The sequence below is a fragment of the Gossypium hirsutum genome, chromosome A12 (assembly GCF_007990345.1).
Source record: "Gossypium hirsutum isolate 1008001.06 chromosome A12, Gossypium_hirsutum_v2.1, whole genome shotgun sequence".
In the NCBI taxonomy this organism is placed as follows: domain Eukaryota; kingdom Viridiplantae; phylum Streptophyta; class Magnoliopsida; order Malvales; family Malvaceae; genus Gossypium; species Gossypium hirsutum.
The window spans coordinates 4,444,295-4,516,383 of record NC_053435.1 but is presented as its reverse complement, the minus strand read 5'-3'; the positions used below and the strand labels follow the sequence as shown (position 1 = coordinate 4,516,383).

General features: G+C 34.2%; 3 protein-coding genes, 2 long non-coding RNA genes and 2 pseudogenes across 7 annotated transcripts; 4 read left to right on the top strand and 3 right to left on the bottom strand.

Moving 5' to 3' along the window:
• The first annotated feature begins 7,898 nt into the window (after positions 1-7,898).
• On the top strand, positions 7,899-8,797 carry LOC107920812 (uncharacterized). Its single transcript, XM_016850674.1, has 3 exons — positions 7,899-7,923; positions 8,002-8,291; positions 8,483-8,797. The coding sequence occupies exons 1-3, from the start codon at positions 7,899-7,901 to the stop codon at positions 8,795-8,797; spliced, it is 630 nt and encodes a 209-aa protein (XP_016706163.1).
• Positions 8,798-26,586: 17,789 nt separating this feature from the next.
• Positions 26,587-27,402, top strand: LOC107920804 (uncharacterized mitochondrial protein AtMg00810-like). The gene is made up of 3 exons (XM_016850663.1): positions 26,587-26,942; positions 27,034-27,110; positions 27,152-27,402. The coding sequence occupies exons 1-3, from the start codon at positions 26,587-26,589 to the stop codon at positions 27,400-27,402; spliced, it is 684 nt and encodes a 227-aa protein (XP_016706152.1).
• Positions 27,403-32,899: 5,497 nt separating this feature from the next.
• LOC107920796 (protein JINGUBANG-like) lies at positions 32,900-51,361 on the top strand (annotated as a pseudogene).
• Positions 34,397-34,669, bottom strand: LOC107928872 (uncharacterized). Its single transcript, XR_001692718.2, has 2 exons — positions 34,577-34,669; positions 34,397-34,499 (listed from the first exon to the last, which is right to left on the bottom strand). It is a non-coding gene; the product is annotated as an uncharacterized lncRNA (long non-coding RNA).
• Positions 35,031-43,707, bottom strand: LOC107928860 (uncharacterized). Of its 3 annotated transcripts, XR_001692717.2 has the most exons (7): positions 43,361-43,707; positions 41,875-41,955; positions 40,230-40,313; positions 40,047-40,118; positions 39,895-39,963; positions 35,366-35,506; positions 35,031-35,275 (listed from the first exon to the last, which is right to left on the bottom strand). It is a non-coding gene; the product is annotated as an uncharacterized lncRNA (long non-coding RNA). The 3 variants fall into 3 exon arrangements; XR_001692715.2 differs by having other exon boundaries at positions 40,047-40,313; XR_005906043.1 differs by lacking the exon at positions 40,047-40,118.
• A 12,706-nt stretch (positions 51,362-64,067) lies between the features above and the next one.
• LOC107928843 (pentatricopeptide repeat-containing protein At2g15630, mitochondrial) lies at positions 64,068-66,676 on the top strand. Its single transcript, XM_016860120.2, has one exon. It carries the CDS (start codon positions 64,546-64,548, stop codon positions 66,439-66,441), a length of 1,896 nt encoding a protein of 631 aa, XP_016715609.1. The 5' UTR covers positions 64,068-64,545; the 3' UTR covers positions 66,442-66,676.
• Positions 66,677-68,701: 2,025 nt separating this feature from the next.
• LOC107928833 (xanthotoxin 5-hydroxylase CYP82C4-like) lies at positions 68,702-70,582 on the bottom strand (annotated as a pseudogene).
• Between the last annotated feature and the right edge of the window lie 1,507 nt (positions 70,583-72,089).

Sequence of the window (72,089 nt, the reverse complement as noted above, 5' to 3'; positions counted from 1 at the left end):
TTTTTTTTTCTTATCTTTCTCCCAGCCAAAATTTATGCAACCAGTACTAAATCATAAGTTTTTATATTTTTCTTAAACATTTACCTAATTATTACATTGAGATAAATATTAAATAGAAACCATAAATTTAGAACGTAAATTTGTATTAAACAATAACATATAATAAATAATGAAGTTTATTATTTGAAACTAATTAGTAATAACATATTAAATATATACACTATTAAAATGAAAAAAATAGATTAAATGTTTATCATGGTGTTGTCATCAATCTTGAGTTGGTGTCGAATTAGCTTGTAGCACCAACTCAACCAAATATATTATTGAGTTATACAACAAATCGAGGTAATAAAATATGCATAATAAAATTAAAATATAAAAAATTAAAAATAAAGTTTTAGTTGAGTGGCAAAAGAAACATTTTACTAATGCAATTAGTGTAGGTTTGAATCTCATCATATGAATATTTTCCTTTGGTTTTCTAAAGTAAAAAGATTAAAATACTCTCAAATGATATTATTTATTTTAATTACGATTTTTTTTATAATTTTTTAATCGAGTTAATATCTAATTGATTCGTGAAATTAAATTAATAAAAAATCTAAATAATAGTATAAATGCTTTAAATCTTCATCATAAATTTTTTATTATTTTTTACTAAGTTGGTGAGAAAGTTTTTAGATTTCCATAACCACTGATTAAGAGAAAGACGAAGGGGGAATTATCGAAAAGAGATCGAAGTTTTAAAATTTCGAAAAAGGTTATGAAAATTTTTACCACATGTTCCCATAAAAATTTGAGATGCATTTTTATTTAGTTTTAATTTTTAATCATTGTGGTATTAGTTTATTTAGACAAAATTCATTAACACCATAAGAAATAATTAATTTAATTAATTTAACTAAAATATTAATTTGGAATCATACTACTAATTCGTGACTCGATTAAATTAGTAATTATTTTTTGTAGTTAATTTAATAATTGTTTCTTCAATTAGTAATTTCTTGGGTACAATCCTCGAAATACTTATCAGTGTTTTGTTGTAAACTTTATTATATTACAATTTTACTCGTACGCTTGCGGACACCGTCGATTTAATTTCTTATATTTTTGATGTGATATTTTTACTATAAACAATAACATATTTATAGGCAATCAATAAGTTAACATTATGGTACTTAGGAAGAATAAAGGTGCCTACGTTTAGGACATGGCGAAGATTATCGAAAGGAGTAAAATACTTGAAGTCCGCCTCTATAAATAAGAGCAAGAGGCAAACAGACGACTAGAGGGATCTTGCCAAGGACAATGATGAATGGAACCTAAGAAGCGTATTAACTTAATATTGTGAAAAAGGTGGGAAAGGTTCTTTAGACAAGATGGTAAGTGTGATGCCTGCCAAGAAGAGTCCGTCAGAGAAGTCACGGATTCTAAAATGATTAAGCAAATACAAACTTAGATTGGAACCGACAAAAGGTAGTTGAATAAGTAGGCGCCAAGAGTATTCATGGGAATAAATGTCAGCTCAAGGTTGAACAATTAATAAAGCCCTTCAGAAAATAGTAAGGGGTGAAAATCTATCAGGGCTATGAAGCATTCGTAAGACCTTGTAGGTCCACCAATGGTGGAAATTGTCGAGAGATACCTAAGTAAGAGAAAGTTTGTTGGGAACTACTTGTCTATTGAAGTATTTAAAAGTAATGGACTGAAAGAATAGGTAATATAGAGTTGCATTGAGGGCACAAGTCCACTAAAGAAAAGTAGGTATCAGAAAGAGATCTTATTCTAGAAAAATGTTTAGGTTAAGGATCCACAATCAAGGTGATTATTTGTATAACCGCAACTAGACATCGCTTGGTCACATCGGCGAATAGGGGACAATGTTGAAGCATATCCGAAAGGGTACGATAAAAGTGGAATCAAGGAATAGTAAGGTAAGACCTTGATGAGAACATGGTTGTAATCAGGTCCATAATTATACCGCTATCAGTTGGCTCAACATTATGAAAGCATTGACTACACCAATTAAGTCCACAAATTTTCCTCATGAAACCTAAGGAGCTTTACTCGTAGAATCTCTTTCCTTAGAATTTAAAGCAACATTTTTAAAAGATGAATGTTTAGACTTACTAAGTTCATTGGAACTTATGAAAAATTCTGCTTGGATGAAGGGTATATAAAAACTTGGAAATCAAGTGGAGGAACCGAGCTAGTCTCCATCAGAATTAAGAGTTTGGCATGAGAGTTGACTCATGTATATAGAGGGGCACCCACAGAGGCTACGCCTCAGGGTTGAAGTTAATTGAGTCTATATGGAGTCGAATTGTTGGACCATTAAAAGTGCAAGATTGTAAGCAATTAGAACTAATATAATGTGTGTATTAATATCAAAGAGTTATTGGAAGGTTGAAGTCGTCTAAGTATGTAATCAAATTAAAATAGAAATGTATTAAGTTAATCAGATCGTTGTGACATCTAATACCCAAAATTAGCGATCGGATCGGGTAAAATGTGTTACAATACTCATATTCTAAAATACTTATTCCAAAACCCAAATAAATTATACTAAGCTCAAACCCAAATAATATACTAATTTTGTAACACCCTAAACCTGGCTTAGACGTTATGGCCATATCCGGAAGTGTCACATAGAATAGGTTGAAAAACCGTTGTTTGTTGAGATAAAAACCTTTTCCAGTTCATTTAACCTTTATCCCTATTATTAATTTCAAAGCTCTCTTTCATTTAATTATTTGGAGATAAAATGTATTTGTAGCGGAAGCTTGTAAACTTATCGTGTTTAGACAACCGTTTAAGTTATAAGTAATTAAAATCGAAAACCCCAAACCAAGGTGGAATAATTTAAACAGTCTAGAGAGTCCTAGAAAATACAAACTCTCAATCTTAATTCCAAATTTAAATAAAAACTAAATCAAATAAAAACAATTTTTTCGAGTGGTCACCATTGAGTCTTTCGTTGTTCCGATCCACCTAAGACTGTGGGTTACCTGTACAGACAAACATAAAAGAGGTGAGTTTACATAAACTCAGTGTGCAACCCCACAGAATTAAGCATGCACACAAACATAATATTAGAATCAGTCAGATACAAAAGCGGGCCTAAACCCATTACAGATACAGATACAGATTCTGGCTTAAGCCCATCTCAGATACAGATTTGTAGATCAGATCGGAAACCAGATAATAGAATTCTACCCCCATCCTCTACACACCATCTCCGACCATCCCTACACACCATGTGGGGTTTAAAACACCCACCTAGCCCTACACACCATGCTATACTGATGCGGCACATATCAGATATAATACAGCTGTGCTGCCAGATATTAGGCATAATCTGCCTTTCAGAACACTTCCTCCATCATAAATATCATCCCACCCCAATCACAATATCAGATTATACATACAGAATTCAACAGACAAATCATGCTTAACATGATTATATAAACAGATAATAGATAACAGATATACACTCATAGGCATGCTCATAATCATATTATAGTTTAATACATCGCTTGGTTTTAGGGTTAGATAGTGTTTACCGACACTGCGGTAGGCCCACAGTTTATTAGGACAACCCGTGCGACCCTACAGAAAATTTCAGTATAATGGGCCTACATGCCCGTGTAGGCCCAAACGCAGAGATTGGCCTTGCTAGTGTGGATCACACGGCCTGGCCCAGCAACCCATATACCAGTTTGGACTACCCATGTGGGCCCATATGCCCGTGTGGACTACTCATGTGGGCCCACACACCCAGTTTGGTTTAGCCCGTGTGGCCCACACGGCCACACTTCAGCCACTACACTACCATGTCTTCATCAACCACACTACCGTGTTGTTGCACATGGCCTACCACACTGTTGATCACACGCCCGTGTGGCATCGACAGTGGGGTTTTTCATCTTTCGCTGAATCATTTTTTTTCCATTTTGAGTACACACCTGGTATCGATTTGATGCAAAACCACTCTCGAGCCTCCAGAAACCTAAAAATTGTCATAACCACACTCAATTTCAACAACATCTACGAATCCTTAACTGAAAAATTCCATCAACGGAAACTCACAACACCAACAACATAACCATGATCTTAACGGTAGCGAAAAGAAATCTTTAATGCTCAAATCGTAGCAAAAACACCCACAACTTCTTAATCTTCGCCTAATCCAAGAAAACCAAAGACAAAACCCCTTTTAGAAACTATCCATGAATCAAAAAGATAGATGGAAATCCATTACTTACCGAACTAGCGTACACAAATGTTAAACAAAAAGGAACCAATTTGGAAAAACCAAGAAAAGAGGAGAGGCAAGGAAAAATCGGCAGTGAAGGAGAAACAAAACGTCAGATGGGAATTTTGGAAGATGAGAGAGAAAATTTCAAAAAGAAATAAAAATAAAATTAGAATAAATTAAAAATATTCTAATAACTTCCTCATCCTACAAATCTCTCTCCCACTATTCCTTTAACACAGAATTCCAACTGCATTGAAACATTTGCGCTAAATTGAGAAAAATAAATACCCATGCTTGCGTAGAGATTCAAATACGACTTGAACCAGCAGGCTCATTTTGATATAGTTTAACAAATAATTTAATATAAGCCCACTGTGCACGTAAGGCTTAAGTAAAAAAAATGCCAAAATTTGCCAAAGCTAGAGCTTGAACTTGGGACCAGTGAACACACACCTAAAACACTTAACCACTGAAGTAAATACTCAATTGTGTCAAAAACTTATAGAAGCAGAATTATAAAATTTAGGGCGTTACAAATTTTTACCTAAAGTCAAAATAAACTAATTATAGCCCAAATCTCAATTCCAAAAATATAAAGAAATTAAACTCAATACTCAAATATAATTTGTAAAAGTTAAAGCCCAATTCAAAATCTAATTTAATAAAATAATATTTTATTAAGACATTAAATTTTTAATAATATTTTATGTATTACTAGTTATAAACTTGTATTGTGATATACTAAGATAAAATATCTAATACACTGCTAGTAGAGCTGTTAGACTCCGCAAACAGGGTTAGGAAATATTCTATAGGTATAATAAAATATTTTAAAAATAAATATATAAAAAAATTGGGACACGTGACATTTTTTTAGTTTAGTTGTGGAATTAAAAATGTAAACTACTAGTGTACCAAATACTCATCCATATACTAAATTACACATAACTATTGATATCATATATTTTAATATAATCGATAACATCATATTAATTATATATATGTTATGTATTAATAGTTTTACTCATATATAAGATATTATTATATTATACAATAGTATATCATATGTTATAGTTAGCTATTAAAATTGACTTAACCGACCAAATTGTTAAGAACTCATTCAAAGAAGTGGGTTGTTTAGTTGACCAAGTATGATGGGCGTCGAATCCACCAAAAATAATTCCTACAAAATAGCTCTAATTAGTAGTAGAGTGGTAGTAGGGTTGAGTCCACAGGGATTGGTACTCTAATCAACTTTCGAGTTTGGCTTATGAACAGAATGTCGTGTCAAGGGTCGTGGCTAGAGTCGTGCCCACGACTCAAAACGTACCAGCTGAAAAATAAGCAAATAAATAAGTAAAGCAAGGGATTTTGAAATTGAGTAGAAACTAAATAATTAAAACTGCTAAGATAAATAATTAAATAAATCAGAAATTAAATTGGGATTTGCAATCAAATGTAATAAGCCTTAGCCTTAGACTCGGTAAATTCCGTGTTGAGAATAGATCCTCGAAAATTGATCTTCTCTTTAAAACGATAAGCTGGTTATAGTGGTTAAGAACGTCCTAACCACGAATTCTTCCTCTCGTAGCTGGTCCCGGTACGACCTGCAAACCAACCCTTACCGATTATCTAACCGAGATACACGTGTTCCCAATTCAAGATTCTGGCAGCCTTGCATTCTGAAGAACCCAACTCGAATTAACAGCCTCAACCGTATGGGTTGTTTAAACCCGATCACCTCTTCCTCGATTTGTTCTCGGAGATCCAAATACAGCACGGCTGATTCGTTTCTCCAACTGTCAGAAAACACGACTCCAACCCAACGAGCTCTTTTTGACTTGAAATTGAATTATCCTTAAAGGATGAGTTATCAATCCCAATACTTAGGAAAAAGGTGAATACCGATTGGAAGGATTTTTGGCGCGAGTACAAATCTCAAAATTCTCGATCGGAAAGAACACCGCCTAAAGCTAAGATGGAATTTAGTTAAGCATGAAATTGTTCATGCTTTGTGAGTTTAGAAAGAAGATTGATGATTATGGTGATGGAAATTGGAAAGGAAAAACACTTAAAAAGCAATTAGCCCAATTTTAAAAAAGAAACAAAACCAAGTGAAAAAGTGGCAGAATGCTAAACTCCAATTTGAAAAGGGAAAAAGAGAGTATTTCTATTCCAAATAGAAGTAAGAATACAAAGATAAGAGATGATTTTTCTAAGAACTAAAAGCCTCTATTTATATACATGGGGTTTATTAAAAATAGCTTAATCCTAAATTAATAAAATAAAATAAAAATAAATAATAAAACTAAATAAATAATAATAATATCTTCTATTTTAAGCTTTTTACAAAGTCAAAATTGATGTTAAATCCTTGGCCTTCCCATCTTTATAATTTGGCCCCAACTCAATGATTTGTCTTTCAATTTGACCCCTTTTTGCTCGTTTTTGACCAATTACATCTCTGACAAGATTAAATCATAAAAATACCAATTAAGCATGGATTAATTCAAAAATAAACCAAATTAGACACAAGAATTATGTAAATTAATGTGTTTATCAACTCCCCCTACTTAGCTCATGCTTGCCCTCAAGCATGTTGTTCTTTCAAACATCAAATTTATTCTACACTTTATTAACAATCGAGCTTCTTTTCGCATACATGATCAATGCAAACAACTTAGGAAAAAAATAAATAAACGCTCAAGATACAAAGTTCGATCAACAAGTGTCATAGAATTGAAACATGTGGACTAAATAATTTCACTAAATTGAGTTTGAATCTAATAAATTGCAAGGCATTATTTAATTAACTATGCATTAGAAAAATAAAATTATTGACATGGTCAAACCTTTTTACGCGAAATAAGATGACAACCCAAGCATCTTACCCCAGTTACTCAGTTCAAGCCGTCTTAAATTTTATTTATTATTATATTTATATTTATTATTTTATTGTTATTATTTATTTATTTATTATTTTTTTAATGTGAAAGCTCAGTTAGCGGAATGTTTATAAATTATCAACTTGTCACTCGAACCTTTTTACGCGAGATAAGATGACAACCCAAGCACCTTATCCCGGTTACTCAATCCAGTCACGTTTCTAAAAATTTACTCATAACTTGAACCTTTATTTATTCACTTATTTATTAATGCACAAGCAAATATAATTTTCCAAACAATCAATTTATACGAAAAAATCTAGCTACATATATCAATTTTAAGACACAAATATTGACTAAAATATATACTTGAACATTTTAATTCAAACCTTGCCCAATTGTCCAAATTAACTAAGTCAGACCACCAGACGAGCTCATGCCCGATTTTACAGGAGGATTCGACAGAACAAGCCGATACTGTCGGGAACTTTCCAGGACCGCCCCAAAGACGGTATGACCCCTACTCGAACTCGTATAATGTGGGGTGGAAAGATCACCTGAATCTCAGTTATGGGACGAATCCGCGATTCAATCAATCGTTCCAACAAAGTCCGCCATAGAATCAACAGATACCAACCCCAAAGTCATCTTTGGAAGCCATAGTGGAAAGGTTATTCAATAGTACTGAGAAATTCCAACAAAAAACTGACATGCATTTGCAGGAGTTGGATAAGTAAGTGAGCAAACTCGCGCTCATGGTTAGCTGTTTGGAATCTCAAGGTAAGTTGCCGTCCCAAACTGAGCCAAATTCTTGACCCAATGTAAGCGCTATAACGTTAAGGAGCGGGAAGATTTTAGAACCCGTACCTGGCACGAGTTGTGCCCACGATGCTGGTCGAGATGAGAAAAAACTTGACACAGAGGCTGCAGTAGAGTTAGCACCACAAAAGTCATTTGCAGTACCACCTCCATTTCCCAGAAGACTTGCCCAATGCAAGAAGGAGCGAGACGAGAATGAGATCCTCGACACCTGCCGAAAAGTGGAAATCAACATACCTCTTCTCGATGCAATTAAGCAGATCCCACGATACGCAAAATTCCTAAAAGATTTATGCACAAGTAAAAGGAAACTTCTGGGCAATGAAAAGGTAAGTGTCGGAGAAAATGTCTCCGTCGTTCTGCAACGGAAAATACCACCCAAATGTAAGGACCAAGGTACATTTTTCATATCATGTAAAATAGGTAGTGTCAGTATTAAAAAAACAACATGTGACTTAGGTGCATCAATTAATTTATGCCTTTGTCAATTTATAAACTACTTAACGCGGGTTCTTTAAAGGAAACAGGTGTGATTATTCAGCTTGCAGATAAATCCGTAGTGCACCTGGAAGGAGTGTTGGAGGATGTTCTTGTTAAGGTAAACGAGCTAATATTTCCTGCAGACTTCTACATTATCGACATGGAGGATGACAATTGGGCCAATTCGTCTAAGACACTTCTCGGAAGACCATTCTTGAGTACAGCACGAATGAGAATTGATGTTTGGAGTGGAACACTCACCATGGAATTTGACAATGAAATGGTTAATTTTAATTTTTATGAAGATATGGGACATCCCAATGATAAGTCACAAATCGTGCTTGCAGGAATGTAGATCTCGATGTTAAGCAAGAGGAATTATCGATGATCCAAAAACCAATACGTGAAGCTGTAATGAAGGCCTCAAAATTAGAGTTGAAACTGTTTCCAGAACGTAGAATAATTCCAACAAAGAATAATGCAAACTTGAACGGTGAAGCTCAAAGACACCTTAATCCACTAATGATAGGGAAATCCAGGAAGAGCTTCAAAGATAATGGGCAAAGGTCCAAACTTTTCTGCAAGAACATCCAAGTGCACGAGATGGAAAAATTAAGTCTCAATGAGCCAAACGGATAACATTTATGGTTGTCCAGCTAACGACGTTAAACAAAAGCACTTTTTGGGAGGCAACCCAAATTTATTTTTATTTATTTAGTTTTGAGTTTTAGTAAGATTTAGGTTGTAAATAAATAAATTTTTATTTAATCTAGTGAATTTGCTATTTTCAGGAACGTAATGGAGGTTTTGCAGAAGTCAGATAATGATGGTGGTGTGGGCACGCCGTGCTAAATGCTGACAATTATTTCCCAACGCCGACAACATCAGTTGAAACACATGGGGAGTATTCTTAACCTTTCTCTTTGCTTGTTGTTTGAGTTACTAAACTTTATTGCATATAACACATGCTTGAGGACAAGCATAGATTAAGTAGGGGGTTGAGTTGGTAAGTAAATATGGATGACTTTTACTGCATGTCTCTCTTTTGCATGTGTTCAATCTTATGTTGAATTCATTCGAGAGCTTATTTAACATTGAGCCTTTAATCCCATACTTAGTTAATTTGGACAATTGGGCAAAATCTGAATTAAAATGTTCAAGTATATAGGTCAGTCAACATTTGTGTCTTAAAATTGATATATGTAGCTTGATTTTTTCCGTATAAATTGATTGTTTGGAAAATTATATTTGCTTGTGTATTAATAAATAAGTGAATAAATAAAGGTTCAAGTTATGAGTGAAGTTTCGAAAACGTGACCGGATTGAGTAACCGGGGTAAGGTGCTTGGGTTATCATCTTATCTCGCGTAAAAAGGTTCGAGCGACAAGTCGATAACTTATAAACATTCCACTAACTGAGCTTTATTTTATAAAATATATATAATAAAGAAAGAAATAAATAAAATTTAAGACGGTTTAAACTGAGTAACCGGGATAGGGTGCTTGGGTTGTCATCCTAGTTCGCGTAAAAAGGTTTGACCACGTCAATAATTTTATTTTTCTAATGCATAGTTAATTAAATAATGCCTTGCAATTTATTAGATTCAAACTCAATTTAGTGAAATTATTTAGTCCACATGTTTCAATTCTATAACACTTGTTGATCAAACTTTGTATCTTGAGCGTTTATTTATTTTTTGCTTAAGATGTTCACATTGATTATGTATGCGAAAAGAGGCTCGATTTTTAATAAAGTGTAGAATAAATTTGATGTTTGATAGAACAACATGCTTGAGGGCAAGCATGAGCTAAGTAGGGGGAGTTGATAAACACATTAATTTACATAATTCTTGTGTCTAATTTGGTTTATTTTTCAATTAATCCCTGCTTAATTGGTGTTTTTATGATTTAATCTTGTCAGGTGTAATTGGTCAAAAACGAGCAAAAACGGGCCAAATTGAAAGACAAATCATTGAGTCGGGACCAAATCAAAAAGATGGGAAGGCTAAGGATTTAACATCAATTTTGACTTTGTAAAAAGCTAAAAATAGAAAATATTATTTTGTTTTATTTAGTTTTGTTATTTTTTATTTTTTTAATGTGAAAGCTCAGTTAGCGGAATGTTTATAAGTTATCGACTTGTCACTCGAACTTTTTTACGCGAGATAAGATGACAACCCAAGCACCTTACCCCGGTTACTCAATCCGGTCACGTTTTCGAAACTTCACTCATAACTTGAACCTTTATTGATTCACTTATTTATTAATGCACAAGCAAATATAATTTTCCAAACAATCAATTTATACAAAAAAATCTAGCTACATATATCAATTTTAAGACACAAATGTTGACTAAACTATATACTTGAACATTTTAATTCAAACATTGCCCAATTGTCCAAATTAGCTAAGTATGAGATTAAAGGCTCAATGTTTAAATAAACTATCGAATGAATTTAACGTATGATTGAACACATGCAAAAGAGAGACATGCAGCAAAAATCATGTATATTTACCATCCATCCCCCTTACTTAATCAATGCTTTGTATCAAGCATATATTATATGAAAGAAAAGTCAGCAGCCCAAATAATAAGAAAAAGTTAAGAGTATTCCCCATATATGTTAATGACGTGCTTGGTGTTGGGGGTAATGATTCTGCAGGATGTCGAGGATTGTGGAAACTTGGGTTTCCATTGTTCCAAGTTGAGCCTCGATTCGGCTTAAATGGGCCTCCACAGTTGGAGTCTGTTCCTCAAGTTCTCTAGTAGCGAAATGTGGGCGTTGGGGAAAAACCATATTCCCACGAGCAGTCCGTGTACCTGGAGGAACAAAATAACACGCAGTAGGGGTGCCGGCAAGCAAACCCATAGAATCTAAATAATATTTATCTAGGCTGTCCATATGATATGCACATGTCAAGGACGAGAAATCGATTTTAGAGGGAAAAATATAGAGGTTAAGTTCGTAATATACGAACCAAGTATTAGAGGACGATTACAACGCAAAACAACATGAAAATTTCGTGCAAACCAATATCCTAAATTAACTTTATAACCGGAATGCATACACCACAAGAAAAATAATCCAGTTCTCGTTAAAATAGAGGATGAATCGTTTCGTCCCAAAAAATTAAACGCCAAAAATAGATGAATATATCTCAAAGCAGGTTCATGTATCAATAAGTCTTTTGTGGTTTTCGGATTATAAAGTTGAGTAGAATGGGTTAAAACACGATAGGCATCTTGAGCATTAAAGTCACTCAGAATGTCTAACAGAGCAGTATGATAGGAATCGAACTGAATATTATCAGGGTCAACGAAACCCATGGAAACATTAAAATCGAATATCGACATTCAAAAGTCCTTTCCAAACAGACGAAAGCAGACAATGCTTTTTGTTTCAACTGTCTGTAATGCATTAACATTGAAGCTAAATGTGGTGTAAAACTCATAGATTAACTCATAATATGCATGACAAGAAATATTTGCAAATGAGCTCCAACCAATAGCATCAAAATAATTACGCACAGCATCATGAATATCTAACATATCAAGAGTGGTGGAATCGATTTGCTTACAGACCGGGATTGGACGTTGTCGAATGTCGTCGTATCATGTGCGATGCTTTGGGACCGAAAATCCAAAAAACCTCACAATCGACCTTCGGTGGGTATGGTGTAGGCACGACCTTATCTATTACGTTGATCGTTCCATGTTGGTCGAACATATTCATCGGGCGAAGGGGTGGACTTGAATTTTTAGCAGCGTCAGTACTGCAATGCGGTGGTGTCGCTGGTCCACGTGTCTATTGTCGACAACTTCGAGTAGTAGAAGATCGTGTTTGGCGTTGATTGACACGTTCATTCGTGGTCGAAGAAGCCTTGACATGGTCGTTAGAGGTTCGATCCTCGTTTGAATTACCTGCATAAAATGTTAGTAAAGGCAATGTAGGTTGAGGTTCAGTAATCGACCTTTTAGGAGGAGCGGGGTTGCTATCCGAGTGTTCTGTATTGACTAGAGTCAGGCTTTGTCGGCGACGAGTTCTTGTTGGTGGGGCTGTTCGTCTTAGAGGTGGTGGAGAAGGTTCGCCATTGGCTATATCGACGATAGGAGTCGCAGAGAATCGGTGGCAACTTCGATTGAGTGAGATCGAAAAGTTGTCGGTCGTTTGGTTCCTTGTTCGAACCATGGTCCCTGTCGTAGAAGCAAACATTTTAGATGATTTTGACAGTGGCGAGTAGCGGCAACGCACGACAGCGGTGATGGCGAAGACGATGACGACGGTGCGTACGGCTGTAGCGATGGTAGGTAGGGCGATTTTGGTCGAGTTTTTGAATTGTGATGGTGAGTGTGTCGGTGTTGGCGTCGATTAAGGTGGTAGGTAGTGGTTTTGGGTAGTTCAAAGGAAAAGAAGAAAACGGAAGGAAAAATGAGGTTGGGAGAAATTGGCGCACGGCGATGGTGGCTCTGAACGGTGACGATGGGAGGTTGTATTGCTCCGTTCAGCGGTGGTTAGGTGGTAGGGAGGTGTTGGTTGGCGTGGAGGAAGGGAAAAAGGAAGAAAAGAAAATGGAGGGGTTGGGTTCGGGTTCGTAGGCGCGAAGTGGGGTAGCGAGGTGCTACTTTGGCTACGGGGTGCGACGACGGTGCTTAGGTGGTAGTGGAAGGTGCAGCGCCGGCGACGTGGCTTGGGTTAAGGTTAGGGTTTCTTTTTGAAGTTTAAAGAAGATGAAGATGAAGGTGAAGGAAAAAAATGGGTTTTGGGGATTTTGGGTGTTTAATTTCCTTTTTCTTTTTTTCTTTTGTTTTCTTTTTTCCTTTCTTTGGGTCACCTAGGCCATACAACCCATTTCTTTTTGCTCTCTTGGGTTTGTTTTGGGTGTTGGGCTTAGGTATTGGTATATTATGTGGTATATTATTTGGGTATGGGTGAATTAGTTTGGTGTTGGGTAGGTGGATTGGGTCGTGGGTATTGGGTTGATTTTGGGTTTGAGTTTATGTGGGTGTTGGGCATGGTAAGTTAATTGGGTTGGTTTGGAATTTTATGGATGGGCATTGTATTTAGGCTTTGGTGGGTAATTTGGTTTTTTGGGTTTTGGATATTTTAGTATGTGGGTGAATGGTGTGTTGGGTATTTATTGAATTTGGGGTTTGAATTTAGTTTGGGGATTTTATGAGGATTAGGATTTTTTACTGTTAACAAATTAGCAAGTCGTGCCCACGCCACCATCATTACTCATCTTTTTTGAAAATTCATGACCTCCATAATGTTTTTTGAAAACATCAAATTGATTGAGTTAAGTAGGAATTAATTTATTTATTTACACTTTAAATTTTACTTAAACTAAAAATTAAATAAAAGAGAATAAATGAAAATAAATTTGGGTTGCCTCCCAAAAAGCGTTTTTTTTAACGTCATTAGCTCGACGACCTGGAAATTTATTCAGCTAGCTCTTCGAGGACCAAATCTTCAACCAAGTAGACTTGGATGTTTTCATAAAAAGGCTTTAATCGCTGTCCGTTGACTTTGAAAATTTTTCTGGATTCCTCGCTTTTGACCTCAACTGCACCATGTGGAAATACGTGAGTAACAATAAAAGGCCCTAACCACTTAGTCTGAAGCTTACCTGCAAAAACTCTCAATGTAGGGTTATAAAGTAATACTTTCTAGCCTACCATAAATTGTTTGCTATTTATCTTTTGGTCATGGTACGCTTTGACCTTATCTTTGTAAATTTGGGCACTCTCGTATGCTTCTCGTCGAATTTCCTCGAGTTCTTGGATATGTAACTTGTGATACTTACCTGCAGCTTCCAAGTCCATGTTGCATTGCTTGACCGCCCAAAACGCCTTATGTTCTAGCTCAACAGGGAGATGGCATGGTTCACCAAAAATTAGTCGATATGGAGATGGCACGCCTTATGTTCTAGCCTACAATGCATCGTTAAGTCACAAACTCCAGTCTTTCCTATCTGGCTTAACGGTCTTCTCCAAAATCAACTTGATTTCTCGATTCGACACTTCTACTTGACCGTTCGATTGTGGGTGATAAGCTGTAGCGACTCGTTACACCACTCCGTATTTTTTCAAGAGCGTATCAATTACATTGTTCCAAAAATGCGTCTCTCGATCGCTGATTAAGGCTCGTGGTGTGCCAAACCTGGAAAAATACAACTTTTCAAAAAATCGACTACTGTTTTGGCATCAGCACGACAGTGGCTTTTGCTTCCACCCACTTTGACACAAAGTCAACAACAAGCAAAATATAAACGTTCCCGAATGATGAGACAAAAGGGCCCATAAAATCAATGCCCCATATATCGAAAATTTCACAAACATGTACAGGGTTTAGGGGCATTTCATTTTTTCGGCTCAAGTTTCCTACCCTTTGACATTTTTCACAAGTTTTACAAAACAGATACGCGTCACGAAAAATATTTGGCCAATATAGTCCACATTCGAGGACTTTATATGCAGTTCGTTTAGGGCCAAAATGTCCACTACATGCATAAGAATGAAAAAATGATAGAATTGATTTTACCTCAGTTTCAGGAATGCATCGATGAATTACCTAGTCGGAACAGTACTTCCAAAGATAGAGGTCGTCCCAAATATAGTATCGAGACTTACGTTTGATCTTGTCTTTTTCAGATCGCGAAAGGTTAGGAGAGACCATACCTGTAGCAAGATAATTCAACATCTCTGCATACCAAGGAAAAATCGTTTGGGCAGTAAGCAAGTTTTCATCCGAAAAATCATCTTTAAGTGGTGTTACTTCCTTTGATGGAGGAATTCGGTTCAGATGGTCCGCCACCAAATTCTCACGTCCTTTCTTATCTTTTATTTCGAGATCGAACTCTTGCAAAAGTAGTATCCACCTTATAAGCCTCGATTTTGCTTCCTTCTTTCCGATCAGATATTTGAAGGCTACATGATCAGAAAAAACCACAATCTTAGTTCCTAATAAATATGAATGAAATTTTTCTAAGGTAAAGACTATAGCTAGAAACTCTTTTTCAGTGGTTGAATAATTGATTTGGCCAGCGTCTAAAGTTTTAGAGGCATAGGAGATGACGTGTGATTCCTTCTGGATACTTTGTCTAAGGACTGCTCCCATGCTATGGTCACTAGTATCGCACATTATCTCGAAAGGATAACTCCAATTCGATGGTTGTGTAACACCCCCTTAACCCTAAACCGTCGCCAGAATAGGGTTACGAGGCATTACTAGACATATCAGACAACTTACAAAATAATTCACAAATAAATAATAATATTCATAGTATAATATAATAGTTAAGTCCTAACAATAGACGCTCGAAACCAAAACGTAAATTAAAAGTGAAACGAAACTTGTTCAAATTCTCCGGAATTTTTTTTTGTAATTTAATTTTTATATATATATATTTTAAATTTCGACAGCATTTCTGCTTATTTTTACATAAAACCCCCTACAAACTTTAAACCCAAAAACAAACCAATATCAATACTCCAACCAATGATTAAGTATACTCAATTACATCCAATTTATATTAAAATAATAATTTAATACCTTAGTTTAAACAATATAACATGTTAGTATATATGTATAATTAATAATATTTATTTCATTTCAATTATTTAATACCAAACCTACCATTTCACAACTTTATTTCATATTCATAGTCCAAAACATTATAATCATTTATATACAACCAAAATCATTTAACTTAATGTATACACATAATTTATATGCAACTACCTAGTACATGCCACTTAACAAAAGGAAGAAATACATCACCAAAATCTTTTTGTTGGAATCGGGTTTGTTTTGAATGCTAGACCGGATCCGAAACTCTAATAACCTGCGCACGGAAACAACCGTACGCTGAGTATTTCATACTCAGTGGTATTACTATAAATCAAGACTATTTAACATTAATAAATTACAAACATCAACCATAAATTTATTATTTATTTAAACTAATTATATATATAATTATATTACTTCATAAATCTTAAATTCATAATTTTTTTTCATACCAACTCAATTCATAATTTAGTTCATATATTCTTTCTCGTACTTTTCAATAGTGCTAAAACAAATAATCTCATTTTCAAAATTTCATTTCAATTATTTACCCTATTAACAAGGCTCGGACTTTGACAGATACGCGGATTCCATCCAAACACACCAAAATATCCAACCCAAATACACCCGGAATATTGTAAATCCTCCATAACACACCGGTATAATATATCCTCCCAAACACACCAATAAGACATTAAATGCCTCTTCGGATAAACTGAAGTATATAATAACAGAAACATCTTCTCGGCCGAACTACAAATCTTCTCATCACATCACAAATCCAATGGCATGCCATTTGTATCAAATCTAGTCCGACATGTTACTAGGGTATTATTTTACTTTTCTAATTTCAATTTCATTTCCACAAAAATTTTCAATACTCAAACAATTCAAACATCTATTATCTTAATTCATATACAAATTAATTTTCACACATACTCATATTTAACTTCAAATATAATACTTACCTTATCTTAATTATTTCATAACTATAATTTCAATATACATTTAATAAATAGTTTGAGTTATAGTAATACAAACCCAAAACACGAGTTTACTCCTCAACGATCTTTTCTTTTCCTTTGGATGCCGATGCCTCGTTTTTCTTGTTAGCTATGAAAAAAAAATAATAACAATTTACATTATTAATTACAGCATTAATTTAATAATTAAATTTCTAAACAATTCCTACCTTCTTCCCAATTTAATCCTAACTAAACTTAATTATTTTCTTAATCCAATTCACTCTCTTTTTCTATTCAAATTTTGTCTAAACTTATATTTAACTATAAAATTTCCTGCATATTTCCCTAATTTCGAAATTTCTTCAATTTAGTCCCTACAACATAAAACTTATAGCCTAGTTTACAATTTAATCCCTTAATCAATTCTAACTTAGAATTCATTCAATTAAATCCCTAATTCCATAATTTATCCAACATGAACCATGTTTGGAAACATATGAACTCTTGAACTATCAACTTAATTTCATCAAAATCTTGATTTAAAGCTTCTAAAACATCAAAATTAACTAAAAAGGACTTAATTGACTTACCAAATTAACTCCAAGCTTCAAAAACCCTATTTTCCCTTTTTCTTTCTTTTTCTTCTCTTCTTTCCCCTGTTTCGAATGCTCTCTGTAACTTTCTTTCTTCTTTTTTTTTGCGTTTCATTTGTTTTATTTCTTTTATGTTATATTTTATATTTAATTAATTTAATAAATATCTATTTTCATAACAAATACTAATATTACAATTGGATACATATTTATTTTTACATTTGTACCAATGATTTTATTACCATTGTCATTATTTAATTTGTTTCTCAAACAAAAATCTCATAATTTTAATAATTTAATTATTTATTTAACAAATATCTTTTTACTTAAATTATAAGTAATTAAGTATTTAAATTACAAATGTACCAATGTAATTTTTACACATGTATATTTTTATTACCATACAATTATCTACTATTTAATTTATTTAATAATAATGCTAATAATAATAATCTAATATAAAACCATAATGTTAATTAATAATTATAATAATTTAATATAAAACCATAATAATAATCATTATAATATATAAAACCTAAATAAAATCTTTGATTTTATTTCACCAATATGCCGCCTCATTTGTAGTCAATGGCTTAATTGCCATTTTAATCCTTTTTATTTTCTATTGCTTTAGAATTAAGCTTTTACCCTTTTTTCAATTTAGTTCTTTTTGCTAATTTTTCTAAATTAAGCTAATTTCACCTAATTAAATCCTAATTAGACACACCACTATGCTCATAAATATTTTTAATAATTATTTTCAAACTTATTTCACTAAGACGGAGGCCCTATAACTCACTTTTTCGGTGCCCGTGAATTTCGGGTCATTACAGGTTGAACAATAGGTGCCGAAACGTGCTTATGTTTGAGTGTGTCAAACGCTTCTCTGTATGACTGGTCAAACTCGAATTCCATGTCCTTCTGTAATAGGTTTCAAAGGGGTTGCGTAATTTTCAAAAAGTCCTTAATGAACAGCCTATAAAAACCTGCATGACCAAGGAAAGATCGAATCATCCTCACAGCAGTGGGGCATGGTAGTGAGTTAATGATGTCGATTTTTGTTTTATCGACAGAAATTCCCTTGGCAGAAATAATATGACCTAGAACTAATTCCTTGTCTACTATAAAATGGTATTTCTCATAATTTAGAACAAGATTAAATTCTAAGCATCTTTCCAAAATTTTTGCAAGTTTAGTCAGACATACCTCGAAGGACTCACCATATACAGTAAAGTCGTCCATGAACACCTTGATAATTTTCTCAACGTAGTCTGAAAATATACTTACCATGCACCTCTGAAAAGTGGCTGGTGCGTTACAGAGTCCAAACGGAATCCGTTTGTAAGTGAATGTGCCAAATAGACACGTAAACATCGTTTTCTCTTGATCCTCTGGTGCCACTTGAATCTGGAAAGACCCTGAGTAACTATCAAGACAACAATAGTGAGACTTTCTAGCTAAACGTTCTAACATCTGGTCAATAAAAGGAAGTGGAAAGTGATCTTTCCGAGTTAAGGAATTCAACTTCCTGTAATCGATGTAGACTCTCCACCCATTTTGGACCCGAGTGGGAACCATCTCACCTGCCAAATTCTCAATTACAGTCACACCGGTCTTTTTTGGTACTACATGGACTGGGCTAACCCAACTACTATCGGAAATGGGATAGATCATCCTGGCGTCAAGTAGCTTTTGGACTTCTTTTCTTACCACTTCTATAATGGGCTAATTGAGACGCCTTTGAGCCTCTCTTTTAGGTACAGCATTATCCACCACTTGAATTTTGTGCATGCAAGTCGATGGACTTAACCCTTAACGTCGGCTATTGTCCATCCAATTACCTCTTTATAGTCCCTAAGGACTCGTACCAAGTTTTCTTCTTCTACTCTCGAGAGTTTACTCGAGATTATCACCGGTAGTGTATTTCCTTCACCGAGAAAAGCATACTTCAAGTACTTGGGAGTGGTTTGATTTCCAACTCCGGGGCCTGCAAAACAGATGGCACGAGCTTAGTCTGTGAGGGAGATAATTCAAAGGTTTTACCTGAAGCTTTCCGTAGTTTCGATGCCTCCATATGAGCTACTGCTTCGTGAACAGAATCTTCAATGGTTATCCTCTCCTCAAGTTCCTTAATGGCATCAAAGTCTAAACTCCTGCAAAGGACAGTTTGTAACTCATCCTTGTCATGATATTCCAAATGTAACTCAGTTAAAGGATCAATAATATCAATATTAGAAACATTAGAAATCATGCTAGGACAGTTCATGGCCTCGTAGACATTGAATTTTACTACTTTCCCATCGAACGTCATAGTGAGTATCCCATTTCTTACGTCAATCTTTGTTTGTGCGGTACTAAAAAATAGACTTTCAAGAAGTATGTCTGATGCATTGGCCTAATTGTCATCCTCCATGTCGATAATGTAGAAGTCCACAGGAAATATTAGCTCGTTTACCTTGACAAAAACATCCTCTAATACTCCCTCCGGATGCACCATAGATCTATCTGCAAGCTGGATTATCACGCCTATTTCCTTTAAAGGACTTGTGTTAAGTAGTTTATAAATTGACAAAGGCATAACATTAATTGATGCGCCTAGGTCACACATGCTTTTTTAATACCAACGTTACCTATTTTACAGGATATGAAAAACATACCTTGGTCCTTATATTTGGGCAGTATTTTTCGTTGCAGAACGGCGGAGACATTTTCTTCGACACTTACCTTTTCATTTCCCAAAAGTTTCCTTTTACTCGTACATAAGTCTTTCAGGAACTTCGCGTATTGTGGGATCTGCTTAATTGCATCAATAAGAGGTATGTTAGTTTCCACCTTTCGGAAGGTGTTGAGGATCTCCTTCTCGTCTCGCTCCTTCTTACATTGGACAAGTCATCCAGGAAACGGGGGTGGTACTACAAATGAATTTTATGGTGCCGACTCCACTGGAGCCTCTGTGCCAAGTTTCTCCCTATCTTGACTAGCGTCGTGGCGCGACTTGTGTCATGTACGGGCTCCAAAACCTTCCCACTCCTTACCGTCATAGCGCTTGCATTGTGTCATGAATTTGGCTTAGTCTGGGATGACAGCTTACCTTGGGACTCTAAACGGCTAACCGTGAGCGCGAGTTTGCTTACTTGCTTGTCCAACTCCTGCAAATGCATGTCAGTTTTTTGTTGGAACTTCTCAATACTGTTGGCTAACCTTTCCACTATGGCGGCCAAAGATGACTTCAGGGGTGGTATCTGTTGATTCTGCGACGGCCTTTGTTGGAACGGTTGATTGAACCGCAGATTTGTCCCATCGCTGAGATTCGGGTGATCCTTCCATCCCACATTATACAAGTTCGAGTAGGGGTCATACCATCTTTGGGGTGGTCCTAGGAAGTTCTCGACAGCATTCGCTTGTTCTACCGAATCTTCTTGTAAAATTAGACATGAGCCCGTCGAGTGGTCTAGCTTAGCGCAAATTTCGCATAACTGTGTTGGGTCTATTTTATCTGAAAGCAAAGTTTGAACAACGTTAGTAAACTTGTCAATTTTATCTTCTACAGATAGAGAATTTAACCCATGAACCTGTCTCGTGGGTTCTGTAATCGGTCGGAATTGTTAAGAGTTGGCAGCCATGGTTGAAATCAACTATCTCGCTCTTTGAGGCGTCATGTTGACTAGTGCTCCTCCACTTGTAGCATCTATCATTTTCATTTCCATCGGGAGTAAACCCTTATAAAAATACTGCAATAGTGACTGCTCAGTCAGTCCATGTTGTGGGCAGCTCGCATACAACTTTTTGTATTGCTCCCAATAATTATAAAGCGATTCAGTGTCCTTTTGACGGATTCCTACGATATCCCTCCTTAGTTCGGCCGCTCGGGCTGCAAGGAAGAACCTGTCAAGAAACAAACGAGACATGTCAGACCATGTGTTGACTGATCCCAGAGGCAAATAAAATAGCCACTCTCTAGCAGAATCGGCTAATGAAAACGGAAAAGCACGAAGTTTGATTTGGTCTTCGGTTACTCCCTGAGGCTTCACACTGGTGCACACTATGTAGAACTCCTTAAGGTGGGTGTGCGGATTTTTGTTTTTTAGTCCACGAAAAGTGGGCAGTATGTGGATCAAACCCAACTTTAGCTCGAACGGCGTTCCTCCTGCCGGATAGGTTATACATAAGGGTTGTTGTTCATCTAGTTTCGGTGCGAGCTGGCGTATAGTTTGTTCGGCCATCTCATCTAGTTCGTCAAAAAATTCTTCGGTGTAAGATATAGTTTCAAATCTGAGATTTGGCTGTTGATCACGTCGTATGGCTTCTCTTCGTAGTTGTCGGGCCAATTTCTCAATTTCTGGCTCAAACTCTAGATTTCTCAGTTCTGATCTGGTCATAAGGTAGACAAACAAAAGTTAGAAAATATATCCAATCCCCGGCAACGGTGCCAAAATTTGATGGGCGTCGAATCCATCAAAAATAATTCCTACAAAATAGCTCTAATTAGTAGTAGAGTGGTAGTAGGGTCAAGTCCACAGGGATTGGTACTCCAATCAACTTTCGAGTTTGGCTTATAAACAGAATGTCGTGTCAAGGGTCGTGGCTAGAGTCGTGCCCATGACTCAAAGCGTACCAGCTGAAAAATAAGCAAATAAATAAGTAAAGTAGGGGATTTTGAAATTGAGTAGAAACTAAATAATTAAAACTGCTAAGATAAATAATTAAGTAAATCAGAAATTAAATTGGAATTTGCAATCAAATGTAATAAGCCTTAGCCTTAGACTCGGTAAATTCCGTGTTGAGAATCGATCCTCGAAAATTGATCTTCTCTTTTAAACGATAAGCTGGTTATAGTGGTTAAGAATGTCTTAACCACGAATTCTTCCTCTCGTAGCTAGTCCCAGTACGACTTGCAAACCAACCCTTACCGATTATCTAACCGAAATACACGTGTTCCTGATTCAAGATTCCGGCAGCCTTGAATTCTGAAGAACCCAACTCGAATTAACAGCCTCAACCGCGTGGGTCGTTTAAACCCGATCACCTCTTCCTCGATTTGTTCTCGGAGATCCAAATACAGCATGACCGATTCGTTTCTCCAACTGTTAGAAAACACGACTCCAACCCAACGAGCTCTTTTTGACTTGAAATCGAATTATCCTTAAGGGGTGAGTTGTCAATCCCGATACTTAGGAAAAAGGTAAATACTGATTGGAAGGATTTTAGGCGCGAATACGAATCTCAAAATTCTTGACCGGAAAGAACATCGGCCTAAAGCTAAGATGGAATTTAGTTAAGCATGAAATTGTTCATGCTTTGTGAGTTTGGAAAGAAGATTGATGATTATGGTGATAGAAATTGGAAAGGAAAAACACTTGAAAGGCAATTAGCCCAATTTTAGAAAAGAAACAAAACCAAGTGAAAAAGTGGCAGAATGCTAAACTCCAATTTGAAAAGGGAAAAATAGAGTATTTCTATTCCAAATAGAAGTAGGAATACAAAGATAAGAGATGATTTTTCTAAGAACTAAAAGCCCCTATTTATATACATGAGGTTTACTAAAAATAGCTTAATCCTAAATTAATAAAATAAAAATAAATAATAAAACAAAATAATATCTTCTATTTTTAGCTTTTTACAACGTCAAAATTGATGTTAAATCCTTGGCCTTCCCATCTTTATGATTTGGCCCCAACTCAATGATTTGTCTTTCAATTTGGCCCCTTTTTGCTCGTTTTTGACCAATTACATCCCTGACAAGATTAAATCATAAAAAATCAATTAAGCAGGGATTAATTCAGAAATAAACCAAATTAGACACAATAATTATGTAAATTAATATGTTTATCAAAGTATCTCGATAGAATCAGATTTTCAGTTTAATTGAATAAGTTGTTAGCTATTTTTGTGTTAAAGTAGTTTCTTTGTAAGCTTATAAATATAGGCATTTATGCTTTGTTTTATCAATTCAGTGTTCATCAATAATAGAATAACTTTTATGCATATTGTAATTGTCTCTTTCACGTTTCCTTCTTCAACAAATTTGGTATCGGAGCAAGGTTTGATCTTTTAGGCAATTGAGTGAAAGTTAGGTTTGGGTCTACTGGGTGTTTGAGAGAAACACCTTTTTAGGTCTTTGAGAAATACGAGAGAAGAGAGTATGTGTTCTTGGAATGGCATCAGTTGGTTTTTCTTCTTCTCAACCACTCATACCCATTTTCAATGGTGAGAAATATGAGTGGTGGAGCATCAAGGTGAAGACATTGCTTATATCATAAGAGCTATGAGACTTGGTTGAGTATGGGTTTGCTGACATACTTAAACCTGATAAAGAAGAAGAAAAGAGGTTGAAAGAAACCAAGAAAAATGATGCTAACGCATTGCTCATTATCCAGCAAGTGGTTTATGACTCTATTTTCTCACGAATTGCTGCAGCAACCACATTGAATGAAGCATGGTCAATTTTGAAAAAAGAGTATCAAAGTGATTCAAAGGTTATAATGGTGAAATTGCAATCACTACGACATGATTTTGAAACCTTGATGATTAAGAATTGTGAATCAATTATTGATTTTTATCACAAACAATAACAATAGTTGGAAAATTACACTCTTACGGTGAACAAATTTCAGATGAGATAAATGTAGCGAAAGTTTTGCGAAGCTTGACAACAAAATTTGATCATGTTGTGGCTGCTATAGAAGAATCCAAAGATCTGTCAGTTCTTTCCGTTAATAAACTAGTGGGGTTTCTTCAATTTCATTAGGCGAGAACCAATAGATCAACAAAAAAGAGTGAAGAGCAGATATTTCAAGTGAAGGAGACATTCACAAATTGAAGTGACAATGACCGTTCAACAAATAATGATCAAGGAAAAGGAGGATTTCATGGTGGTCGTGGTCATGGTTATGGTAGAGGCAGAGGCAGAGAAAGGAATGATGGACAGGCAATACAATGAGCAAGGTAACATAAAATATGGCATACAATGTTATCGTTGCAACAGATATTGGCATATAAAAGCTAATTGTTGGTATAAGGATAAAAAAAATTAACTTTGCAGCAAAAATTGATGAGGAAAATAAACTTTTTATGGCTTGTATTGATGCTAACCTTAAACCAAGTGATTTGTGGTTTGTGGACAGCAGCTTTTCAAATCATATGACAGGCACCAAATCCTTGTTCAAGTTGCTTGATGAGTCACAAAAGATAAATGTGCAGCTTAGGAACAAAAGGGAGATGCAAGTTGAAGGAAAGACATGGTGAAAATTTTTACTAGCCATGGAGAAGAGAAATTTTGGATAATGTTCAATTTGTTCTTGATTTAGGATACAATTTATTGCGTGTTGGACAACAAATGGCTGATGGATATTCTGTCATATTTGATGATGATGCATGTATTAACAAAAATAAAAAGTCAGGCAAACAAATCCATGTCTATATGACTCTAAACAAGATATTTCTGTTGGATGTTCCAAACATGGAGAACTTTGTTCTTGCTGCAAATGCAAAGGATGACTCGAAACTATGGCATTTGAGGTATGGATATCTAAATATTAAAGGCCTGAAATTACTAAGTGATAAATGTATGGTTCTTGGACTACCAAAATTGGCTCCCTTGATTTATGTGAGAGGTACATTTATGGAAAACAAACTAGGAAGTCATTTCCTGTTGGAAAAGCATGGAGAGTTACAAAATGTTTAGAATTAATTCATGCTGATCTATGTGGTCTTATGCAAATCGAGTCCTTGGGTGGGAGCCGTTACTTCTTGTTGTTCACTAATGATTATAGTCGTATGAGTTGGGTGTATTTTCTGGAAAACAAGTCAGAAACTTATGAAAAGTTCTAAAAATTCAAGGCTAAGGTGGAGAACCAAAGCGACTGCTATATCAAAGTTCTTTGTATGAATTAAGGAGGAGAGTTCGTGTCTAAAGAGTTTAATATATTTTGTGAAGACAATGGCATCCGTAGGGAGTTAACAAATCCTTACACTCTAGAGCAAAACAGTGTCACTGAGCAGAAGAATCGAACTATTGTGGAGATAACCAGAAGGATGTTACAAGCAAAGTGACTCTCAAATCAGTTTTGAGCAGAAGCTATGGCAACATCAGTCTATCTATTGAATCTCTCGCCAACAAGGGTTGTCATAGACAATGGGTGTCTTGCTTATGCTTTGGTAAATTCTCATGCTCGTAGAAAACTTGATGAAAAATCTAAAAATTATATTTTTATTGGTTATTGTACTCAATCCAAAGCATATAGGTTGTACAACCCTCCTAGTGGAAAATTTTCAAGTAGAAGAGATGTAGTGTTTGATGAAAATGCAAGCTGGGATATGATTGTAGAGCAGGTACAATAGGAGATTTCTTTTCCCATTAAAGATTATCCTGATGAAAAACAAGAGTCAACACCAGCAACATCTACAATACTTGAAGAGTCTTCTAAAGAACCAATTCCACTAAGGAGATCAACAAGGGTCAGAAAGCCGAATTCGAAATATACTTATGACATTTATACATCTTGTCAATTTGCTCTAATTGTTTTAGATCCTCTGTATTATGAAGAAGCTGCTGATAAGGAAGAATAGAAAAAGGCGATGATGGAGAAGATGAAATCCATCGAAAAGAATGAAACTTAGGAGATGGTTAACTTGCCGGAAGAAAAAAATGCAATTAGTTTGAAGTGTATATTCAAGATAAAATTTAGTACAGATGGAAGCATCTAAAACCACAAAGCTCGTCTTGTGGTGAAAGGTTATGCACAGTAATATGGTGTTAATTTTGAAGAAACGAACGGTGAGGCTTGTTCAAGCATTGGTTGCACAATTACAATGGTCTATTTATCAATTTGATATCAAATTAGCATTCCTCAATGGAAATCTACAAGAGAAGGTTTATGTAGCACAACCAGAAGGTTTCATAGAGAAGGGGAATGAAACAAAGGTGTATAAGTTGAAAACGTCATTGTACAGATTGAAGTAGGCCCCTCGAGTATGGTAGGGCAATATCGATAGGTATCTTCCGAAGAAAGGGTACATGAGAAGTGAGAATGAACCCACCTTGCATGTAAAAAAGGAAGGTAAAAATGATTTCAATATTGTTTGTCTTTACGTTGATGATATCATTTATACTAGTTCCTCTAACTTTCTTATTGATGAGTTTAAGTCTCAAATGATTAATGGATTCGAGATGTCGGATATGGGTTTATTGCATTATTTCCTTGGTTTTAAAGTTCATCAAGCTAAAAATGGAATTTATATCTCACAAAGAAAATATGCCAAGGATCTTCTCAGTAATTTTGGCACGCTTAATTGCAAGCCTACAACTACACCTATGAATATCAATGAGAAATTGCAGCTAGAAGATGGAGAAGAAATTGTAGATGCGAGGAGGTTTAAAAGCTTGGTTGGATGTTTAATTTATTTGACTCACACTAGGCCCGATATTGCATTTCATATTGGTGTTATTTTTAGGTTTATGCAGTAACCTTCAAAGGTTCATTATAGAGCAGCAAAACGGGTCTTACAGTACATTGCTGGAACTTTGGAGTATGGCTTTCGGTACTCAAGAACTTCAAATTTCAAATTGTGTGGGTTTACAGACAGTGATTGGGAAAGTTCGTTAGATGATAGAAGAAGTGTATCAGCAAATGTTTTCACTCTAGGTTCAGGGGTGATCACTTGGAGTTCTAAGAAGCAAGCTACAACAGCATTGTTGACCTTAGAGGCTGAGTATGTAACAACAACTGCAGTAGCTTGTCAAGCTATTTGGCTAAGGAGAATGCTAGCTGATTTTCAACAAGAGAAGAAATGTGCAACAGAGATCCATGACAAAGAATCCAACATTTCATAGTAGAAAAAAGCACATCGATATTCGTTTTCATTTTATTCGTGATTTGGTAGCAAAAAAGGAGATATCTTTAGAGTATTGCAGCACCCAAGAGCAGCTAGCAGATATGTTAACAAAGTCTTTATCAAAGAACAAGTTCAACTATTTTAGAAGTCTACTTGGTGTTTACAACTTTGAATTAAAGGAGAGTGTTGAGAATTAATTCAAAGTAGTAGGTTGTTTAGTTGACCAAGTATCTCGGTAGAATATTTGTTAGTTCCAGATTTTCAGTTTAATTGAATAAGTTGTTAGCTATTTTTATGTTAAGGTAGTTTATTTGTAAGCCTATAAATATAGGCATTTATGCTTTGTTTTATTAATTCAGTGTTTATCAATAATAGAAAAACTTTTTCTTTGGTAATAGAATACTGAATCTCTCGCAAACAAGGGTTGTCATAAACAAAACTCCATATGAAGCTTGGTGTGGTAGGAAACCCAATGTAAGTCATTTAACAATTTATGGGTGTGTTGCTTATGCTTAAATTCTCATGCTCATAGAAAACTTGATGAAAAATCTAAAAAATATATTTTTATTGGTTATTGTACTCAATCCAAAGCTTATAGGTTGTACAACCCTCATAGTGGAAAATTTTCAAGTAGAAAGGATGTATTGTTTGATGAAAATGCAAGCTGGGGTATGATTGTAGAGTAGGTACAACAGGATATTTCTTTTCCCATTAAAGATTCTCCTGATGAAAAACCAGAGTCGACACCAGCAATATTTACAACACTTGAAGATTCTTTTGAAGAACCAATTCCACTAAGAAGATCAACAAGGGTCAGAAAGTCGAATTTGAAATATACTGATGACACTTATGTATCCTGTCAATTTGCTCTAGTTGTTTTAGATCCTCTATATTATAAAGAAGCTGCTGACAAAGAAGAATAGAAAAAGACGATGATGGAGAAGATGAAATACATCTAAAAGAATGGAACTTGGGAGATGGTCAACTTGCTGGAAGATAAAAATGCAATTAGTTTGAAGTGGGTATTCAAGATAAAATTTGGTGGAGATGGAAGCATCCAAAAGCATAAAACTCATCTTGTGGTGAAAGGTTATGCACAGCAATATGGTGTTAATTTCGAAGAAACCTTCTCTTCGATAGCTCGATTCGAAACAGTGAGGCTTGTTCCAGCATTGGCTGCACAATTGAAATGGTCTGTTTATCAATTTGATGTCAAATCAGCATCCCTCAATGGAAATCTACAAGAGAAGGTTTATGTAGCACAACCATAAGGTTTCATAGAGAAGGGCAACGAAACAAATGTGTGTAAGTTGGAAAAGGCATTGTACGGATTGAAGCAGGCCCCTCGAGCATGGTACAGTAATATCGATGAGTATCTTCAGAAGAAATGGTACATGAGAAGTGAGAACGAGCCCACCTTGTATGTAAAAAATGAATGTAAAAATGATTTCAATATTGTTTTTCTTTACGTTGATGATATCATTTATACTAGCTCCTCTATCTTTGTTATTGATGAGTTTAAGTCTCAAATGATTAATGAATTCGAGATGTCGGATATGGGTTTATTGCATTATTTCCTTGGTCTTGAAGTTCATCAAGCTGAACATGGAATTTATTTCTCACAAAGAAAATATGCCAAGGATCTTCTCAGTAATTTTGGCACGCTTAATTGCAAGCCTACAACTACACCTATGAATATCAATGAGAAATTGCAGCTAGAAGATGGAGAAGAAATGGTAGATACGAGGAGGTTTAAAAGCTTGGTTGGAGGTTTAATTTATTTGACTCACACTAGGCCTGATATTGCATTTCATATTGGTGTTATTTCTAGGTTTATGCAGCAACCTTTAAAGGTTCATTATGGAGCAGCAAAACGGGTCTGGCGGTACATTGCTGGAACTTTGGAGTATGGAATTTGGTACTCAAGAACTTCAAATTTCAGATTGTGTGGGTTTACAGACAGTGATTTGGCAAGTTCTTTAGATGATAGAAGAAGTGTATTAGCAAATGTTTTCATTCTAGGTTCAGGGGTGATCACTTGGAGTTCTAAGAAGCAAGCTAAAACAGCATTGTCAACCTTAGAGGCTGAGTATGTAGCAACAACTGCAACAGCTTGTCAAGCTATTTGGCTGAGGATAATGTTAGCCAATTTTCAACAAAAGAAGAAATGTGCAACAGAGATATTTTATGATAACAAATCAACTATCTCCATGACAAAGAATCCAACATTTCATAGTAGAACAAAGCACATCGATATTTGTTTTCATTTCATTCGTGATTTGGCAGCAAAAAAAAGGAGATATATTTGGAGCATTGCAGCACCCAAGAGTAGCTAGAAGATATGTGAACAAAGGCTTTATCAAAGGAGAAGTTTAGCTATTTTAGAAGTCTACTTGTTGTCTGTAACTTTGAATTAAGGGAGAGTGTTGAGAATTAAAGTAGTGGGTTGTTTAGTTGACCAAGTATCTTGTTAGTTTCAGATTTTCAGTTTAATTGAATAAGTTGTTAGCTATTTTTATGTTAAGGTAGTTTCTCTGTAAGCCTATAAATATAGGCATTTATGCTTTGTTTTATTAATTCAGTGTTCATCAATAATAGAATAACTTTGATGCATATTGTAATTGTCTCTTTCACGTTTCCTTCTTCAACACAAATCGAGCCAATTCAAGCAAATTTATTAAAAAATTTAGTTTTAATTTTGGACTAGTTAATAGTTATATATGTATCAATAGCGTATATTCTTGTTTATTATTATTTTGGTTGAAATGTGCTCTAAACCCTATACTTTTTGTAAACTAATTGTATTAAGTTTAAATATAGTGAATTGATCTGACTAAGTTAAGTTCTATAGACGTAGAGAAATCGAATTGTATAAATTATTTTATTATCTCTTGTTTTTTATTATATGTCGTAATTTGACTTTAACAATTGGTTCTGTTTAACAATTATAATAAACTGCATTCGAAATTATGAAAATTGTGCCGCACATTCTCACCAATTACTTGAGGTGGAATTAATTTTTTGAGGTAATGGCTTAATTTCGAGTTAGGCCCTTAATAATTTAATATTTTTTCTAATTAATCCTACAATCATTTCAAATGAATCTTTATCGATTCAACTTCATTCTGATTTCATTCAATTTGATACTTCCTGTGTTATTTATTTGAATTCATTTCTCTCTCTATATATATATATTTATATATATGTTTGAATTTAAATTCTCAATTATATATCATATGACTCTAATATTTATTGCATTTTTCATAAAAAAATTAAATGTCTAAAAATTTAAATACACACTTTAATCCCTTACATCAATAACTATTTTTCTAACCATTATTATTACATATAAAGGATAAAATAAAATAACATTTTTTTACTATATTTTTTATATATAAACAATTACATTAATTGTTTTTTTGCCTCTTTACATTTTCATTAAATATTTAAAATTACTTTATTACTTAAAATTTTATTTTTGTAAACTCACATTTAATTACCAATAAAATATGCTTTACACAAAACAACGAATAATTAATCCAAACGACAACTTCAAATTCTAACATAAAAATTGAAATTTATTTTTATTTCAAAAAATTTAATACATTATTAATTGTTTATACATTTTATAATAATTTCAACATAAATATAAGAAATCTTATTAGCTATGATGATTTCAACATTTCAAAATAAATAAAAATAATATACAGTATGAAGAGAATCTAAGTTTCAAATTTTCATTACAATAAAGTTACTGATTATATTATTAAACTTCGTACAGATTTTTATAGAAACTTGAGTTTCGACAGAAAATTTACTCAAGTCAGTCATTCATCATATGGCTAATATCATTTGGTGGTATATTATTGTCTTTGTAATTGCATTAGTGCTATTTTATTTACCCAAAAAAAAGCAATAACTTTTTTACAGGTCAGAACTAAAAGATATATTTGTATAATAACTAGAATGCAATTTTTACATTTTTATAGTTTTAAAATTAAATTAAAATTTTATTATTTATAATTTTATAAATATATTTTAAAAGATTAAAGGTTGGATTTTAGGGAGACCAAAACCTTTGGCTATCCCTACTGCCGCCCTGACTATGATGAGTGAATATTTTAATAATCTTCAAAAGCAAAAGAATCTAAAATCAAATGTGGCCTGGTGAGTGACCACCCTAATGATGTGAGGTGACGTGTTAGGTGCTTCTCAAGTATCCTCTTACAATGCGACATGTCCAAATCAAGTAGAAATAAAACAACTATAAATTTTATTTTGATATGCTTTGAAACCATAAATTTCCTTTACATTAATTCTCCAAAACGTAATAATTACATTTGGGATGTGAGCTGCCACAAATTTTAAGGATATATTTTGAATAAAAAAATCGGCAACATTTTAAGTGGAGATAGGAAGCAATATGAAGTTGAAGGGCAAATGGGGATGGGAATCGCTTTAACATTTTACGACTCTAATATACTACGTTATTGCATGCATGCTTTTGACGATTTCAAATGTCATTATCTTCCTAAGAATGGAAACTTATGGTCTCCTAATAACATTTTTATGCACAAACATTTCCGAAATTCAAATAAAATTTCCCTTCACGAAGGATGGTTTGCGCCTGAGCTAAACTAGCAAGATGGTTTGCGCAGATGTTACCTTCACGAAAGATGTGCCGTATCTCCACCACCCAGCCTTCCTCAGTCATGGGTAAACAATCCCTAACATACCTACTCATAGGGTCATCCTCCATATAAGGCCGATTCAACAACCGAGCCACGATCAAAGCATCCAACTCCACAATCAGATCTGAAATCCCTATATGATAATTAGACATAAACTTAGCAAACAAAGAAATTACACAAATGATAGTTAACGTGTCAAGCAATAATTGAACCAAGTTTGGAACTAAAAATCACCTATATACAGATATACTAGTAACAAATACAACATAAGCAAAAAATTATAGAAAAATATGCCAACCAATGTCTGATTTGTGATGATTACGTCTTATGTCTTACCCACCAAGTGTCGAAAACCCAGAACCTCATTTTACCTCCAACTTTTCAATTATCTATGTGTATATATATATACTACTTGACCCCCACTGTTCATTTTGTTTTCCAGAAAATTGAACTAAAATTATTCCATCTTAATCTTCATTTTTCCGTCAAAAACATAATCTATAAAGCTTTCTCCAATTTTTTTTTCGATCATGTTTTGTTCATCACCGGGTAGAAATTAGTGAATTAACGTGAAAGGATACGAGTGGAAGGAAGGATGATTATGGAGCAAACGGGACTGTATGACTGACCAAACCTGGAAACTCTCCCCCAGCAATCTGAACCTTCAATGTTCTCTATAAATGACAGTGTAGAGGTTGTTGGGGTGGAAGGCCATTCCCCTCACCGTGAAAGCAATGGTTTTACGGCCATTCCCCTAGGTATTCCAACAACACCACAACAAGCGGTGACACTTCTCCTTACATGATGTCATCCCTTAACCCGTGCACTTCTCCATACAACAAATCTCCATGGATTGCCTCAACTCCACCGGATTCTGATTTTGGCCAAAACGGGCTCATTGTGTCGCTTGTACGAGAAGAAGGTCATGTTTATTCGTTAGCTGCTTCTAGGAGATTGTTATACGCGGGTTCCGATAGCAATAACATCCGCGTATGGAAAAACTTGCAGGAGTTTTCAGCTTTTAAATCTAAAAGTAGATTGGTTAAAGCCATTATTCTGTTTGGTGATAGGGTATTTACTCGTCATAAAGATGGTAAAATCCACGTTTGGAAGGTTACATCAACAAATCCTATCATCCACAAAAGATAAGGTAGTTTGCCAACTTTCAAAGATCAAATGAAATGCTCCGTCAAACCTAAGAACTACGTCGACGTTTGGAGAAACAAAAGCGTTCTTCGAATCAAGCACTTCGATCACTACAGGAAAATAGATTTTTAGCGGCGTTTTTAAGTTTTAGCGGCACTTTTCAAAGCATCGCAAAAAACGTCGCTATATGTAACGCCGCTAAAGACTAGGACTTATAGCGGCGCATTTTTAAAAAACGCCGCTAAAGACCAGGACTTATAGCGACGCTTATATAAAAAACGTCGCTAAAAGTCTTGTTCTTTAGTGGCGTTTTTTAAAACAGCGCCACTAAAAGTCTTGGTCTTTAGCGGCGCTTTTTTAAAAAACGCCGCTAATTTGCCCAGTTTTGCAGTATGCATTTTGCACCTATATCCAACTCTCCTGCAAGAAATTCAACCAAAAACAACAAATATACTATGAAATCCAACCAAAACCCGTAAATTTAAATAATACAAAATTATACGAGAAATATATTATATAAATTGTAAATGAATATTTAAAATATTCTTACAATAATGTTAAAAGTTACAAGAAAACAAATGTCTAAGATAGCGGATTTTGAAATTGCTGGAACATAGTCATCATAGACTGAAGCTGTAGCTGGAGTTCACTGTATTTTCTGTTCTGCTCCTCCTCCCTCACTGCTGCCTCCGCCTCCCTCGCTGCTGCCTCCGCTCTGAGTTGAGAAATTTGCTCATCTGTGCTAGCTTGTATCTAAACTATTTGATCTTTTAGTCTCTGAACTTCAGCTTGACTTTGACTCCCGGAAGGCATGTATTGGTGCGAGGTGGATCCAAAATATTGGGTCGGGTTAACACCAGATCCTTGAAATCTAACTCGACCATACCTTTCAGGACCCAAAACTTCATTAATAATTCTGTTATCAATATCCTCAAAATTAACAGAACTATCAGTCGAAGCAGTCGCTTCATACTCTGCCTTCTTATCTTTTAGTTTCTCCTAATAAATCAGTCAAAGAGTTAGAAACGAAATATACAATAAAAAGGAATACAACATAACATTATTTAAAATTAAACTAATAAAACGACGAATTAAAACATTATAATTAAATATTATAAATATTTATAATGAATCAAATTTTATTAAGTAAATATACCATAATTTTTGCAGCCTCAGATGTCATCGGAGTTCCATCTTTTTTCTTGTGCGTAATGTCAAAAAGCTGAAGGCATCCAACTTTTTGACCAGACGAGGCTTCCTACAATATAGTAGTAAAAATATTATTTAATAGTAAAAAGTTATTAATACTTGATAGAATTAATAAATCCATAGTACCGCGGCCTGAGCTACACAAGCAAAACTTCTCGATCCTGCCGTGTGCGTAAATTTTTGTTTTTGCCTGCTGCTTGTTCCAACTCGCTCACGGTCCTACATAATGAAATTATTATTACGTATATAGTAAATACTATAAACCGAAAAATTTATAAGAGTTTGCAAGTACATAATACCTCTCTTTTCTTCGAATTCCAAAATCGAACCGCATCTTCCCATTGGTACCTCAGCATTCCCGGTGGGACATTTTGCAATTTTTCTTCGAGGCTTATGGGTTTTTTAAAATATTCTTTTTTTCAAACTGCTTTTATGGTCTCTCCATTTTTTACCCAATGCCTTCTTGATATAGGCATTAGAGACCTCTAAAGCAAACCGCTCCTAAAAAACACAAGTTTGAGAATTAAATATAAATGAAACTTAAACCAAAGTATTATAAATTACATTAACGTTTTGTTACCTTAATATTAGAGAGAGCTTGATTTTTATTGCTATCAGGCATGTTATGCCATGACTCGTAGTTGATGGGCAACATATTGGCATTTCGTGCTATAATGCCCAAATAGCCTGCTAAAAGTCGAGCTTCTTGTCCAACAGGCTGACCATGGCTGTTTCTAGTTACTTTGACACGCTCGACAGAATTTAAGTTATATAAATCTGTTAGGAGCGTACGTCCTCGACCTTTACGCGTCCCACCATTTTCAGCTGAAAAATAATATATTATTACTATATTGAAATTTAAAAATAAATCAGTAATAAAATTTAATACAATTTGTAAAATAAACTTAACATTACTTTGAAATTCCACAGATTCGTCAAGTGCCTCCGACACGCTTGAAGATCCAACAACTGTCTGCTGTTCAGTACTTACTTCTTCCGAATTTGTAGTATTCTGTACAATACTAAGATCTCTTAATCTTCTTCTAGGCATTTTTCCTGCAACACATAAAATAGTTAAAATTTTAGTAAGAAATAACAGGAATAGTAAATATAAAATAGTTAAATTATATAACATGACCAATGTTAAAATTATAACATTACATATAAAAAAATCATAAAATCTTACTACATCATAAATCGTAAATATCTTCGTCCACATCCTGACGAACCCATTGAAATTGTGTACTAGTACTAGGGATATTTTCATTTAAGTTTTGTTCTGGAAAAGGCAAAGTTTCTGATCTTTCAACGATGTCATCTCTACTTCCATTCCCCATGTCAAACAAGTCTCTAGGGGTGTTTCAGAGTACAACGTACCAACCCTCATCAATTGGATCTTTCGAGTAAAAAACTTGTTTAACTTGAGAAGAAAATATATACGGCTCGTCTATCAAATGTTCTCCAGTGTGAATTAATCGAGAGAAATTCACCATTGTAAAACCAAACTGATGATTTTTAATTCTGCGAGTAGTATTAGCATCAACCCAATCACATCGAAATAAGACAACTTTTCATTTTCCATAGTAATCCAACTCAATAATGTCGGTTAGAAGTCCGTAATACTCCACATTTCCCTCGACAGGATTACTGTCCCTAGCACTAGCGTAACTTGTAATTAAAGAATTAACAACTACTCTACAATTTTGAGTTCTCTTTAATCTCTCGCGATATTTGGTATGAAATCTGAATCTATTAATGATGAAGCCACTATATCTTTTTACTACTCGATTCGGACCTTGGGAAAGCCATTTCACTTCGTCATTAACGACATTCCCACTCCAAACCTATTGAATCAAAAGTAAATTGAGTAATTGTAAATGTTATGAGAAAACATTATTATTTGTCAATAAAATGTTGAGTTGCATACTGTTTGGCTTAACCATTCATGAAAAGATTCTGCGAATAACCTATTAATCTCGCGATGTTGTAATCTTCGTGAGCATGAACGAGATCTTAAGACTTGTTTGTACTCACTATGTTAAAAACATATTTAATTCGTTAAAAAATAAACAAATCAAAAAAAGATGAATATTTATCATATTCTAGAACTTACTTGCATAATTGTTCAAGTGCATCGTGGTGGAAAAGAACATATCTATGTGCTTGTATCCAAGATCGGTCATCTAATTCTGCAATTTCAATTTTTCCGATTGGTTCTTCATAACTTTGAAATAAATAAGTTTCGGCCAAGCTAGGATCATTGAGTCCGGCATTTCTACTTGGTCTATTCAATCTTGTTTCAACATCTTCTAAATATCTAGAACAGAATGCCATACACTCCTCTGCCAAGTAGCCTTCAGCAATTGATCATTCCGGATAACGCTTGTTACAGCAATAAGACTTCAATTTGCTTAGGAACCTAAACACCATATACAACATTATCAAAACTGGTAACTATAGGTATAAAGGTGAATGCCTTTGAAATAAATTAGCACCTTTCAATTGGATACATCCAACGATAGAAAACTGGCCCACCAATTATTGCTTCACGAGGGAGATGAATGACAAGGTGCACTATAATTGTGAAGAAGGAAGGTGGAAAGATCTTCTCCAAATTGCATAATGTCAAAGCGGCTCGATCTTGTACTTTTTCAAGTTCTTTAACATTCAGAACTTTGCCACAAATTGCTTTCATTATATTGGACAGTTCAATTATACAGGATGTTACCTTCTTTGACATATAGCACCGTAAAGCAACTGGAAGTAGATCTTGCATCAAGATGTGATAGTCATGTGATTTTAATGAATATAGTCTTCGATCTTTAAGACTTACACATCGAGATATATTTGATGCATACGCATCCGGAACCTTTATATCCTTCAACACCGTGTAGAACATTTCTTTCTCTTCCTTTGACATTGCAAAAATTGTAGGTGGCAACCAATATTTTCCATTAGGACGTACTTGGGGATAAAGATCACGCCTAATTCCCATGTGAACTAAATCAATTCGACTCTGAAGATTATCTTTTGATTTACCATCGACGTTCAAAATTGTCTAGATGATGTTCTCGCAGACATTCTTTTCAATATGCATCACATCAAGATTGTGGCGTAATATGTGATGCTCTCAATAAGGCAACTAAAAAAATACTTCTTTTCTTCCACAAGTCCGCCTCATTAGGGTCATCCTTCTCGTCAGATTCATCATCAGATTCATCCCTCGATCATCTATTTGTTTGCCTGTTAGATGGTTGATTCAGCTTCCCGTAACTGAAATCCATATCTTTTAACATGAATAAGATTTCAGATCCAATGGTCTGTTCAAGAGCTTTTTTCAACTCTTCAGTACCGTCAAATAAAGCCCTCTGAAATCTATAGCCATGATTTTCATCTAACCACCGACGATGCTCCATATAGCAGAACTTTTTCCCATTATATAACCACTGTGAACACATTTGAACAGCACAACAAGGACAAGCATAACGTCCTCTGGTACTCCAACCAGATAAATTCGCATATGCTGGGAAATCATTAATTATCCACAGCAAAGAAGCACGTAGGTAAAAGTTCTCATTTCTCAATACATCATACGTCTCAATACCATCCCATAATTGTTTTAACTCTTCAATAAGTGGCTGCAGATATATGTCAATATCATTTCCGGGGCCTTTCTCTCCGGGGATAATCATAGATAATATCAAAGAAGATTGCTTCATGCAGAACCATGGAGGCAAATTATAAGGAACAAGGACCACAGGCCAAGTACTGTACGAGGTGCTCATGATTTTAAAAGGATTAAATCCGTCAGATGCTAACCCGAGCCTTACACTCCGAGGATCACTTGCAAAGCTTAGAAATTTATTGTCAAATGATTTCCATGCTAAAGAATCTGCAGGATGCCTTAATAATCCATCATCCGTTCGTTGATCATGATGCCACGTCATAAACTCGACTGTCTTTGACGACATGAATAACCTTTGAAGCTTTGGGATTAGCGGGAAATATCACAAAATCTTGTTTGGCTTCCTTATTGACTGTGGCCCATATTCATCCTCATTAACATCTTCTGCATCTCTATTCATCCAACGAGGTTTACCGCAAACATGACAAGACTGTTGATTTCTCCGATCACCCCAATACAACATGCAATCATTTGGGCAATTATGAATTTTGTTGTACCCAATGCCCAAATCTTTTATCACTTTCTTCATGTCTTTACATGATTGAGGGATTTTTGCAAACGGGAACATTTCTCTCAAAAGCTCTAACAACATTGTCGAAGAGTTTCTGGTCCACCCTCCTAAACATTTTAAGTGGAAAAGGCAAATACAGAATGACATTTTCAAAAATTTTGATCCCTCATAAAGTTCATTCATTTCACCAAGTAACGTGTAGAACTTCACCGCTTCTTCATTCGGTTGTTCATCTGGTACACTTCTTCTCGTTTCCATAAAAATATTCCCACTGATATTATAATCATCGGATGCAACATAGTTTGGTGGAAATGATTGGAAACCTTCACTTCGCATATTAAATGTATCCCGCATCATACATTCCATGTCATCTTATCTAACATACTGACGGTAACCACTATAAGGATAACCCGGATTAATCGTCGAAAAGGCTCTACTAGGTGTACACTCTCCATGGAAAATCCATTTTTTATACCCCCGAATGAAGCTATCAACAATTAGATGTTCGTAGACAACTTCACGATAATGCCAATAGATATTGCCACACTTCTTACACGAGCAAAGAATCATATTCTCTTGGCTTGAATTGTGAAATGCAAAATCTAAAAAAGATTGCACTCCATTTTGATACTCGTTGCTTGCCCTTGAGAAATTCATCCAAGTCCTATCCATTTCTTAGTTGTTGAAGTCTAAAGTTGGCAATAAGTTACACGGGTAAGTTGTTTATTATGTAAGTCTTGATATGATATATTTTTATGTTTTATGTAAGTTATGTAGATTATGTAAGTAATGAAATTTGAATTTTAAACTATATACTTTTAAGGAAATTATTAGATTAAACTACATGTATTAGTTAAGTTATGTAAGTTGTTATGTACGTTATGTGAGTTATGTAAATTATGTAAGTTATATGAGAGAAGGTTGGAGAGAAGGTCAGCTATTGTTGTAATTTTAATGAACAAGCAAGCTACATGGTAATAAATATTCAATAGTAAATGAGATCGATAGAACTTTTTTCAAGTCTTTTTGAATTTTTTAAGATTCATCATACGTGGCGGCGTTGTTACACCTAGGGCGGATCCATTATATCTTACAGCTCGATATAAGGCAACCCGTCAAGTTTTCAGCCTATATACTTTGAATCTTTAAAATATTTAAAATAAGGTTGGAGAGAAGGTCAGCTATTGTTGTAATTTTAATGAACAAGCAAGCTACATGGTAATAAAAATTTAGCAACGAAACCTGTACCTAGAACAGATGTCAATGGCTGTGGTGTATTTAGTTGCACCAAATATTAATTCAGGTGCTCAATAGTACCTAGAATAGATGTAAGATTATAAGAGTAGCACCAAATATATTTCAGTTTAAGCAAATATAAAAAACTTTATCTATATCAGTACCAAATATTAATTCGAAGATTAAATGGTAGCTTCAGTTGAATCAATAGTTGCAAGAGGAGCAAGAAGCAGTAACTGAAATACATACAACATTAATTCACTAATACAGACACATATAAGATTATAAGAGTAGCACCAAATATATTTCAGTTTAAGCAAATATAAAAACTTTATCTATATCAATACCAAATATTAATTCGAAGATTAAATGGCAGCTTCTGTTGAACCAATAGTTGCAAGAGGAGCAGGAAACAGTAACTTATGCTGAATCTGGTCCAAACAGAAAGTGTTTTTTTTTAGTGAAGCAGCAATCAAAAGAAAAATATGATATGCCTTAACAATTAACGTAATTATATTTAATATTAAGTACCTTTTAATTAAATATTTTTAATTTAAAAATAATGGATAATCTTGAAATTTTGAAAAAGTTTATTTTAATTCAAAATTAAAATTTCATCAATAATGTTTGAATTGAATTGGATTAGTCAGAATGTGAATAAGTTAAAGTATTGGTTCAGAAAAGGGTATAGAATCAATTGAACCATAAATTGGTAGGTATCAATTGAACTAATTAAAAAACCGATTGAACAATATTTTTATTTTTGATTTTTTAATATGATCGACAAACCGGTAGCTTGACCGATTCGACCATCGATCCAATTATAAAAAAAACATCTCTTTTTTTTTATAAAGTAATAAACTTTCAAATTATTTTATCAAATAAATGTAAGGAGCTAATTAAATACAAATGAATGCATAACAATTTTTCAAAAATATTATATTGTTAAATTAAAATTAATAAAATAACGTAAAACTTTGATTAATTATTTATCAGTTTTTTTTTGAGTTTATTATTTATTTTTAAATTGTTTTAAGGAAATTAATCTAAAAAATTGTTTTAAAACTAATTTTTCAAAAATATTTAATGTATTATTAAAAAAATTTAAAGAAATTTTCTATGGCAGCTTAAAAAATATAAAATATATAAATGAAAAGAGACATGTATTTTTTAATTTATTTATCTTCTAACACTATTTATATTTTAAAATTATTGCATGATTAAAATGAAAATCGCAAAAAATGAAACAAAGACATGAAAGAAAACTGTAAAAAAACATATGTAGCATATTTTCCTATGCGGGGCAGGAATCCAGGGGGTTTTCATTCCCATATATTGGTTTGTGAAAATATATCTCTTCACTTTTGCTTCAAATAAAAAAATGAATTAATTAATAAATTAATTCAAGTTGAAGAAAAATAAAAATGAATCACGAAAAAAGTAATCCTATAAACCGTAAAACAAAAATGAGCAAACTTATTAATTTTAAAAAATATATGATTGTCTGACAGAGCTTGGGCAAATTTGACAGTAGAGAACATGGAGCAACCTCAACAGCAATTGCTTCTAAGGAAGGTGTGATTATAACAACTAGTGCACAATCATGTGTCTAGGGGGTTTAGAAAATGATAAGTCTTTCCATCACCTCATTCTCCCACACACTATGTTACTTTCGTTTCTATCCAAAACACCAAACATACTTCTCAACTAGTATCAAGCATCTATTAATTAGGATTTCTAGAAAACCAATAGTCTCTTCTCTTCTCTTCTATCCTATGCTACCGTCTTCATCCTCTCACCTATAATTTTACTCTGATTATTCTACACACCAAAATACACTGATCTGTTTAAGTGCTTAACTGTTTGGACACTACAGTTGAATTCACCGGAGTGGTGCAGAAACATACTGTTGGTTGAAGCATTAAGTAAAAGAATCAACATTAGCCAAGCAGATTCATCAAAACAATAAGAGCAAGAAATTACAGAAGATACCTGCAAATATGAAGCTATATCAGTTGTTGTAACCCATGATCATTCCTCTTGCTGCCTCAAAATCCATTGAAATAGTTTCTCCTGCAAAGAACAAGGGAAAAGAGAGGAAGGATTTATATAATAGATACAATACCAGAGTCAACCAGGGACAAATGAAAGCAATTGTATATATTGATAAAGTTGATAAAAAAATATAAAATTCCATTTTTTTTGAATGAAGAAGGAAACTTTGTGTAATACGATAGAATTAATGCATATTAAAATGGGATACTGTACACTACAAGTAATAATTTATACTTATCCTCCCGAGAAATGAATCTATTTTTTGTTTTTTTGATAAATTATAATAAAAAGGTAAAACTTTAACGGTAACGTGATTAGCGTGACTTTGATCCAAGTCATATTTAGAGCGATGAATTATGTGTAATGAAATTCAATGTAAATCTATCGTATATTTACTTTATGATATTAAGTAATAATCTTATTATTTTTTGAGTTTTATTTATTTTTCAGTAAAAGAACTACTTTTTAAAGACTTTATTATTGATTACATCTATAAAATAAATTGATGTCACTTTTTGATGTCGCAATTGATATACTTTGTGGTATTCCACAACATCATTAATTTTTTCCTTCAAGTCTTCGGTGGTGGATCACTACCAAAACTAGTATTGCTTTCAAGTTTCACATTTTCAACTTTTTTACCGAACATTTTTCAACTTTATTAATTTCCTTATTCTAACAAATTGAATGACTCATAATACCATTTTAAACTAGTTGAATTTAAAGCCATGGTTGAAAACTAGATACGTCTACATTTAGTATGTGGGTGAAATATATATTTATTGATATAGTGATACAATAGGGAGGTGGTATAAAAAAGAGAGTGGTCATCGTTATAGAGGTCGATTCACTCAATGAAGACTGGGAGCTAGAAGTTTTAGAGAGTGGAGGTGATAAGAGTATTTAGGCTGAGAGTTGAAATTAGGTTGATTAAATGTAGACTTGGTATTATTGGAGAGTTGACCCATTCTTTATAATTCCTGAAAGTATTTATAGGAAAAGGTCTTGTGTAATAGATACAATACCAGACGTCAACCAGGGACAAATGAAAGCAATTATACAACTGAAAACGAAAGCAAAAGAAAGCCTGCAGCAATATTTTAAAATGAAGGGGTTGCAATGAAAGCATTGCAGTGGGAAACATAGTAGGCGCTGAAATTATTCATAACCAATTTAAGCCAACAATGAGCAAGACTACGGGACCAATGGAATAAAACAAGGACGCAAATCAACCACAAGCACCATTCACCGCATATGAACAAATCAATAAATCAAAGAACTAAGTAAAAATCTAGAAGCAGAGGGCTCTATCGTGAGAACTGAGGACACAAGTTCAAGAACTAGGGAACTTCAAGTATGGCGGTCTAGAGTAATACGAAAATGACCCACAACTGTTTTTAAAAGCAAAATAAGAAAAGCTTACCCTATGAACATGAAGATTCCATTACATGCTTGTTCATGGCAGGAGTTGCTCAAATGGCTTCCAAAGCTTTTCAACTTATATATCTGCAGTTTTCAAAAGTTATAAAAAGGATAAGAAACTTTAATGGAGTTTGCAAAAAAGGAGATTTAGGGATTCAAGTCAGATGTATGTTAGCTCGACAATGAATCTTAACCGTGTCTGCTGATTCTTTTGGGGAAAATTTAGGGATTAGAAGATATTAGAGAATGGGAAAATCTATTTTGGGTCGGGGGAATGGGTGTCGGGCATGAGAAAGAAGCAAACATTTCAAGGAAAACAACACCGTTCAAGGTAAACAATTAAGTTTTTTTCGGCGTTTTTTGAAAAAAAAAAGGGCACTAATCTCCTAAATATCCATTTAAAACGATGTTGTTTACTATTTTAATTTTTTGCGGCGTTTTAATTTTAATTTTACTTAAATCCCTTAAATCTTTATAAATACTTAAAGTAAATTTATTTAAACCTAATGATATTGTTTTAAATTTTTTTTATAAATATATACATGTTATTTTCATTTGATATTTATTAATTTTTTAAATATAAACAAGTTAAATATTTTTAATTGTATTTTTTTCTATTAGTTGTTGAATTATATGTAAGTTGTGGATTTAGTCCTTTTACTTTCATTTTGTTATTTTTAGTCATTTTAATTTTCAAATTTTAAAATTGTAGTATTAATTAAATGGTAGCTATTAAATTCATTAAGTTTTGCTATTTCTAAAATCTAATGTAACAAACATATTACTCACAAAAGCCAGTTACGAATTTAACGGTTGTCATTTGTGTCAAAATTAATATTTTAAAATTCAAAAAGTATATATAGGGACCAATAATAATCTAATTGGATAACATGAACTCAACCTACAACTTTACGCACAATACCAAGACTAATAGCATAATTTAATCAAACATATATAATTGCTATCATTTGAGTCACCATGACTAAAATTTTAAATTTTGAAAAGTACAAACGATAAAATTGATCGATTTGAAAAATACAGGGACTAAAACTAATCAAATTAAAATATAAGGACTAAATACACATTTTACATATAGTACATGGGATAATAGCATAATTTGCCTTTTTTTTTAAATTAATACAACTATGATTCAAACCCATATTACTCTAGGGTACATATGAAAACGACGACGTTTACTTTAAAGTACTATGTTTTTGCGGCGTTTTTTTTTTTAAAAACGCCGCTAATCCTCTAAATCTTCATATAAAACGACGCTGTTACGTTATACTTTTTTTTTCTTTTTGTGGCGTTTTTAAAAAAAATGCCGGTACTCTCTTAAAAATCCAATTAAAACGACGCCGTCTTCGTTAAACTGCTATGTTTTTTGCGGCGTTTTTTAAATAAACGCCACTAATCTCTTAGTTTTTATATTTCATTTTTATTTGTTATATTCTATGACAATTTTAAGTTTAAATTTCACTTAAATAAATTAAATGTAGAGGAATTAATTTGAATTGAATTATATTTTTAGATTAAATCTTAAACCATTTTATTTATATAAAGTTTATCTATTATCTCTTAAATAATTATAATTGTATTATCTCTTTTACAATTATTAAGAAATCGTTTAATATATAAATTAAATAACACTACTTAATCATAATCCTAAACCTTTAACCCCCTATCCCATAAACACTAAACTCTAAGGCGCTCTAAATTATAAAGCCTAAACTCTAAACCCTAAACCCTAATCTCCAAACCTTAAAAATTAAATCATAAACCTCACAACCCAAACCTTAAACCCCAAATCATAAACCTTAGATCTTAGACCAATATCACCTTAAACCCTAAATATATATATATTACAAGGGACAAAGATAATTAAAAAGGAATTTTATTGCTTATCTAAACTCTAAACCTCTTAACCTCATCCCATAAACACTAAACCCTTAACCCCAAACCCTTACACCTTAAACTCCAACCCTAACCCCTAAACCTTAAATCATAATCCCTAAACTCATAATTCATCATAAACCTTAAAATACTAGTTAACTCTTAAACTTAAACCCTAAACTATATATCTTAAACCATAGTTAACTCATAAACTTTAAACCATAAACCTTAAACTACAATGATAATTAATTTAATATTTTAAATTCAATACTATCTCTTTTACGATTATATAAGAAAATATTTAATATATTGTATAACTATAAATTTTAATAATTATTGTTTTAGGGGTTATAGATTAGTGTTTATGATTTTTTTGAGGTTTAGGGGTTATATGACTTTTAGCGGTGTTTTACCAAAAGCGCCGCTAATGTTCTGGTCTTTAGCGTCGTTTTAATAAAAGCGCCGCTAATGCTCTGGTCTTTAGCGGCGTTTTACCAAAAGCGTCGCTAATGCTCTGGTCTTTAGCGGCGTTTTACCAAAAGCGCCGCTAATGCTCTGGTCTTTAACGGCGTTTTAATAAAAGCGCCGATAATACTCTGGTCTTTAGCGGCGTTTTACCAAAAGCGCCACTAATGCTTTGTTTTTAGCGGTGCTTTTTACTAAAACACCGCTATTGCTCTGTTTTTAGCGGCGTCTTACTAAAAATGCCGTTATTGCTCTGTGTTTTACAATTTTTGCGGTGTTTTTTGATAAAACGTCGCTAAAAACGCCGTTAAAGCCCTATTTTCATGTAGTGGATGCAGTTTCTTGCCTGAGCTTGAATGAAGAAGTTGGGCTGTTGTATTCAGGGTCTTGGGATAGAACCATGGAAGTATGGCGAGTAGCCAACTCCAAGTACCTGGAATCCATTGTTGCTCACTGTTATCAGCATCTCATTAATAGAAAAGCTTCGCTGATGAAGTTAGTTAAAAGTGTTAGTTAGTTAGTGAAACACAATTAGTTTATTTGTTATCTGCTTGTATTAAATACCCCTTTGCATTTCAATGATATTAAATGAAAAAAGAAATATTTTCATATCAGCTTTATTCTGCATCTCAACATGGTATCAAGAGCTAAGGTTTTTTTGGTATAATTTTTTTCTCTCTTGTTTTCTTTTTCACGGCCACTAAAACTGTGTCTGTGGTTGGTACCCTTCGACACTCTTCCAACACTGAGGAAGCAATTCATTCACAAGGTCAAGGCAGTGCTGTACTACAAACAGTCCATTATTTTTCCAAGCATGACACCATTAAACTTAGTGAATAGAATTTTCTCCTTTGCAAACATCAACTCTTATTGATTCTTGAAGGGTACTATCTTGAAGGTTTTGTGTTAGGCACTATTCCTGTTCCTTCTCCTTTCATCCTTGGGAATGAGGGTCAGTTAGTTGCTAATCCTACATTTCTTGTTCATAAGAAACAAGACAAGTTTTTGACATCTTGGCTACTCTCTACAGTCACAAATGACATCTTGGTTCATCTCACAATAGCCAAGACTAGTTTTGAGATCTGGACGACCATTAAAAGAAGATTTGGTGCAAAAACTAATATCAAGATTTCGAGTATGTGCCATGCTCTATACTCACTCAAGAAAGCAAATCTTACAGTCAATGAGTACTTGTCCAAGGTAAAAAGTCTAAGAGACAGTCTTATTGCTACTGGTAGTTTGGTTACTGAACAAGAACAAGTGAGCATTATCTTGGTTGGTCTTTCAATTGAATATGATTCCATTCATGTGCTTGCCTCTGTTATCCTATGTCTCTTGATTTGTTGACTGAAATGCTTCTTGATTGTGAAGCACGACAACTTGCTTTGTTGACAGAGGTTCATTTACAAGCTAATTTGGCCTCCCATTCAAAACATGATAATTTGAGAAACACTGAAGACTCCAATAGCTACTCTCATAAGTCTAAGAAAGGACACAGAGGATAAGGTCGAGGCTGGTCTCGTGGCAGAGCTTGTGGTAAATGGAAAGGGATGGTCAAGATCCAGACCACAGTGGTAATTATGTTGCAGACTTGGACATGTGGTTCAGTCTTGTTATCACAGATTTGATGAGAATTTTTCTGCTATGAGTTCGATGACAGTTAACTATCTTTATTTCAATGGGCAAAGTTACTCCTCTCCTACTCTTTCATGCTCTTCTCTGTCCCACTACTGCAATTCCCATTCCCAGCCTCCTTCTTCATCTCCTCGGTCGTCTCCTCGAGCTTCTTCTTCAACATCACCTGATCAGATCTGGTATCGTGACTCTGGGGCCACAAATTACATTACTCCTGACCTGGCTACACTCTCGTCTATTTCTCCCTACACAAGTACAATTCAGGTGTCTATGGGAAATGGTGAATCTGTTTCTATAGTTCATGTAGGCTCTTCTTCTTTATTGGTTGGTCCTAGGCTTTTCGCCTTAAGAATATTCTGCATGTACCTACTGCCTGTAAGAATTTACTATCTGTAGGTCAGTTTGCAAGGGATAATGCTGTTTATTTTGAGTTTCACCCATATTTGTGTTTTTTGAAAAAGACTCAGACAAAGAAAACTCTTCTAGTGGGCCACATACTAATGGTATTTACAGGTTTGATGTGTCTCGGGCTTCTTCCAAAAACCCTATTACTGCTCAACAGTCCAACTCAGCTATTTTATGCAATACACAACTCTCTCATTCTCCTACATTATGGCATAACAGGCTTGGCCATCCGTGTAATAGCACGCTTTGCACATATCTTGAGATCTTGTAATGTTTCTTTCAAACATAGCTATTTGCCTCATGTATGCTCAGCTTGTCAATTAGGCAAATCTTACAAACTACATTTTAGTCCTTCTCAAACAGTGTATTCTTTGCCTTTTGAAATTGTTGTATCTGATGTTTGGGGACCATCACATATACAATCCAATGGATTCTCCTATTATGTTTCGTTTGTTGATATGCACAGAAGGTATACTTGGCTTTATTTTCTAAAGACCAAGTTTAAGGTTTTCAAATGTTTCATTCATTTCCAACAAATGGTACAAGTTCAATCCGGGTGTTCTATAAATATGCTTCAATGTGATTGGTAGGGAGAGTATCGCTCTCTGTCTAATGAGCTTTCTAAGCTTGGTATTCAACATAGAGTTACCTACCCTCATACCTCAGAACAGAACGATGTGGCTGAAAGGAGGCATCAACAAATCGTTGACATGAGGTTAACTCTCTTGGCTCAAGCATCTGTACCCTTGGAATTCTAGTCATTTGCATTTGCTCGTGCTATTCATGTGATTAATAGGTTACCTACTCCTGTTCTACAAAAGAGTAGTCATTATGAAAGACTTTATAAAGCAAACCTGCCTATTCTCACCTAAAGGTGTTTGGATGTACTTGCTTTCCTTATTTACGACCATTTTATCAACACAAACTGCAGTATCATTCAAAGCAATGTGTTTTTCTTGGATTTAGAACAAATCAAAAAGGCTACAAGTACCTTGATGAAGATGGTCGAATCTTTGTATCTTGACACGTTGTCTTTGATGAATCCTAGTTCCCATTTCAACATGGTTTTTCTTCACGATCTCCCTTGGATTCCATCAGGGTTCTTCATCAATGGTCTCACATTTCTGTGGTTACAGTGACTACTCCTCTAGCTGGTGTTTCTGCTTCTTCATCAGGGCCAATCATCTCTTCTCCTATGGTAAGTCCTTGTTCAGTTCATTCTAGTATAAACTCTCCTGTTGATCACTCTCCTTCTGTAGATCAACAAGCAGATTCCTTAGCTATAGTTTGTGTGCCTACCATCTATTATCCATCTACTTCTTCTGTCAGGATAACCGCATTTGTCAATTCACACCCTATACAAACTCGATCCAAGAGTGGCATTTACAAACCAAAGGCGTTTTCTTCTATTCTGACTAAAAAGGAACCAACTTTCATTACAGAGGCATTTCAGAGTCCTACCTGGATAGTAGCTGCACAAATTGAATATCAAGCTTTACTTTCCAATCACACTTGGGATCTTATGCCCTTTCCTACAGGTTGAAGAGCAGTAGGGTGCAAATGGATTTTTATGATCAAACTAAATGCTGATGGTTCTGTGACTCGATACAAAGGCTTATTGGTGGTGAAAGGTTACCTTCAAGAGGTAAGTATTGATTTTCAGGAGACCTTTAGTCTTGTGGTTAAACCGACAACGATTAGAATAGTGTTGGCAATTGTTATGTCCTTGGGTTGGTTTTTTAGGCAGGTAGACATTAATAATGCCTTCTTGAATGGTGATTTGCATGAGGAAATTTATATGGTGCAAGCACCATGTTTTGAACAGCAAGGGAACAATGGTCAACAGTTGGTATGCAAGTTGAGAAAAGCCTTGTATGGCCTTAAGCAAGCACCTTGGGCTTGGTTTCACAAGCTAAGGGAATTTTTTTTAGCTAATGAGTTTGAAGTATCCAAAGCTGACAATTCTCTTTTTATCCATCGATCGGGGGATCAGTTACTATATGTTGTAGTCTATGTTGATGACATTATTGTCACTAGTTCTACCTCTCAAGCTATAAACCACTTTGTTAAGAAGCTCGATAAATAGTTCTCTTTGAAAGACTTGGGAAAGCTAAGTTACTTTTTGGGGATTAAAGTCAATTACATTTATGATGGTATTTTTCTTAGCCAAAGGAAATACATACTTGATCTCCTTAGAAAGACATCAATAGACAAGTCTAATGGTTCTCCTACACCAATAGTTACAACCTCTCGATTGTCAGTACATGAAGGCAGCTCTGTTGAAGATAAACAATTTCTCAGGAGCATTGTTGGTGCTCTACAATATATGGTGATTACCAAGCCAGACATTTCCTTCTCAGTCAACAAAGTCTGTCAGTTCATGCATCAACCATTGGATTTACACTTTTGAGCTGTTAAAATAATATTGCGTTATTTGTAAGGCACTTTGGATCATGGCTTAAAGTTTAATTGAGCTCTAAAATTTTTACTTGAAGGCTACTCCGATTCTAGCTGGGGGTCAGATACTGATGACCGCAGGTCAACCTCAGGCTATTGTGTATTTTTTAGAGGGAATCTAATCTCTTGGAGTTCTAGGAAACAACAAGTAGTATTTAGGTCTACAGAAGAAGCAGAATACAGGAGTCTTGATCATGTCACTGCAGAAATGATTTGGATTCGATCCTTGTTAACTGAGTTATGTGTTCCAGTTAACAAAAAGGCATTAGTATGGTGTGATAGCTCAGCTGTTGTTGTAGTAACAGGAAATACAGTCATGCACTCCAAGTTCAAGCATGTTGAATTTGATTTGTTCTTTGTGAGGGAAAAAGTGGTAGCAGGAGTTTTTCAAGTAGGTCATATGCCAAGTCAAGATCAAATTGCTGACATCCTAACAAAACCGTTATCCGAAGGATTATTCAATAAATTTAAAAGTCAGCTTAGAGTTGTCCCTTATGAACATGAAGTTACTAGAGGAAGGAAATGTTAACCAAGCACGATGCATGTTATTAATATCTCATTAACAGAAAGGCTTTGCTGATGAAGTTAGTTAAAAGTGTTAGTTAGTTAGTTTGTTATCTACTTGTATTAAATAACCCTTTGTATTTCAATAATATTCAATGAAAAAAGAAATATTTTCATATCAGCTTTCTTCTGCTTCTCAACACTCACAATGACGCAATCAACTCTTTGGTGGTTGGACTGGACTGCTTGGTGTTTTCAGGGTCGGCAGATGGGACAGTTAAAAGTATGGAAGAGGGAGTTAATACGGAAAGGAACCAAACATTGGGTGGTTGAATTGTTGTTGAACCAAGAAAACGCCGTCACCACATTGGCTGTCAACAAAAAATTAGTTATGCTATAATGTGGATCATCTGATGGGCTCCTTAACTTCTGAGAACATAAAGACCAGTAGTTAATACATGGCGGGGCCCTAAGGGAACATAAAATGGCGGCGCTATACTTGGCGGCATCCAAGAATTTGGTGTTTAGCGGTTCAACTGATAATAGCGTATGTGTGTGGAGACGAGAATATGGTGGGATTCATAGTTGCGTTTCGATCCTAACAGGTCACGTCGGCCTAATAAAATGCCTGGCCATTGAATAAGAGCATTAAACATTAAGCAATACAGATCGAAAGTGAGTTGTTTATAGTGGTAGCCTGGATAAGTCAGTCAAGATATGGCAAGTTTCAAAGCAAGTGACGGAGTTGAAGGAGATTCGTTTGACTTACTTTAACTAACGCCCCGCCGTGAATGAGCATATGATGTTGCATTGCATGGCGTAGCCATTGTTGTAATGTGGTTCCTAATTCAGCCTTCTATGGTAGTTGTGGTAGGCGCTACGTGTACAAATTAAATTTATTACTACATTATATAAGCTATTTCGAATTTTCCAAAACTTAAGAGGATACAATTATTTGCCTTTTATAAAAGTAATATATTTTTCTTTTTTCTTTTTTTGTCTTTTGAGCCTTTGCTATTCAGTTTCCATAAGGGTTCGATTAAATTCGTTTTTGAGAGCAAATTCTTTTAGTGTTGTTTTTTTATGTCTAATAATTAACATTGCTCATTGTCATTCATGCATTGTTTTGTAATAATTATGTCTGTAATAAGTAGACTTAGCCTCCAAGAAATGTCTTTTTAAGGGAAGTGTGGAAGGCGCCTCCCTGTTGAAAAGTACAGTTTCGACATATTCAAAAGGTTGACAAAGTTATTGATTTAATTTGTGAATGACTTTTTGCTTTATCTTTTTGGAAGGTTTCATATTGGTGTGAAATTTGTGTAGATTTTGATAATAAGTTTTACTTGTTTAAGTTTGTAAATCCCAGCTGAGATGTTCTTGTCAAATTTAAATTTCAATATTGAGGGGAAAATTTTTGTGTTAAATGTTTTGGATTTATTTTACTGTTCAATGGACGGAACTTCTATTACATACTTTATTTTATACCCAAATAATAAATTTAATTTTAAATTAAAATAAATTTTTTGATGCCAAATTTGTGATGGGTTGAAAGGCCAATTAAGCTATAAAACAGAAGAAAAGTAAGAAGGGTGTTGGAGTTTGGATTTAGGAGCACTGTCAGAAAAATTCAAGAAAAATATAAAATTAGTTGGAGAAGAAGGTTTACATTTAATAAGTCATACATAATAGTTTTATAGTATTTAGAAATCTATCCTGGTCCAGTTGGGCAGGTGTTCAAATCTAACAATCATTTGCTTATCTTTTATTTTCAAAACGGTGCAATTTTTTTTTTGCTCTTTAGCTTCCGAAGACTACTTTTTAACTAGTTGTAATGTGTTCACATTGGAATGAACCTTATTTGGGCTCTTGTTAGGTTTAAGTAGCCTTTGGTTGTTTTGGTAAACTCATGTAGGGTCTTATTGGTATTAAAAAACCTATTCTGCCCTTTGTGGGCTTATAGATAAGTTCTAGACCAATTTAATCAAGTGAGGTTTGAAATAGGTTTCAAAGTGGCCTGTGAAAGGCCTATGTAAATTACAGGTAATACTCTTATGTATTCCATAATGAAAGGGTTATGTATTTGAATGGTTGCAATGCTCGAGAAAATAGGGAGTAACTGTTTAAAAAATTTAGTACAAGCCTTCATATGTCTACTGCCTATCATCTTGAAATGGATGGACAGACAGAGGTCCTTAATAGGTGCCTGGAAGGGTACTTTAGGTGCATAACTCGTGAGAGGTTAAATGATTAGCTATTGTGGTTACCTTTAACAGAGTGGTGGTATAATATCACCTATCATTTAGTCATCCACTCAACCTCATATGAGGCATTATATGGCTAAGAGCCCATTTATCACCTACCTTATCTAGTTAGACCCTTCATTGTGGATACAATAGATAGAAGCCTTCATTAGAGAGGTAGTCAAGTAGTTACTCAAATTTCATGTAACACCCCAAACCCGGCCTAGATGTTATGGTTGAATCTGGGAATGTTACGAAGAAGGGTTTCGAATTTAGTTTATCATATTAAAACCTTGTATAGTTTATTACTAAAAAAGAGTTCACATTTTTCTTGATTAATGAAATCGTCGATAGTTGCTCTTTTAGAAAAACATACTTTGCAGTGGAAATTTTAGAAGTCGTTATATTTTGAAAATCAACTTTGTATTTTCAAAATATTTATTTACGTGAAACCGTGATTTCCGTAAAGTTGTTTGTTGTGCATCGCAGAAAACTTAATCAAAACCAAAACCAATAACAAAACCCAAAAGAAAACCAAAAGTCAAAAGAGTCCCAACATTGCAAAACTCCCAATAAAATTAGAAATTTAAATAAAACCGTTAATTAAAATAGTTTGCAAACTAATACTCACTATTGAGCCTCCGTCGCACCAACCCGCCTATGCCTAAGGATTACCTACACAGAACAGACAAACAGAAGTAAGTTTTGAAAAAAACTCAATGTAACATTACTAAACTTACATGCATATTAACTCAGATTATCACATAACAAATCAGACATGGACATAAGTCCTTAACAGAATAGAATTATTAGAAACATACAGATGTGCAAAGTTCTACCCCCATCATCTACACACCATCTTCGACCATCCTAACACACCACGTAGTGTATAAAACACTCACCCATCCCTACACACCATATAGTGTTTATACGACACTTATCAGAATAGCCTGTAGCCAAGCTACTAGTATATTGGCGAAATGTCGCCTCACAGAACACTTCTTCCACATATACAAATCTCATCCTATATACAAATACAGATAACAGATAAACAGATATTACAGAATTAACATGTCCTGCATGCTCATATATAGATATCATACATATTTATACAAATAGTCATATCATACATATCAGTTTTCTTAATACTCAAATCAGTCTATCAGATTAGTAGATCTCATGCATTAGGGTTTGTTTTGTCCTTACCAACCCTACGGAAGGCTCACAATTGATCAAAATGGCGTGTGTAACCCTAGGTAAAAATACTAAATTTTAGGCCTACATGCCCGTGTTGCTTTCACGTGTAGGCCCACACACCCAAGTTGACCCTACCCTTGTGGCCTACACACCCAAACTGGCCTAAGCCTTATGACCCACACGGCAACACATACTCCTTGTAACAGCCTAATTTTCAATGGTATCAGGTATAGAGATTTGAGATCACTAAATCCGACGGATGAGTTGAAAATTTAATAAATTAATACCTATGAGTCAAATGTGAATATAAAAGCATTTTTGAATTAGTGAATTTGGTGATTTAAAAGAATTAATTAGGTAAATTGGGTCGAGAATGAGGTATCGAGACTTCGACTTCATAAATCTAGCCATAAATATTTTTAGAAATATTTATGGAGTGTTTGTGAGGTAGTAATAAAATTTAGTCAGAAAATTTTGACGTTTGGGTGGTTAATTAAATAAAAAGGACTAAATTGAAAAGCGTGTAAAAGTTGCTAAAAGGATTAAATAGCTCAATTGTCAATTGAGGAAGGACTTAAAGTGCAAATAAGCCCAAAGGAGATATTTTGGGCGGCAATAGCTGAGAAAAATCAGGAAATGGGTGAAATAAGGGCAAAATTGGAAAATTGACAAAATTGGCTAAATAAAAATGGGACTAAATTGGAATATCTAGAATTCTCTTCATTTCTCTTCATATTCATCAGCTGAAAAAAAGCCATGGAGGAGGGTTCAAGCTGGTTTTCATACTCTAGCTTCATGTAAGTTTAATTCTTGCTTTCTCCTTGACATTTTTATGTTTTTGGACTTTTACAATTGGGTCCAACTTACTATTTCATTAGTTTGTGATTCCATGTCTAATTTTTGAAGTTTTTATGGACGAGTGCTGGAAGTATATGATGATTTGGCATGGAATTAGAGCTTTAAATTGTTTATATTCTGATTTTATTGAAAGAATTGAATAGAAAGTGAATGTTTGGGACCTAATTGTAAAAGAGTTTGAAGTTAGAGTTTTATGTGGAAATTCTGAATCTCAATAGTTATGAAATAACTTATAATGTCTAGAAAAAGTATAAAATTATCTTAATTTAGGGGTTAATTGAGCAGGGACTGAATTGTATTAATTGTGAAATTTGGGGTAAAATGGAAATCAACATTTTGCACTAAAACTGTTTTGGGCAGAAGCAGTAGTTTAACTTTGAAAAATCACAAAAAATTGTAGAAATCGAATTAGAGAATGAATAAAATATTAAATTAAATCTTATTGAGTCTAGTTTCTTATAAAAGAAATTATGTAAGCAATGGAATTGTAAATCATGAGATACAATAACTTTTGTGAGACAAGGTCAGAATGATTTCGGGGTTCCCCTGTTCTAAATTTGGAAAATCATAAAAAATTGGATAAAAATAATTAGAGGCTTAAATTTATATGTTTAGAATCCTGAATGAGCATATTTTCAATAGAAACAAACGAGGACATCATTCGAATCTTGTACAAGAAGATAATTAATTTTTAGTGAAGAAAGGTCAGAACTGTCAGACAGCAGAACATGGGAGACTTCAATGAATAAACTGTATTAATTGGCCTAACCAAAACTTATGAAATTTTTATGGTAAGAAGACATATGAGTCTAGTTTTTGGGAAAATTTATGGATATTAATTTGGAGTTCTGTGGCTCAAGATAAAAATAATTTAGTGACTATGACACAGATGGACAACTTGGATATTCACATAAGTAGATAGTGAAAATTATGGATAATGTTACCTACAAGTGTGTTGTTTATACTAAGGATGTGGATGGAGAGGAGGAGAAGGAAAATATACAAAAATATATGAATGACTCGTGTATAAATTGATCACATGCCCGATTATAATCGATAAGTGTTGGAATAGAAATGATATAATGTTTTACTTGGTATATTTATTATGAAATTATGATTATCGTTATAATACAAAAATTGAACTTGTGAGTTTATATGGCTAAATTTTAGTGATTATTTGTTAATTTTATGAATTTCATGATGTGTTATTTCATATGTGTTGATGATAAAATCGTGAATAATGTAAAAGCATGAAAATTGAATAAATGATCAAATTGAGCATTTCAGTTCAGTGACAAGATGAATTGAAGGAAAAGACCATGGTTGGACCATGGCAACAAGTGATAAGTGATAGCTTCGGCTACACTTATCTGATCAAGGAAAAGTGAAAGTGATAAGTGATAGCTTCGGCTACACTTATCTGATCAATGACAAATGACAAGTGAAAAGTGGTAGCTTCAACTACCTGATCAGTGAAAAGTGGTAGTTCCGGCTACCTGATCAGTGAAAAGTGGTAGCTCCGGCTACCTGATCAGTGAAAAATGGTAGCTCCGGCTACCTTATCAGTGAATAGTGGTAGCTTCGCTACAAGTGACAAGTGACAAGTGATTTCCATATAAGACCATATCTGGGATATGGCATCGGTGTGATATATGCTACTGTATAAGACCATATCTGGGATATGGCATCAGTGAGATATGTGATTCGTGTAAGACCATAGCTGGGCTATGGCATCGATATATGAATATGTGTAAGACCATAGCTGGGCTATGGCATCATTATGTGAAGATGTGTAAGACCATAGTTGAACTATGGCATCGAGAAAACGAAGTACTCAATTTTGTAAGACGTTCACTAATTTGACAAAGTTTGGTAAGTGTTACATGGAATTATGTGATACAAGGAAGTACGAGTTGATAAGATACGAGCATAGAACTTGGTTGATAAATGAATTCATTTGTGATTATATAATTTTTCATCTTGAATGTACTGTCCATATGTATTGATAATTCAAATGTTTTAATGAATAAAATTCTGATATGGAATAAATTGAACACGAGACAAATAATTATGAAATTGAACTCGGAATTCATGAAAATGACGGTTATTGATATACGGAGACATGAGACATTGATATATGAATATGGAAAATGTTTGATAAATGTGTTTATTCATAATTATAGAATTATATACCTCATGTGTACTATTTGCATAAAGATGATATTTCAAATACTTTGGTTATTTAAGCCTAAATAGGAAATAGTCTGAAATCAAGATAAGTTGTTATGAAAATATATTTAGATTACAGAGATATGGCTGATATATGTTGTATGATTACATAACGTGAAATTGTGTATATATATGAGAAATTGAATGAGAATTAAGCCCATACACGTTTCTTGTTATTTATATGAAGTGTACGACTGACAAGGGTGATGAAATTATAAACAGAGAGTTACACAGGTTGAAAACACGAGTGTGTGACTCTCCAAAGTGTGAAAATTTTCTAAGTGTTGCAAAAGTTTCATATGCTTACGGTTTGGTCCCGAACCACCCTGAATGTATGTTTTGGGCCCCGTAAGCCATATAAGGGACGTTAAACATATGTATGAAAGTTTTTAATTTAGAAAAAAATTTTATGGCTGATTTTTTTTACATGATTGATCATATTAAGTTTGGTAATGCCTCGTACCCTATTCTAGGCTCAGAATACGGGTAGGGGGTGTTACACTCCCGTCACATGGCCGTATGTCGCACACGACCTACCACACGTGGTGTCGATAGATCACTTTTTCAACTTTCGACGAACCTTGTTTTCTCACGTTTTCGTTACATACTTGGTTCGTTTTTTATGTGAAAACAATATCAAGACTACCAGAACCTAAAAATAGCATTCCAACGACTAATTAACAATCAATTTGGGAATTCATCAATGTAAAACCGAATAGCACACACAAACCTACCGCCGATAAAAACATTTACTATCACGATTTAGGCTGTTGAAGCAAAATTCACAGGTTCACCGCCTTCTCCTACACAATAGATTCGCAAAAATCAAATTCCTTAACTACGCACTGCTATGCCATTTCAAAAGAAAATTCCATAAATGATTTACAGAAACTGAAAGTTAAACACTAAACAATAAGTCACACACTATTTACCAAACTGAAAATAAACATCGTAACTCGAAACACCATGATTTGTGCGAAAGGTTTGTGACAAAATTAGAAAAGAAGGAAAAAAAGATTTTGATGGTGAATAGAAAAGAGAGAAAAAAAGTCAGAATGAGAAGTTTTGGAAAATTAAAAAAAATAAAAAAAATTTAAAATTAAAATTAAAATTAATCAGACAACCGAAGCAAAAATTATCATCCATGCTCACACAAGGATTTGAACATGAAACCTTAAGACAAGTTAACACCTTACCACTCAAACCAGTAAGCTCATTCTGATATGAGTTTATTAAAGATCAAATATAAGTCCAATCTCTTAGGAATAGGCTAGGATAAAAAAAATAGCTTATTTTCCCAAAAGTGGGACTTAAACCCAAGACCTCATATATACACCTAGAACACTTAACCATTGAAGCAAATACTCATTTATGACAAAATTCACAGAAACAATATTAAATTAGTGAAGGCATTACATTTCATTTGAGAAAGGCCTAAGACAAGATGAAACAGACAACTGATTGTAGGAGGAATGATAGGGAATTCAAAGTTGGAGATTATGTGTATTTGAAGTTACAACCTTCTAAGCAACATACAATGAAAAGGGTCTTGAACCAAAAGCTTTCTCCTCAAGTACTTTGGTCTTTATACAATGGAAGGAAAAATAGGAAAAGTGGCTTATTGGTTATAATTATCATTGGGATCAAGGATTCATTCTACTTTTCATGTTTCTCAACTCAGGAGACGTGTAAGAAGGGCCCTAAGTCAAGTTAGCTTGCCACCGATTTGAAATGATAGGGCTGTGATGAAGGAGCCACTTTAAGTGTTGGATAGGAGAATGGTGAGAAAAAGGAATCATGCTATCACAAAAGTTTTGGTCGAGTGGGCAAATACTTTTCTTAAGGACAAGGATCTCTTTAGGGAAGGTAATACTTGTTATGAGAGGGAATGTTTTTGTTCAACTTCTTTTATTTTCTGTTATTGTTTTATGTTTGTGGATTGTTGGTGTTGTGCACCGTTTTGGTTCGATGAACCATTAGTGAAACAACGTGCTTAGTTTATTTTTGAGGAATGGTGGAAATGAGTGTCTTGTGTGTTAATCTGCTTAATTGAAACGGTGCAGATTGGAAGAAGGCCACAACTATCGAGTAACGGCCTTAGTAACCAACCTTTTAATTGTTACAATTAGGTGTGAGCAAAATCCGATATGATTAGAAAAAAATTGATAAAAAATTAAAATTTTGAATTAAATAGTTTGATTTATTCGAGTTAATCGAGTTATTCGGTTTAAATCGAATAAAAAATCAATTTTTTTTGTTTAAATCGAATACGAATTATACAATTCACGTTATCCAGAAATTTGAATAAGAAAAGGCAAAACTACGTCGTTTTGATAAATGTTTACCTTTTCTAAAGTTAAAAGTCAAAACCATTAAGTTAAAAAGCAAAACAATTATATTGTTTATGTAGTTAAATAATCTTGTACTTCATCTACTAGTTAAATATTCAGTTTATGTAAACGCAACATTAAATATAAATAATAAGATTCGTTAACTCGACTCGATTTGACTCGAAATTTTTTACTTGATTCAATTTTATTTGCAAAAAATTTCAAATTGAGTTTTGTTGTTAAAATAGAATTCATCAACTCGACTAACTCAAAATTTTTTTACTCAACTCAATCAAATGCTCACCCCTAGTTGCAACATTTTCCTATTTGGGTGAAAAATGTCCGTAAAAGGAATGGTTATGAAATTAAGGAATTGAATTTTGTTTTCCTCTATTCTCTTTCGATTTTCTTCCTCCTTTCTCATGTTCATTTCTCGATTCCTAGCTCTCTTATATCACAGATCATCTCCAGTTTCTGATGTGTTTCTTCTTACCAACAGTCAACCTTTGACCATTAGGATTGATGAACAAAGAACCTAAACCCCTTAAATTGGTCAAATCCGAAAGGAGTTGTGCTTCCTCTCTTCCTTTTCTTTCTTTTTTATCTTTGATTGTAGAGTAAAGCTTTGTTGTTGGCGGCTAATGTTGGTATATAAAAATTGCATCTCACCAAATTTTGGTTTTTTGTCTTGAATCTTTGTGTTCATTATCTTTGCTATTTATCGGTAGATTTATGCTCTCTCAACTCAAGTCATATAAATTGCATATATATATATCAGTTTAGGGCTAAAGCAAGAGAGAATTAAAAGTCAACCATTTAGTGATTTAGGTGAGAAAAAAAGAAACTAAGCATGGAAGAAACCTACGTTGGTCTATGTTTTTTTTTCTTTTGCAGCTATAAAGATATTTGTCCTTTCATCATAAGTTATGAAACTTTGTTGATGGATTTGTTGTATATGCCATGTTCCTTCCACTGGTTAAAACAAATCAAAATTTGGAGGTCTAGTGACGATCTATGGCTTTGGAGGTTTGGTTAAAGAAAGAAGAGAAAAAGAAAAGAATGAGAAAAGAAAGAGGGAAAGACGAGAGAGGAGTGAAAAGAAAGGAAAACAATAGGAAAAAAATAAAGAAGGAAAAAGAAAAAAAGAGAGGTTATTTTAAAAATCAAGTTTTAAATTATGTGGCGCTGACATAGCTTCGATGTTAGCATTTAACATGTCATATCAGATTTTCGTAACACAACTAACGTCAAGTAACAACATAGTAACTAAAATGTTACAAATTGATAACGTTAGTGACCAAAATGTAATTTAACCATACATAATTTTTTTTATAGTTTACTCAAAAAGTGAATACATGACATATTTAAAGTTGTCCAAGTGACAAAAGAACTCCTTAGGAATTGAAACTTATCTAAAATTTTGATGTACTTGATGTCCCTCTATTATATAGATCAAATCAAGTTAATCTCTTTATTATTAAACGAATCAATTTATTGTTTGTACTATTAAAAAGAAGAGAAAATATTTAGTACATTGCCAGCGAATTTTTTAAACTTCACAAGTAGGGCCAAAGAGTTGACAAATATTTTATAATGATATAGTAAAATATTAAAAAATAAATATTTAAAAAAGAGTCACGTGACAAAAGTTTAAGGGCGTTTGTATAATAAAAAAATACACTTTCGATATACTAAATACTAACCCTAAAAAAATCAAATAACGTAAAATTTAAACAGAATTTCCATTCAATCTCTAAAAAGCTATTATGCGTTGCTTAATAGGATTGATATTTAAGTTTTGTATGATTTTAGAAATGAAAACTTTAGTTTAGAGTTGAATTATTAACGAAAAGTAATAATTTTTATTATATTTTTAAATAATAAATATAAACTCTATTATACTTTAGTTTCTTTTAATAATAAAAAAATAAATAAATTTATTTAACAATAGGGTAATTAATTTGATACAATTATTATAGAGACGTACTCTCACCACCTGAAAATATATATTATAGATATAAAATTTTACCATCCCTAAACTACCCCTGCTTACTCCAAATGGAGGTGAAAATATATTACATATAAATACAGGATAAACAAACCCTAAATCCCAAATGGACAAAATTCAATAGGCTTTTCGTCTTCTAAAACTCGCACCCAAAAAAATTGCAGCTTTGGTCAACCTAACGATGTCGTACGACGACGTGGAGATAGAGGACATGCAGTGGAGCGAGGAGTTGCAGGCATACACATATCCATGCCCTTGCGGCGATCTTTTTCAGATAACAAAAGAAGAGCTCAAGATCGGCGAGGAAATCGCTCGTTGCCCCAGCTGTTCTCTCTACATCACCGTCATCTACAACGCCGAGGATTTCGCCGACAAAAATTCAAATAACAATCTTGAGCCTCCAAAACGACAAGCCGTCGCCGTTGCTTGAGAACTTTCAGGTAATTATTACTTTTTTTCTTAAACTACGATGTTGTGGATTTTGAGTTATTTGTTGGGAACTACATTTATCTTATAATTTAGGGTTTTATTGATTCGTTAACCTAGATTTTCTTTATCTTGAACTTTTAATTGATCAGAATATAGTAATTTCCTTTGTTTTTAATTTCTTTTCAAATCAGAAATTTACTATATTTTGATGCGATGTTGAACAGTAATTCTTTTGTGTTTTTTTATTGGTTCGATTTCTGTTTGCTTCATGGTAGCTTAATTACATATTTAAGTTCGCTGAAGCAAAATCAGTCCAAAATTTGACATTTGTTATTGCTGTTTTCTGTCATTGCAGACGGCAAATGGCAAATATTACACTTGAGTAAAACTGGTTTTATAGCAGATTGCAAGAATGTTTTGTTGGAGATTAGTTCCTTATGTGCGCTGTGCTGCTAGCATTGGTGAGGAAATTTTGGTATATCTGTGGGTGTATTTAATTTAACATTGAAATCCCTATGAATAAATACATGAATTTGGTTTCTTCAGTAACAGATGAGATGCTTTATGTTTCTGTCAGTAAGAGCTCAGATATGAATATATGCTTTTCCACATGAGTATGACTAATATTCATAAAGATTTGTACTAATACATTTGTTTCCATGCCTAGATATGTGTTTAACACGAATATTCGATATCTAAATGTGTCGGCAGTTGTTTGCTTTACTTGTTGCAGCATACATATAGTTACTTGAACTTGGGTGTGAATATATTTGTATTTCATGTATACTTGGATGGTCATAATTTCTTCTCCATGTTCGAAGAATGTTCCAGGCGTGGGTGTTAAACTTAAGAGTCGAAGCATCATACCCTTTTTGTAGCAATATAGACATATGTAATGCTACGAGATTGAGTTGCAAGGGATGGCTACGGGTTTGATGTTTGAATGTGTTTTCTTATGCTGTCTGCTTGTTGCTGGTTGTTCAACAAAACATTTTCCTTAAGAAATGTGCCCAGTTATTGAATAGTCCATTTGGATCTCAAAGGTTTGTTTCCAGTCAGAAAACAAAACCTGTGATCGCTGATTGGGATTCAAATAGACACATTCTGATTGGGATCCAAATGGGACCTTCAAGTAGACTTCTTCTATGATCCAAATCATATTATAAATTTATAACATGTAATACCATTTAAGAACTTCATATATATATAATTAGGTTTCTAATCTATATCTGTAATCTATAAGAGAGGAAAAAGAAGGAAAGGGAAAGAATGAGGAAAAAGGAGAGAAGAAAAAGAAAAGTACCACCGTTACAATTAAATTTTGGATAATGTCACATTTGATATCTAAAATATTCAATGTGGTATTTGAGTTATTAATCATTTTGGAACTTAGGAGTTAACATCAAATAAAAAGCATTAGTGAGTGAAAGGTGGGCATGTGGATTTTTTTTTCTTCTCAAAATCATTATTTTGACAATCTCACTTAAATAATATATGTGAAAAACTAAATGAAATGAAATTAAGTAGGAATAGGTTTGGGTTTTACCATTTTGATTTTCCCTATTTTCTTTTAAAAATTTTAGTTTAAAAAATATTCACAAGTAAAATTTAAAGAATTTTATGGTAGTAAAAAAACACAAGTTAATCAACCTCAGCTAAGAAGAACCAAAAAATTTCTTAAGCAAAAGTAGAGAATCTTAATGGTGTCGGAAAAACAAGTTAATCAATTTCCCATTTAAGCTCAAAAAGTCAAAACATTTTATGGTTGTGAAAATTTTGAAGAGGTGTTTGATTTAGGGTTAGGAATTGTATTTTCTTTGATTATCTCGTAAAGACTGAAATATGTTTTCTTTTTTTTTGTTGAAAAATTAGTTGATTATTTTTAGAATTGAAAACAGAGAAAATTCTTTAGACTTGTAGATCATCTTCTAATATTCTAAAATTTTATTTTATTTTTTCAAAAGAATATTTACTTTAATTAATTTATTCAACTGAAAATTTTATCATGACTTTACCTTTTGTTATTAATCGTGGTTTACGTTTAATTAATTAATTTTGTTTTGTTTAGTTTCTTATGTGTCGAATTTTCATTCGTTAATTAGCGTTTATTAACAGTTTTAACTACAAGTATTATGGTAATATATATTGATAATTTAAGTATCACACCGGACATTTTTTAAAGTGTTTAATTGATCTCTTATATTTGATTAAGGTTCAATTAAGGGATATTTTTAATTGAGAGTTCAATTGATTATTGAATTATTTAAGAGGGACTTTTTGATATATTAAACCTAAAAATTATTTAACCGTAAAAGGAAAACAAGAAGCAAACAAGGTGCGACGCCGAAGTCCCAAGCTTCTAAACACGTAAAAGGAGGAAGCAAACAAGCTCGCTCGTTTCTCATCTTCCTCGAAAAGGACTAAATAGTGAATAAACCCTTCTTTCCCCCGGCCATCAGCTTCTAAACTGCGAAACCCCTCTCCTCCTCCAAACCCTTTAACAGTCCCATTAGAACCTGTTTGCTTTTTCCATAACATGAAACCTTACAAAATCCTCAAACACCAAAACCCCAAACCCTTCATTCTTATCCCCCACCAGCGCTCTCTCTTCTCTGCACTTTCCTCGTCAACCTCGGACCAATTTCAATCCCCCTCATCCGAAATATCTCCTGATAGCCTCGTTGAATCTGCCGGCTCTTCTCAGTGGCATTTCATCAAACACCTCTCACCCAACCTCGACTCATCTCTCATATCAACGGTCCTCTTTAGTCTACACAAAACTCCTGAATTAGCCCTTCAATTCACTTCTCACGTTGAGTTCCATCGACTCGATATCAAAACCCGTTGCCTTGCCATTGCCGTTGCCTCACGTCTCCCATCTCCCAAGCCCACTCTAAATCTATTAAAGCGAACCGTTTCTAGTGATATTACCGGTGTGGCAGTCATTTTCGATGAGCTGGCTCTTGCTCGTGAAAGGTTAGGCATTTCAACAACCATTCTTTTTGATTTGTTAATAAAAGCTTGTTGCGAAATGAAGAGGGTGGATGGAGGATTAGAGTGTTTTTATATAATGAAAGACAAGGGTTTCATTCCAAAGATCGAGACTTGTAATGCCCTGTTAAGTACGTTTTTGAAGTTGAACAGAACTGAAAGTGCTTGGGTTTTGTATGCTGAGATGTTTAAAATGAGGATTAAATCGAGCATGTACACGTTTAACATAATGATAAACGTGTTGTGCAAGGAAGGGAAGCTAAAGAAAGCAAAAGACTTTATTGGGTTCATGGAAAATTTAGGGGTTAATCCTAATGTTGTTACTTATAATACAATAATTCATGCTTATTGTTCAAGAGGAAGGGTTGAAGGAGCTCGTTTGGTTCTGAATGCAATGAGAAGTAAAGGTATTCAGCCGGATTCTTATTCGTATAGTTCACTTATTAGTGGGATGTGTAAGGATAAAAGACTTGAGGAAGCTTCTGAGATGTTTGAGAAGATGAAAGAAATGGGGTTGGTTCCGAGTGCTGTGACTTATAATATCTTAATTGATGGTTATTGCAATGAAGGGGATTTGGGGAAGGCATTTCATTATCGGGACGAAATGGTAGAGCAGGGTATATCACCAACTGTCTCAACCTACAACATGTTAGTTCATGCTTTGTTTATGGAATGTAAAATGGATGAGGCCGATGATTTGGTTAAAGAAATGGAAGATAAGGGGTTGGCTCCTGATCAGATTACCTATAGCATCTTAATTAATGGATACTCCAGGTGTGGGAACGTGAAGAAAGCATTCAGTTTTCACGATGAGATGTTAACTAAGGGGATTCAACCTACACAGATAACTTATACATCGCTTATCTATGCTTTAAGCAAGCGGAATAGAATGACAGAAGCAGATAACCTGTTTGAGAAGATAATGAAGAAGGGAGTTGCGGTAGATGTTATAATGTTCAATGCATTGATCGATGGTCACTGTGCCAATTGCAATATGGAGCGTGCATTTTCGTTGTTGAAGGAAATGGATAAATTGAAAGTTCCTCCCGATGATGTGACATATAATACTTTGATGCAGGGTCATTGTAGAGAGGGGAGAGTTGAAGAAGCTCGTGAGCTTCTCGATGAAATGAAACGAAGGGGAATCAAACCTGATCACGTTAGTTACAACACTCTAATTAGTGGGTATAGCAGAAGAGGTGATATGAAGGACGCATTAAGAGTTCGTGATGAGATGTTGAGTACAGGTTTCAATCCAACCCTCCTCACTTATAATGCCCTCATACAAGGTTTTTGCCATAACCAGGAAGGAGATATTGCTGAAGAACTCCTAAAGGAGATGATTAGTAAAGGAATTACCCCTGATGACAGCACTTACTTATCTTTGATCGAGGGGATGGGGAACATTGACCAGTCCGTAGAAAGTTGCAACTCTTGTTGATTGCATGCTTGTTTGTCCTAAACCAACTGTGTTTAACAAATTGGAACCGACTGTGAATGAAAATGAAGAGATATAGAAGGTCAGTTCTCAAACTCCTTTCTCATGTGGCTGTGAATGATGGCAGATTTTTTTTTCTCATATGTAGTGTACAATTTATTTATGCTAGCCTTAACTTCGGGGATTTATAATTGTTTCTATAACTTGTTTTATTAAATAATAATTAATTTAAAATAAAGTTTTCTTAAATCTGAAGGGGTTTGAACCCACCGTAATTGCATTCGTAAAATCTTAATTTTACCATTCAACCAAAGTTTTATTTTGATTTTTTTAAACATTTTAATTTTATTATGCACATTTTATTATTTCTATCAATTGTATATGTTGTTGATTGAGATGGTGCTACAAATTAACTCTATACTTTAGAATTGATGATAATTTTATGATAAATAATTCTATTCATTTAGTATTAATAATTTGATGTACTCGCCTGTTTAAATTTTGTTATGCTTACAATGTATTTTTTTTATACGATTATACATATTTCATTTGCTATTATTATTAATTAGTATCAAATTATACATTTCATTATTTATTATATATTATTTTTAAACACAAATTTATAGTCTAAATATGTGATTTCTATATGTATACCCAAAAATTATTTGTTTAACTTTTATATCTTAACAATATTATTAATATAATTATAATTTTTAATTACAAAAATTATATTTATGATAATAATTTAAGTTTAATCGTATTTATTAAAAATCTATTTGTGATTGATGTTTGGAATAATCATTTCAAGTACATTATTTAAAAAAGGGAAGAGGAAAAAAATTGAACATGGAATTTAAATGAGGTTCTAAATGAACCTACAAAACAACTCTTTTAAATACATAATTAAAAAATTACAAATAAATCATGTATAAATCTTATATTAAGTTGGAAGTGATCAAATCTTTTATATTTAGCATTGTATTAAAAATATGATTATTAGTTATATTATATTTTATTAATTGCTAAAGTTAAATTTATGCAAACAAATTACTTTAAATATATTATTATTTTGAAATTGAATTTTTTTTGAGTGAGTAGAAGATAAATACTAATGCAACCTTTGAGTAAATGGATGTATTAACTCGTTTAAATACATGATTTAAAATTTATTTATTTTTATAAGAATATATGTCGGTTCTATTCTTGTTGAAATTGAATATCATAAAGGTCCCCGCGAAATAAATAAATTTTGTGTGCACAAAATAAATAAATAAGGAGACAGTGAATCTCACTGCGCACAATGGGCTCCATCTCACGACCATTAGAAAGAACAACATAATCATTATCTGGTAAAACTTATCTTTTGCAAAATAAACTCAAGAAAACCTCATAAGCCTTACTAATATTGACTTTCAAGGCTACTTCACCCACCCTACCTCTGCCCTTAATCCTCATTTGACGCATCAATTCAAAGGTGACCGACCCAACCCAACACAAGTCGATTGCATCGGAGAAATTATATCCGGGCAAAGTTGTCTTAAAGCTAGTTAACAAGTACTTTCGACAACAACATGTAGAGAACATTGCACAAAGCAATAGGCCGAAGATATTTCATGCAATCTGACTTATCTTTTTAAGGTATCATTTGAAGAAGGTGAAAACTCACCATGTTGAAGCAAATCACAACAACTATAAAAACATCCTGACCAACAATGCTCCAACAATTCTGGAAAAAAAAAGGAAAAAAGAACGGGATTCATACCATCAAGTCCCGACGCTTTGTCTGGGTGCATCCCATAATTAATTCCCAACCCAATAGTTAAAGAGGCGCAAAAACATGGCAGCCATAGTTAGAAGTGTCAAAACTACATCGACTCTTTCATTGCTTTCTCGCGAAGGAAATGTTGACAATTTGTATGCAAATTATATTTAGACAGATCAAATCAAGAGGCAAATGGGGCACGGGCTCCAACTCCCCATTCCAATCTGTTTGTAGTGTTTCGCTGTTCACTTCTTTGATATCAAGAGATGACATCTTGTGTTCATCTCAATTCAAGTATGAAGAACAATAATGGCCATGCATTTCAAAGCTTCAATTTGGAGTTATCTCTTTAAAATATTCTACAATCCTTTCTGTAGTTTCAATTTTTGAAATTAATTCCTCTAGAAATTGATTCTTTTTTCTTTTGGTTTTCATTTAATCAACTATTTCTATTACTTGAATTAAAGAAAATGAAATTAATTGGTCACATATAGAGGCAGATAAACAGAGCAGAGGAAATCTGTTCCCGTCTTTATTCTAGGTAATATGATTAATAGTAACTTTTTGTGGAGCTGGACCCACAGAAAACGTACCCCTACATGTCTCACTAACTTGAACTGCAAACCAATATGGTGCATATGGCACATTTATTCCCAATTACCCATAAAGCATGGCAGGTAAGCGTGGGGTAAGAGTAACCTCCAATGGGGTAGCTTTAGGAGCAGTCAATCCGGGGCTTTCACTCATGTCGACTGCTACGTCCGAGACTGTCCCCAATTCGAATCCGTGAAGCAGCCGACCCAATGCTAAGGGCAGGAATTTAAGTGCAAATGTAATACCTGGACAAATCCTTCTGCCAGAACCAAATGGTAAAAACTCATAGTTTTTACCCCTTACATCTACGTTAGCATGATCATTGAGGAACCTCTCTGGCAGGAATTCCAAAGGCTTTTGCCAAATGCTGGGATCACGCTGCAATTTCCATATGTTAGGGAAAGGCGAGTGCCCGCCGGAATATGGAAACCAGCTACTGTGCAGTCCTCCATGGCTTCCCTTGGTGCCGATAGAGGTGCCGGTGGCTTTATCCGCAATGTCTCCTTGATAATGGCTTGCAAGTATACCAAGTTATTTATATCTGACTCTTGCACTTGCCGGTGCTTTCCAACATGGATGTCAAGTTCATCTTGGGCCCTTTTTAGCACATGGCGGTTGTTCAACAGAAACGACACTGCCCATGTTAACACGACCACATTTGCATCAATGCCACCCAAGATAAGACTCTGCAATCAGGTTAGCTCTGAATGAAATTGTTGATAATGATAATTCTATTTATGGCTGAATTAACAATTTTGCATACCAGGCAAGTACCCTTAATGATAGCGTCTGCCTCTTCAGTAGGAATATTGTTATCATCCAAGATAGACAACATGACATGGATGAAATCTTGGTCCCCTTTGATGTTTTCCCCAAGCTTCCTTTGGCGGCGATGCTCATTAACCCAGCTTCCAATTATCATGTCGCACTCTTGTGATATCCTCTTTATTTTGGCTATGCGTCCCATCACAACATCAATCCAACCAAGAAAAGGAACCCAATCTGAAACCAAGACTAAACCCGCCAAATGAAAGAAACCAGCAATGGCATTTTGGCATCGCTTTGATTCTTCATCATCACTTCCACAACTGTATCTTTTTCCAGCTATCATCCGTACTATGATGTTGGTTGCCAAGCTGCCGATCTTTTCCTTCACTTCCACTACTGCAATGCCTCCGCTCCTCACTGTTTGCTCGTATAATTCCTTTATAAAACAATCAATTTCCGTGTCCCGAACATGCCTAAGTAACTCTATCCGACGACTGGAGAGGAGCTCAAGCGTTGCTAGCTTCCTTAAACTGCGCCAATATGGTCCATAAGGTGCGAGACCTAACATTTTATTGTCATACCCCATAAGTTTTGAGGCTAAGGATCTTGGACGTGTTGAAAAGATCTTATCATTGGTTGTAAAACATTCTTTGGCGACTTGCCAGTTACTCACCACAAGTGCCCGGTGACTGCCGAGTCGGACCAAGAACGCAGGTCCGTACTTATCGGCCATGTCCCCGAATATTCTATGTAGCAGCTGATTTGTTCCGAGAAGATGAAGGTGACCAAGCAAAGGCATGGCCCCTGCTGCCTCTGGCGGTGCTGGTCTCTGCTGTTTCTTCTTGTCTCCACCATGGATTGAAAGTGAAACCACAAATATGGTGAAAAGAATTGCCAAAATGATTTGTTCTTGTAATTCTATGGAGAATCCCATAGTGTATGCGTCACTAATAGGACCCAACGAGCGAAATTCAGAGCTATTCGTCTCCTCTGTAAGTTATATAAAGATAAACCCCGCGGGATCCTGACAAAATGAAAAGTCTGTAAAAGTCTTGAGATGATAATTCAAGCCACGTACTTGATTTAATAGTCAGTCGAATCCCTTCCTTTCGTTTTATAATTTTCAAGTATTTAAATTGCAGTTGCGGTCCTCACACGTTTATTGTAATTGTAAGTTTAACAGATATTATCGTGATCATCATGCTTATTGCGATAGTGATTTTTTGTTTTTTTACTTCATAATACAAAAAATAAAATTAATAACTTAAAATATTATCTCAATCAAATTAATTTTCAAAATAATATATTTTGAATAGTAACTATGAGTGGTGCCTGACAAGGTGGCGGTACCACCAATTTTTTCCCATCATCATGCCAGAATAGGGTTTAAAACAAATCATATTTTATTGGTAGTGTCACCTTATACGGCAGCATCGATATGTAGCACTCATTCCTGCTAAAATAAATGTTTGAATTAGGTTGGAAGGGGATGGAGGAGAGCTGTCAAGTGGCACCCAGGTGGAGGGACGTTGTCAGGTGACACCGTTTGGGGGGAGAAGCACTGTCAGGTGGCATCGAACCCCTATTTAAATATCAAACTTTCGTGTTTTCTTGAACTGTTTAATAGTTAACTGATAAGGAAAAAGGAAATAAATTTTGGAGAAGAGGAGAAAAAATTTTGGAGAAAAGGAGAAAACAAAGAAGAAAAGAAAGAAAAATTCGTAAGGTTAGTAGATTGTTAAATTTATTTTATTATAATTTTTACCGTAGAATCTTGTTTTTCAAATTATTATTGAAAAATATATATATATTTTAATTATTTTTACAGGTTTAATATTAAATATGGATAATCAATTCTTCATATGTGTTTATTTTAGGGAGTAATTTTAAGAACAACAGTTGTGTAACACCCCTACCTGTCTCAATCGTCAAATCGGGTACAAAGTGTCACATTTGAACCGGGTTGATATGTAGCACCCCTAACCTGCAACCGTCACCGGAATAGGGTTACGAGGCATTATCGGACTTATACACTATCATTTATACAAAACTGAGTCATAAAATCCGCATTCCAAATAAATTCTTTTCAAATTTCACCCTAAAGTCTCTAATATGGGCCTACGGCGCCCAATACATGCTTTAGAAGTGGTTCGGGACTAAACTGGAAACTTTAGAAATTTTTCCTTGGAGATAGGGGCACACGCTCGTATGGCCTGGGACATGGCCGTGTGGCAAGCCCGTGTGGAATTCTGACTTGCAATTTCTTAAGTATCAGAGGGGCACACGGCCTAGGCACACACCCATGTTATCAGAGCGGCACATGGCCTAGGCATACGCCCATGTGGCTAAGCCATGTGGTACACTGATTTTTCACAATTTTTAAGCCATTTTCACACTATTTTGACATACGACCGTGCTTGAAACCCTTGTCCTTCAAACGGCCAATAGTCATGTCTTTGTCCCGTGTACTATCATGCTTCACATTTAAGGATGCAAGGGACATACGAACGATCATATCACACGCCCA

Bases quoted from the DNA above. Each gene is read 5' to 3' on its own strand.
- LOC107920812 (XM_016850674.1), top strand. From the start codon at position 7,899: ATGGTTAGCTGTTTGGAATCTCAAG. The intron at 7,924-8,001 runs GTAAGTTGCCGT...GGAAGATTTTAG, and splicing joins TAGCTGTTTGGAATCTCAAG to AACCCGTACCTGGCACGAGT. The intron at 8,292-8,482 runs GTAAGTGTCGGA...GGTTCTTTAAAG, and splicing joins AACTTCTGGGCAATGAAAAG to GAAACAGGTGTGATTATTCA.
- LOC107920804 (XM_016850663.1), top strand. From the start codon at position 26,587: ATGAGAAGTGAGAATGAACCCACCTTGCATGTAAAAAAGGAAGGTAAA. The intron at 26,943-27,033 runs GTTTAAAAGCTT...AGGTTTATGCAG, and splicing joins GAAATTGTAGATGCGAGGAG to TAACCTTCAAAGGTTCATTA. The intron at 27,111-27,151 runs GTACTCAAGAAC...GTGGGTTTACAG, and splicing joins ACTTTGGAGTATGGCTTTCG to ACAGTGATTGGGAAAGTTCG.
- LOC107928843 (XM_016860120.2), top strand. From the start codon at position 64,546: ATGAAACCTTACAAAATCCTCAAACACCAAAACCCCAAACCCTTCATT.